At 45.1% G+C, this 72,089-nt stretch overlaps 1 protein-coding gene and 1 long non-coding RNA gene across 3 annotated transcripts; both read right to left on the reverse strand.

Annotated features, from left to right (window-relative positions):
• Positions 1 to 12,583: 12,583 nt before the first annotated feature.
• On the reverse strand, positions 12,584 to 22,244 carry LOC117061187 (lysozyme C, milk isozyme-like). Of its 2 annotated transcripts, none has more exons than XM_033173874.1 (4): positions 22,159 to 22,244; positions 17,027 to 17,182; positions 15,478 to 15,571; positions 12,584 to 12,757 (listed from the first exon to the last, which is right to left on the reverse strand). In XM_033173874.1, exons 1-4 carry the CDS (start codon positions 22,187 to 22,189, stop codon positions 12,613 to 12,615), a joined length of 426 nt encoding a protein of 141 aa, XP_033029765.1. In that variant the 5' UTR covers positions 22,190 to 22,244; the 3' UTR covers positions 12,584 to 12,612. The 2 variants fall into 2 exon arrangements, with proteins under 2 accessions (XP_033029765.1, XP_033029764.1); XM_033173873.1 differs by lacking the exon at positions 22,159 to 22,244 and adding an exon at positions 17,897 to 18,019.
• Positions 22,245 to 22,798: 554 nt separating this feature from the next.
• On the reverse strand, positions 22,799 to 39,861 carry LOC117061188. The gene is made up of 3 exons (XR_004428051.1): positions 39,800 to 39,861; positions 24,952 to 25,027; positions 22,799 to 23,014 (listed from the first exon to the last, which is right to left on the reverse strand). It is a non-coding gene; the product is annotated as an uncharacterized LOC117061188 (long non-coding RNA).
• Between the last annotated feature and the right edge of the window lie 32,228 nt (positions 39,862 to 72,089).

Consider the following 72,089-nt stretch of genomic DNA (forward strand, 5'->3'; position numbering starts at 1 on the left):
CCCTTATGAATACACAGTGGAAGTGAGGAACAGGTTTAAGGATTTAGATTTGGTGGACAGAGTGCCTGAAGAACTATGGATGGAGTAACATTATACAGGAGGCAGCAACAAAAACCATCCCAATGAAAAGGAACTGCCTGAAAGCAAAGTGGCTGTCCAATGAGGCCTTACAAATAGCGGGGGAGAGAAGGCAAGCAAAATGTGAGGGAGATAGTGAAAGATACAGGAAATTGAATGCAGATTTCCAAAGAATAGCAAGGAGAGACATGAGGGCCTTTTTAAATGAGCAATGCAAAGAAATAGAGGGAAACAACAGAATGGGAAAAACCAGAGATCTGTTCATGAAAATTGGAGATATGAAAGGAACATTTCGTATAAAGATTACCATAATAAAGGACAACAGTGGAAAGAAGACATCAAGCAGAGGTGGCAAGAATACACAGAGGAATTATACCAGAAAGAAATGGAAGTCTCATACACCCCAGGTAGTGTGGTTGCTGACCTTGAGCCAGACATCCTAGAGAGTGAAGTCAAATGGGCCTTAGAAAGCACTGCTAACAACAAGGCCAGTGGAAGTGATGATATTCCAGCTGAACTATTTAAAATTTTAAAAGATGATGCTGTTAAGGTGCTACACTCAATATGCCAGCAAGTTTGGAAAACTCAGCAGTGGTCAGACGATTGGAGAAGATCATTCTACATCCCAATCCCAAAGAAGGGCAGTGCCAAAGAATGCTCCAACTACTGCACAATTGCGCTCATCTCACACGCTAGCAAGGTTATGCTTAAAATTCTACAAGGCAGGCTTAAGCAGTATGTGGACTGAGAACTCCCAGAAGTGCAAGCTGGATTTCGAAGGGGCAGAGGAACCAGAGACCAAATTGCAAACATGCGCTGGATTATGGAGAAAGCTAGAGAGTTTCAGAAAAACATCTACTTCTGCCTCATTTTGCAAAAGAAAAAAAAAGTCGACTGTGTCGACCACAGCAAACTATGGCAAGTTCTTAAAGAAAAGGGAGTGCCTGATCACTTCATCTGTCTCCTGAGAAATCTCTATGTGGGACAAGAAGCTACAGTTAGAATAACAGATTGGTTCAAAATTGGGAAAGGAGTACGACAAGGCTGTATATTGTCTCCCTGCTTGTTTAACTTATATGCAGAATTGATCATGCGAAAGGCTGGACTGGATGAATCCCAAGCCAGAATTAAGATTGCCGGAAGAAATATCAACAACCTCAGATATGCTGATGATAATAATAATGGGAGGCTTCCAACAAAATATTAAAATACAATAATTTATCAAACATTAAACAGGGCTGCCTTCAGATGTCTTCTATAAGTCTGGTAGTTGTTGTTCTCTTTGACATCTGGTGGGAGGGCATTCCACAGGGTGGGTGCCGCTACTGAGAAGGCCCTCTGCCTGGTTCCCTGTAACTTGGCATTTTGCAGTGAGGCCCTCCAGAAGGCCCTCGCCACTGGACCTCAGTGTCCGGGTAGAACGACACATTTAGATACACTGGGCCGAGTATATGACACAACCTTGATGTCAGAAAGTGAGGAGGAATTAAATAACCTTTTAATGAGGGTGAAAGAGGAGAGTGCAAAATATGGTTTGAAGCTCAACATAAAAAAAAAACTAAGATCATGGCCACTGGTCTCATACTCTCCTAGCAAATAGAAAGGGAAGAAATGGAGGTAGTGAGAGATTTTACTGTATTGGGTTCCATGATCATTGCAGATGGTGACAGCAGTCATGAAATTAAAAGACACCTCCTTCTTGGGAGAAAAGCAATGACAAACCTAGACAGCATCTTAAAAAGCAGAGACATCACCTTGCCGACAAAGGTCCGTATAGTTAAAGCTATGGTTTCCCCCAGTAGTGATGTATGGAAGTGAGAGCTGAACCATAAAGAAGGCTGGTCGCTGAAGAATTGGTGCTTTTGAGAAGATATGCAATGGATAAACCTATCCATTCTTAAGGAAATCAGGCCTGAGTGCTCACTGGAAGGACAGATTCTGAAGCTGAGGCTCCAAGACTTTGGCCACCTCATGAGACTCCCTGGGAAAGACCTTGATGTTGGGAAAGATGGAGGGCACAAGAAGGGGACGACAGAGGACAAGATGGTTGGGCAGTGTTCTCAAAGCTACCAACATGAGTCTGACCAAATTGCGGGAGGCAGTGGAAGACAGGAGTGCCTGGCGTGCTCTGGTCCATGGGGTCACGAAGAGTCAGACACAACTAAATGACTCAACAACAAAAGCAAGCACACAAAGAACTCTCTCTAAGCAGCATCTTGCTGCATGTGATCTCCTTGCATTCCTTTCCTTATATATGGGTTTACCTTGAGGGAGTTAGGACATAGCACATCTCCCTATCTTATGCAGGCACTTTGGAATGTGTATTAGCAGGATAAGGCACTTCATAGAAACAAAGCTGCTCCTGGTGCAAGGGTATTAGGATAGCCTTGTCTGAAGGTTTCTTTGTGCTAGCTTGAATGCTACATGCATCATCACCTAAACTATGGCCTCATATATCATATTCAGAACAGCTCTGCTGCTTGATGTTTCAAGCATGGACAAACAAGTTCAAACGTTGCTAAGTTTTAGAATGAACCTGCTTCTCAGCAGCCTTAACCTTAGACCATTTGCTCATTGCTTTTTTCTCAGTGAACAAAGCTGGCCATTTACTCACGTCCCTAGATGTTGTTGGACTGCAACTCCCATCTAGCTAGCAAGACTAGTGGTCAGGGATGATGGGCATTGTAGTCCAACAACATCTGGGGACCCAAGGTTGAGAAAGCATGTAAATCATGGGTAGGCAAACCCAACTGGACTGGACTCCCAAGTGTTGGGAGTCCAGTCCCTGGCTTGATAACACGGTGAGCGTAGTTAATTAAAAAGGATCTTTTATTGTCAAAACAATCAGATAGCTCTGGACAGCTTTAACAAAGCCTCCACTGTTGTAAGCCAAAAATGGCTTATCTTCTGAATTATGCTAATAAAACTAAGAGACAAGAGGAGTTAGGAGTCCATTGTTGTTTATTGCAAAGCAATAGGTTACAGTCAAATCTTTTTGCAAAACTGCAACCCCACCCAAGGGTTCAGGCAGGGGTATTTATAAGTTTCAAACAAAGCATTTCAATTTCCACCAATCATATACATCATTACCTCATTTCATGTTTAATACACATGCGCAATAAGCATTGCTAACTAAACTTTGATTTTTCACCGTGATCACTAACACATTGTGTTAGTATGCATGTTGGGAACCTGTGTTATGTGTAGCCATTTGTACCATATGTTGGAATTCATAGCCTACATGCAGCTTGGAAAGTGAGCAATTAGTGTCTCTGCTACATGCTGGGGAAATGGAGCACGGAAAGAATCTGCCTAGAGATAATAGGACCCAGTGATTGGGTGAGGTCTCTCATATAGGCAGCATGACCTTTGACACTTGTTAGTGTGTTGTGGTGTGTTAGTGTGGAGTTAGTTGAGTAGTATTCTGAGTGCTTGGAGAGTGAAGAAGTTGTGTTTGTATATAGTAACTTGTATATAGCTTGTGAATTTACTGCTGTGTAAATAAACTACAAGAATTAATACAAAGAAATTTCAGAAATAGACTGGAAAGAGAAGTGGCTGCATTGCAACTAATCACCAAACTTAAAACCATGGAGAAACCTGGTTTGAACAAAGACATTGGATTCTTATCTCATTATGTATAACAAAGCTATCTTTAGCCATCTCACCCCTTGCCTTTCCCTGCTAGACTAATTGCAGCCTTCGTCAACAGGTTTTCCACACCTATCAGCTGATCACCCATTCCCACCACCCTTCTGAGTAATACCCCTCCCCACTCCCTCACTATATTTAAGGATCTGATGACTTCTGTTTCAGTGTATCTGAAGAAGTGTGCATGCACACGAAAGCTCATACCAAGAACAAACTCAGTTGGTCTCTACTGGAAAGAATTTTCTATTTTGTTACAAGAATCAAGTTACTAGTCGTCAGTCTTGTGTTTTAACAGGTTATGGCCACAGCATGTTTGTGAAGTGCTGACCAGCCGGAGGTGATCAGTGGTCATGTGTCATGGGTGTCAACGCCAGAAGCTGACCGGCTAGCCTGTGTGTGCAGGATGACATGAGGCCAACAGAAACAGAGACCAGCTGGTATGAGAAGCTGGAGACTGTACACAACTTTCCTTGGGAGCTGTGAGTAGTTGTTTGCGTTGCCATTGAACAACCACAATTATTTGCTGTGCTCCCAGTGGATGCAGGCTACTTTGCAAAGGGAATCTCTCTGGGAGGCGGTGGTTAGACCTCCCCTAAAGCCAGATGATGAGGACAGAGAGAAAGAGGGCAAGAGCCATGATAATCCTGGGACTGGATGATTTGCATGAAACTGTGAAGGCCGTGTGGTTGGGAGACAGCTAGTTCAAAGCTCTCCATACGTAAAGCTCTCTATAAATCTTCTGCAAGACCATCTTCACAGTTTGCATTTGAAATCTTCACAGTTTGCATTTGAAATTTGTTGAGCTCCAGGAAAGAGGGAGTGTTTTGCCTGAGGAGAAAGTTTGCATAGTTTTGAGCTCTCTTCCAGACAGCTGGGACAATCTTGTTCTCACACTGAAGTCTATGCATGAAAAAGACCTGACTCTGGATTATGTCAATGGGAGGCTTCTGGAGGAATGGCAGAAGCGTGAGAGCAGGTAGTCATCAACTCCTAGTGCTTTGACAGGCAATCGGCCTGTTAGTAATTCAGGCAACATTCCTGAGGAGAAGCAGCATTCATGAGAGGTGGCCAGTGAGGAGTCTGCATTTGCAGTGCAACGCTGTTACAGGTGCGGTTCGACTAAGCATCTGCGGAAGTCGTGTCGGGAGGGGGCCGGTTCTGAAGACCAGAGGCACCATCAACAGCAACCAAAGAAGCACGGCAAGAAGAGGCAGACGGTGCACCTCGTGACTGCAGTGGTCGAGTGTTCCATAGATGAGCAGCAAATTACTTGGGTAATCAATTCAGGCAGTTCCAGACACCTGATTGCTTCAGAGGCGTTTTTTGCCAAGAAGGCCTCTACGCCACAAAAACAGGTCTTGTTGACAGACGGGAGGAAGTCTGATGTGAAATCGGAAGGATCTGTCTTCATACCCTGTCTGCACACGCAGCTGGACCATGTACTGTGTGTCTCTTCACTGCAGAGCATCTCCTGTTTGGTGAAATCTGGGTTAAATATTCTTTTTTTTTTTTTAAGAGAACATGTTTTTTTATTTGTCATTTACACAGTATTTTACAGAAATGTACGATAAATATTCCAATTACAGATATAAATAAAAGCTTTGAAAGAAAGCGGTTAACACTTATTGTCATCACTTTGCTTAGTTACTGCTCCATAGCTCTTTGCAATATTATCAATAAGAAAACGTCTATATTACTTTATCATAGAATCATAGAATCATAGAATCATACAGTTGGCCCCACAAGGGCCATCCAGTCCAACCCCCTGCCAAGCAGGAAACATCATCAAAGCATTCCTGACAGATGGTTGTCAAGCCTCTGCTTAAAGACCTCCAAAGAAGGAGACTCCACCACACTCCTTGGTAGCAAATTCCACTGCCGAACAGCTCTTACTGTCAGGAAGTTCTTCCTAATGTTTAGGTGGAATCTTCTTTCTTGTAGTTTGAATCCATTGCCCCGTGTCCGCTTCTCTGGAGCAGCAGAAAACAACCTTTCACCCTCCTCTATATATCCTTTGATATATTTGAACATGGCTATCATATCACCCCTTAACCTTCTCTTCTCCAGGCTAAACATAAGCCGTTCCTCATAAGGCATCGTTTCCAGGCCTTTGACCATTTTGGTTGCCCTCTTCTGGACACATTCCAGCTTGTCAGTATCCTTCTTGAACTGTGGTGCCCAGAACTGGACACAGTATTCCAGGTGAGGTCTGACCAGAGCAGAATATAGTGGTACTATTACCTCCCTTGATCTAGATGCTATATTGATGCAGCCCAGAATTGCATTGGCTGTTTTAGCTGCTGCATCACACTGTTGATCCTTTTCACATGTACTGCTCTCAAGCCAGGTGTCATCCATCCTGTATTTGTGCCTTTCATTTTTTTTGCCCAAGTGTAGTACTTTGCATTTCTCCCTGTTAAAATTCATCGTTTGCTCTGGCCCAGTTCTCTAATCTGTTAAGGTCATTTTGAAGTGTGATACTCTGGGGTATTAGCCACCCCTCCCAATTTGGTGTCATCTGCAAAGTTGATCAGGATGCCATCAAGCCCATTATCCAAGTCATTGATGAAGATGTTGAATAAGACTGGGCCCAAGACAGAACCCTGTGGCACCCCACTAGTCACATCTCTCCAGGATGAAGAGGAGCCGTTAATGAGTACCCTTTGGGTTCGGTCAGTCAGCCAGTTACAAATCCACTGAATGGTAGCATTGTCTAGCCCACATTTTACCAGCTTCTTTACAAGAATATCATGGGGCACCTTGTCAAAGGCCTTGCTGAAATCAAGATAGGCTATATCCACAGCATTCCCTTCATCCACCAGGCTTGTAATTCTGTCAAAAAATGAGATCAGGTTAGTCTGACATGACTTATTTTTCAGAAACCCATGCTGACTTTTAGTTATCACAGCGTTCCTTTCATCCAGCTCACAGACTGTTTGCTTAATGATCTGCTCTAGATTCTTTCCTGGTATTGATGTCAGGCTGACTGGGCGGTAATTGTTTGGGTCCTCTCTTTTCCCCTTTTTGAAAATAGGGACAACATTTGCCCTCCTCCAGTCTGCTGGCACTTCGCCTGTTCTCCAGGAATTCTCAAAGATTACTGCCAGTGGTTCTGAAATCACCTCTGCCAGTTCTTTTATTACTCTTGGATGGCCCTTGGATGGCCCTGGAGACTTGAATACATCTAAATTAGCCAAGTATTCCTGTACTACCTCCTTACTTATTCTGGGCTGTGTTTCCCCTGCTGAATCATCTGCTCCATATTCTTCAGGTCGGGCATTGTTTTCTTTCTTGGAGAAGACTGAGGCAAAGAAGGCATTGAGGAGTTCTGCCCTTTCTCTGTCCCCTGTTCGCATTTCACCATCTTCTCCTTTAAGTGACCCCACTGTTTCCTTGTTCTTCCTTTTGCTACGGACGTACCCATAAAAGCCCTTTTTATTGCTTTTAACCTCTCTAGCAAGCCTGAGTTCATTCTGTGCTTTAGCTTTTCTGACTTTGTCTCTACATGTGCTGGCCATTTGTTTGAATTCCTCTCTGGTGGAATCTGTTCAACCTTATGCTCTTGGCTGAGTTTGACATCCAACAAATATCAGGGTAGTTGAAATCCCCCATTACTACTATCTCACTTCCTTTTGAATGCTTGGCCATCAGTTCCAGGAAGGCATCATCTGTGTCCTCAGTTTGGCTTGGGGGTCTATAGTAAACTCCCACAATGAGATCACTGTTATTTTTCTCTCTCTTAATTTTTACCCAGATACTCTCAACTTGGCTTTAGATAGTATTCGAATAATATTTACCATACATCAGATATCTTTAAGCTGAACATAAGCAAAACATCATACACTAGGCTAGAGAAGAAATAAATAAAAATAACAAATAACAAAAAAGGAAAAGAAGACAAACTTTACATTCACCCCCCACCACCCAGATTGAAAAGAATAACAGAAAAAAGAAGAAAAAAGAAAACAAAAAAGACAAAAAACCAATACCAGCAAATGATCCAAGCCCATCTGACTTCCTGTCCAACCCAAATGTATAACCCACTCTTACTTATGAGTGTATGTCGACATGTCTACATATCTTCATTACTATCTTTATTTCACTACAATATCAACCAGTACCCTGTTATCACATCAACATCTTCTTTCTGTTTCCAAGACTATTGAAAAGCTGGCATAGCTATCTGTTTCCAAGACTATTGAAAAGCTGGCATAGCTATCCGTCCCAAATGTCCGTCTCCTGTTTGGTGAAATCTGGGTTAAATATTCTTTTCAAGGACGCATGTTGTGGAATCCAGAGAGATGGAGTAACATTGCGGAGGGCTCTAGCAGAAAATGGTTTATTTGTGTTAAGGGATGGTGTACATGAGTCTGTGCTTACTAGCAGTGATGCACAGCCTGCATGTAAAAATGAGGCATTACACAAAAAATGTCTACATCTGTGGCATCGTGGCAAAAATGCCAGATTTGAGTGATTGATGTAAATTACAAGGCTGTGATAAGTATCTTGACTATAATGTATGCAAGCAGGTAAAGAGCCACCGAGGGTCTTATCCTCGAAATGAGAGAGTGAGCGATAAACCTTTTCAGCTTGTTCATGCTGATGTGTGTGGTCCATTCAAACTCAGCAGGGGTAATTCCCAGTATGTGGTAACTATAATTGATGATGCCACAAGGTTTAGTTGGGTCTATCCCATGAAGCACAAGGGAGAGGTTTTCTCTAAGTTTAAAGACTGGGTGGCATATGTTGAAAGGCAATTCCCACACCAGGTTAAAAAGTTGCAATCTGACCATGGAGGCATTCCAATCTTGGTTACAGGGGCACCCCCCGGGGGCAGAGTGCCACTCTGTAGCGTGCATGCATCGTGCATCATGCCATCACGATGCATACACGCTACGGAGTGCAGTCCGTCCAGGCTGCCGCTCGCAAGGCTGCCGGGCGTGAACAGCCACCACATGGATGGGCTGCCTTCTGCTCGTGCCCGGCAGCCCAGATGGACTGTGCAAGTGCAGCACCCCGCACGGACTGCGCATGTGCACACTAGCGTAGTCTGTCCGGGCTGCCACTCGCAAGGCTGCCAGGCGCAAGCAGCAGCACGGATGGGGTGCTGGGCGGAGTTGCAGGGGGTGGTACTGAGTGTCACCACCCTCCTGGGTGGCACCTGGATCAGCCTGCCCCCAACGCCCCCTTGCTCCGCCCCTGTGTACAGCTTATGTCAACTTATGTTCTAGTTTATGAGCTGTATCTTTGTGATTTACGTATTAGCTGCCCTTCTGTCCCACTGGGGGATGGCATCTTGCAAAATCAGCAGTTTCTTAAAGCAACAGGTTACCATAACTTCTCTATTAGAAGCATATTCAAGGATTTATAGGGGTTCACATTATCACATTCATTATGGCCACATTCCCCACTTTCAAGCTAAAAGGTGTGAGCTTTCTCGCACTGATCAGCTTGACACTTATGTAACTCATTCAGCTTGACCCTCAGGTAACTCATTAGCCCTCCCATTCTCTGAGACCTCAGACTGAGTGGGTCAGCTCCTGCCTCTTCCTCATTCTCTGAGAGGCTGTCTCTTAACTCTTTCCCGCCTGTTTGTGCTTCCGGTAAGCTTCGACTGTGTTCTAGCCTGTGTTCTAGCCTGTGTTATCACCTGACATTCCAAGGGGCAGGAGAGTTGGCACTAGCCGGTGCTCATCTTGCATGGTAGTGAACCCTCTCTGTTCCTGGCTGCTTTCTTCAGTTGACTGCAACCCTTCCCTGGGAGCTGGCTCATTCATGACAATGTGATAAAATGTACTATGACGGAGGCCAAAGCGCGCAGAAATGCCATTTACATTCCCGCCACAGTGGTACCTATTTATTTACCATCTGTTTCTTTACATTTCCAGCATTTATCACTTTTAGATCTAAACATCTTGGTGCCAGGAGCCACCTGTGGATCATTATAAAATAATTCTTCTTTAAGGCATAGCTAGCCATGAATTTCAGATTTGTTTCATAGATGATTTCACTAATTCAAGCTATATTTTATACATTTCAGAGAGATTTTTAACCTTAGATCTTAATATCTCATTTTTGAATTGTGATTGTTGGTGTGTAAATCCCAGTTTTTTGTCTGCCTTAAACTTGGAATTAATTTGATGATAGTTTAGCCAATCTGACACATATTCTTTAATTTGTTCATTTTTTGTTCTCCCTCTGAGAAGTCAAACGGATCTTTGTAGGTACCCCATATTGATTTTTCCCCTTATCTCTGCTTCTATTGGGGATAACCACCTTGGTGTTTTGTTTTCCATTTTTTATACTTTCCCCAAATTCTAATTAAACTTTTCCTGCTAACATGATTAGAAAAACCTTTATGTATTTTGGCTTTCCCATACCAAAATACCATGCCAACAATATTTAACACCATGCCCCTCCAGATGCACCAATAGTGGTTTAGTCATGCTGGCCACATGACCCAGAAAGCAGAGGAACACTGCCTGAAAGTGGAGATGAGCGCTGCACCCCATTGTCACCTTTCACTGGACTTAACTATCCAGGGGTCCTATAGCTTTACTTTTTACCTGTTGTGCAGCTTGCCTTCACCTTTGCCCTCCCCCACCATGACTTTGTGATGTAATGCACTACCAATCCTCCTAAGGGTTGCACGACAATATTCTTTCATTTTTATTATACTGAGAGTTGTAAACACACACAAATACTCAAATATATGCTTACTTACAGCTCCCCCACCAAGAGAAGTATCTTAAGAACTCTGGGGTTGCAGCACTCATCTCGCTTTACTGGCCGAGGGAGCTGGCGTACAGCTTCTGGGTCATGTGGCCAGCATGACTAAGCTGCTTCTGGCGAACCAGAGCAGTGCACGGGAACACTGTTTACCTTCTCACCGGAGCGGTATCTATTTATCTACTTGCACTTTGACATGCTTTCGAACTGGACTTCCGGCGAGGGCGCCATTGCCAGCGGTCGAGGGTTGCTTCGGCAGCGAGGCGACCCTGGCTTTCCCGGGGGTTAGGAGCTCCGCTAACGTGCAGCGGGCTCTGTCAAGCAGAGCGTCCCGCTGTGTGGGCTCTCCAGCTGGCCCCTTTGCGCAGACCCTTTCTCTTGTAAAAGGGGCGCAGGAGTGAAAGGGCAACGGCGCGGGGCTGTGGAGGCTATGCCCCAACCGGGAAAGCTAAGTGGCAGCTGCCGCTGGCGAGGAGCGCATCGTTCTTACCTGAATTGAAGCAAAAAGGAAAAAAAAGAAACCCCGTAAGCTGTAAGTACGGAGTTTAATTGGACCCTAAATCTTTTTAAATTGGCTTAAAAGGAAGTCCGTTCCTCTCCCTGCCGAATCAAGAAGTAACAATGTTTCTTGCTGTTGCTGCATTTGGCTGTTACAATTTGAGTATTGCTGACAAGTACGATCTGTCAAAACCCCTGTTAGGGGAGGACTGAGACTTTTAAAGCATTTCTTCTTAAAGTTGGTGGAATATAATTTTTACACCCTGACCAGGGGAAAAATGGCGGCTGAAATTTGAGCTTAAAGATGGAAAAGTACTAAACTTTGTTATTCCCTGCCTGCTTCTGCCATTTTTGGTTTCGCTTTTAAAATGACTTTAGATCCGGGAATGACCCAAGGACAAAGGATAATTCTTTTGAAACTAGAACTCTTGAATCGAAAATTAGAACGGCTGAATCGGGATGTCGGCGAAAAGTTTTTTGGAATTAAGACTTCTGAGAACTTTGCTAATGAACCTGAGGAGAACCTTGCTCTGTCAGGAATGCTTTGATGGTGTTTCCTGCTTGGCAGGGGGTTGGACTGGATGGCCCTTGTGGTCTCTTCCAACTCTAGGATTCTATGATTCTATGACAGAAGTGGCATTTGTGATAATGCAAAGGCTAGTTTCACAGGTCTACTTGTGCTGAAGAGATCTGATGTAATCTAAACATAGTTGTACCTAGAAGCCATTCGGTGGGCGGAAGGTGGTGAAACAAATGTACTTTGCCTTGTGAAGGTTGGCATATGGGGATTCTCCTCGACCTGACTTCGAACACTGATATCTAGATGATGGTCATGTCCAAAAGTGCCTTGGATGTCCCTTCTAGGTAGAGCTAGCCATGGTGATACACTTTAATGCTCAATGTTTTATGTTTTTAGATACACTGGGAAAGCCAGCCAGATGGACAGGGTATAAATAACAAAATGATGATGATGATGATGATGATGATTTTATTACACCATGATCTTTGAAACTTGTCCAGAAACTCCAGTTAATTTTCATTACAGTATCTTCATGGATTTGTCATCTGTTTTCATGCAGGGGTGGGGAACCTATGGCCCTCCAGATGTTGTGGGACTGCAAACAGCCCCAGCAATCATGGCCAGTCATCAGGGATGATGAGAGCTATAGCCCCCCAAACATCTAGAGAACCATAGATCCCTCGTCCCTGTTCTACTTGATGCAGGGAAAATTATAAGCACACAATATAGCAGGTGGATTCTGAGCAAATCTGTGAGGGGAATAATGGCTGTGATCTTAGCAACAAAATATTGGAAACAAAATGATTGTTACATGACATGTTTATGAATAAAGAATTGTAGCATAAAAATACAAGAAGTGACAATGAATCAACAGTTATCAGTCTGGATAGCTCAGCTGGTTAGAATATGGTGCTGATAATGCAAAGGTTGTTTGAACCCCATATGGGACAGCTGCATATTCCTGCATTGCAGGGAGTTGGACTAGATGATCCTCAGGGTCACGTTCAATTCTATGAATGTTTCAGTGTCTATTAAAGACCTAACATTTTACAATTGGTCTACTGTAATCATAAACTGTAACTGATTTTTTAAAAAAACAACAACAACAACAACATGAAAACAAGAAGTATTGACCATCATTTATGAACCTTTATGTGTAATGGGTTCTCTTTCTTTTTCTTCAGCAGTTGTTGGAACCATTCACTCATTGGGAAAAACATTACACACCGTAAAGCAATTATGGTGATTGCTTCCACACCACAGTGCTTCTCATAGAGTGGCCTAAAAGGGGAAGGGGTGTGTGGAGAGAAAGAGTTGGTGAGCAACACATCAAGATTCTTTTTGTGCACATATACACTCTCAAAAGGGACGTGGGTGGCACTGTGGGTTAAACCACAGAGCCTAGGGCTTTACAATCAGAAGGTCGGCAGTTTGAATCCCTGCGACGGGGTGAGCTCCTGTTGCTCGGTCCCTGCTCCTGCCAACCTAGCAGTTCGAAAGCACGTTACGTCACAATGTGATGTCATGACACTGGGCACCCATAACCTGAGGCCCAAGTCAGCTCCCCTGCTGTTAATGGCTAGTTGACTATTATAAACATTTGATTGACTGAAGTAAGTGACATGAAGATTACAGGTTGTTAATAATAATAATAATAATAATAATAATAATACCCTGCCCATCTGGCTGGGTTTCCCCAGCCACTCTGGGTGGCTTCCAGAAAAATACCAAAAATGTCAAAAATTAAAAACTTTCTGATGCAGATGTGTTCTAAAATTGTGTAGTTTTTTTATCTCCTTGACATCTGATGGGAGGGCGTTCCACTGGGTGGGTGCCACTACCGAGAAGGCCCTCTGCCTGGTTCCCTGTAACTTTGCTTCTCGCATGGTGGGAACAGCCAAAAGACCCTCGGAGGAGGACCTAGGTGTCCCGGCTGAGCAATGGGGGTGGAGATGCACCTTCAGGGATACTGGGCTGAAGACATTTAGAGCTTTAAAGGTCAGCACCAACACTTTGAATTGTTCTTGGAAACGTAATGGGAGCCAGCAAAGATCCTTTAGGACTGGTGCTATATGGTCACAGTGGTCACTCCCGGTCACCAGTCTAGTTGCCTCATTTGGATTACTTGTAGTTTCCAAGTCCCCTTCCAAGGTAACCCCACAGAGAGCGCATTGCAGTAGTGCAAGCAGGAGATAACCAGAACATGCACCACTCTGTCAAGACAGGGCACAAGCAGGTAGCGTCTCAGCTGGCATATCAGATGGAGTTGGTAGACAGCTGCCCTGGACACAAAATTGACCTGCGCCACCATGGACAGCTGTGAGTCCAAAATGACTCCCTGGCTGCGCACCTGGTCCTTCAGGGGCACAGTTACTCCATTCAGGATCGGGGAGTCCTCCACACCTGCCCCTCCAAACCAGTACCTCAATCCTCCTCCAGACACAGGACATTCACTGCCTTCCCTGGTTCTGATTTACCAAACTGGGTTTCATCTGCATACTGCATACTTCATACTGCATACAGCCCAACCCCCCTGATGATCTCTCCCAGTTTATCTGAGATAGCGATGAACATAACTTTCTTGAACCAAATTAAAAAATTGTCCAGTGGCAAACAGGACAAACCCTACGCCAAAGGATAAATGGACATAAATCTGATATCAGGAATCACAAGACAGAGAAACCAGCACTTCAGTTTCCCAGGACATTCTATACAAGATCTCAAAGTAGCTGTTTTACTACAAAGGAATTTCAGAAATAGACTGGAAAGAGAAGTTGCTGAATTGCAACTAATTACCAAACTTAAAACCATGGAGAGACCTGGTCTGAACATTGGGTTCTTATCTCATTATACATGACAAAGCTATCTTTAGCCATCTCACCCCTTGCTTTTTCCTGTAAGACCAATTGCAGTTGTTAACAGTCATCAACAGGTTTTCCTTTTTTTTTAAATAAGAATTTATTGGTTTTTCAATCATCAACAGGTTTTCCACACCTATCAGCCAGTCACCCATTCCCGCCCCCCTTCTGAGTAATACCCCTCCCCACTCTCTCACTATATATAAGGGTCTGGTGACTTCTGTCTCAGTGTATCTGAAGAAGTGTGCATGCACACGAAAGCTCATACCAAGAACAAACTTAGTTGATCTCTACGGTGCTACTGGAAGCATATTTTTTTTAATTTTTTATTATAGAATCTTAGCACTGTAGAATTGGAAGGGACCCCAAGCCAGAACCTCATTGCAGAGCTCAGCTAAAGCCCACTAGAGGTTGATGCAGAAAGCCCCCATTGTGAGGAGGCCCTTTACTCATGAGGAGTCCACCACAGCATCTGAGCACTTCTCCTGACTAAGATAGTCTCAGCCTGCCTCTTGAACCACCATTGCTCCCAGAGGCTCAGGGATTGTTCTGTTTCCATTCCAGAGACCAGGGTCATGAGGCAAAGTGAGGAGATCACCTCAGGCAGCAGGATCCACAAGGGCAGCAGATCCCAAGGTAAATCTTTATTTCCCCCTTGTTCTTGATGTAGATCTTCACTTACCACTTCTTCCGTGCCAGGGAGGGGAGCACCAATTTGTGCCAATATGTATTGGGCTGGCCCTGACAGAGCAACCTCTCTGCAACTAGGAACCATTGCCAGTCTCTTCCAAGAGTCCTGACACCTCCTCAACTGTTGCTTTAGGCTGCTCCTGAGTGCTTCCAGTTTCTGAGAGCTTGAGAGCATCTTTGGCCACATCCTCCTTGGAAGAGGAGTCATCAAACGTGGGCATGACAACCAACCCCACTCTTTTTTTGGTACTCACCCTGGTCGTGGCTCAGCCTGCTTCAGCTCAGTTGGTGAAACCTTGGCTGAGGTGTCTGAATTGATTACTTACAGCAATGTATCTCTAGCTGAGCTGGGATGTGGGACTTCAGACAGCATGACTTCAGGTACTTTTTAGCTCCTTGGTTTTTTATTTTTAAAACATTCTTACATGCAGGGAGGCTTATGCAATTACTCACCATTCAGAGAACTGCTTTGAACTGATTATCTCCTTGTCTCCAATAACTTTCTTCACACACTCAGTGTCATCTTTAATATCCTCATCTAGGAACTCTGTGGAGGATGTTAATAAAAGCAAGTCAAGGAAGAACAAATCCTGGTCCAGGTAGACTTCCTGTCGATCCAAGAATTGCATCTTTGATTCTGGAGGCCGTGTCCATGTGGAATGTGAGCTTTTACGTAATTTAGAATTAAATGGAATTAATTTGGAATCAACTGGTATTTGTATAATTTGTATAATTGGATTAATATAGGAAAACTAATAAAATAATATATGAAAGAATAAGGAGGAGTCTGAAAGCCTTCCACACAAAGAGAGGGGAAGGAAGGAAGGAAGGATCATGGGGAACTGGTTGTCCAAGGAATTTGAGCTAGAGCTCCATTAAGCTCTGCCCTCCAATGAAAACAGGAGTGCCTTATTACGATCACTGAGGAAGTACAATGAGACTTTTCACACCTGGGATTAGAGGGGAACAACTTGATGGATGTAGGATGGAGTTCAACAAAGTTTTACTCATAGTAGACCTACTAGAATTAATGGACCTAACTTAGTCATATTAATGAGGTGGTTGGAGGATGGATGGTGGTTAATGGATTGAGGCTGAATCCTGAGAAGACAGAAGTACTGTTTTGGGGGGATAAGACCCTACCTGCCCGCAGACTGTCTTACCAGAGTGGTCCATGCTCTGGTTATCTCCCACTTGGATTTCTACAAAGCGCTCTATGTTTGAAGGTGACTTGGAAACTAAAACTAATCCAACATTTGGAAGCTAAAGGATCTTCACATTTCAGAGCACAATTTAAAGTGCTGGTACTGAACTTTAAAGCCCTGAACAGTGTTGGCCCTGTATACCAGAAGGAGCGTCTCCACGCCCATCGTTCAGCCCAGACATGGAAGTCCAGCTCTGAGGTGGTTCCCTCACTGTGGGAAGTGATAGTTACAGGTAGGTAGCAGTGCTGGTCTGCCATAGTCAAAACAAAACAAAAAATAAAAAAATAAAAAAAATCCTTCCAGTAGCACATTAGAGACCAACTAAGTTTGTGATTCGTATGAGCTTTCGTATGCATGCACACTACCAATAACAAACTTAGTTGGTCTCTAAGGTGCTACTGGATAATATTTTTTGTTTTGTTTTGTTTCGACTATGGCAGACCAACACAGCTACCTACCTGTAACTGGGCTATAAATATTATTAAAATAGTATTAGTAAAGCTAATGAGTCCCACCAGCACAACTGGTTCCCCCCTGTTTGGTCCCAATTGGCTTGAAGAGTTCAGGAGAAACCCCAGGACAATGCATGAGGTTAGGAGAAGGGGAATCATCCCCTCCGGCAAGCTGAAATGCATGCACTGGTGGAACAATTGCCATAGCACTATGTTAAATTCCTCCCATAGGGTCCATTCTGGTTACATTCCCACTAGCTTTAAGCCTTTAACACTTATTAATAATAAGGAATAACCTGGTGATCTTGAGTCACACATGGCAAAGGGTTATAAGGAGTCACTTACTATCACAGGCAATGCTGCATTTGTTCTTTGAGGCTTGCTTCCCATTACTGCACCATTTAGCACCATTCAGTCGGAATAATCCATAGTATGGATGGTCGCCTTCACTTGTAAAGTAGTTGGTAGTCAAGTTACTTGCAAATGTAGCCAAACAAACAACTGGTTATAGAAGCATAGTATAAAAATCAGAAACGTGGAATATATTTTGAATAATAAAACCAGCCCCAAAACATTGATATTGGATGGGAATTTAAAAATAACTCCAATTTCAGCTCCAGATTCAGTTTAAAAGCTTTAAAATAATTGATATTAACAATTCTGCCTTTACATATGTGATTCATTCAATCTTTCTTGTTGTAACATTATAAAATAGCAAGTAGTATATATCATTTTATTCTATTTGGTTTATATTCTGCCTTTCAAAGGGTTCACAGGGTGACTGTAAGCATTTCTAACAATTTCTAAAACCTTTCAAATGTTGTGATGCCTCCTTTTACCTTTCACAATTCACAGTTTTGAGAGCTAGCGATTCAAGATTCTGCATTTCCTATTGTAACCTTGTAAAATAATAGGGAGTACACACCACAACATTTCTAACGGCTTTTAAGACTTTGCTACAATATTCTAAATTTCTTTCTCTTTGTTCTTGCAAGTTCTATAGGTTATTAGTTTCCATTTTCCATTTTCACCACACTATTTGAAAAAGGAGTGTGTTAGTAAGGATAATTACTTTTAAAGAACAACAAAATTGCATGAATTGACACACTCTTTCTTCAGAAAAGAGAAACGGGAGGAAATTGAAACCACATACTGCAAAATCCATCTAAGTTAATCATACCAGTAGGGTGGAAGTTGTACACCCCATGAACTCACATTGATGTAAGCCAGTCCATGTATAGGAGTCCATTCCATAACTTCTCAGTAGATAAAACAGTTCACAGGGATCAAACACTTTGGTCTCATGACCTACAATGAGCAGGTAGAATACGGAAAGGAAAAAGGAATAAGCCCTCATTGCTGCTGGTCTTTGCAGAACAGTGTGTCCTCCAGAGACCAGGTTTTATAGTCCCTGGCTGTAGGCTGTCCATTCCATCTGCAAGTGGTCTTCTTCTTGTGCCATCTCATTGGAACATCAAAATCTGCCTTATATGGAGTTAGGTGCATGGGCCCATCCAGCTCAGTACTGCTTACAGTGACTGGCAGTGGCTCTCCAGGGTTGCAGACAGGGGTCTCTCCCATCCTGGAGATGCTGGGGATTGGATCTGGGCCCTTCTGGGCAGATGCCCTGATGCTGAGCTATGGCCCATTCTTATAGGGCAGCTAATGGCTGTAGCAACAGCCTAGCTTTTCCCACATTACATTCTAAAAACTGTCAAAGGAAGCTGGGTTTACAGCTGCCATTAGATGCATGCCTACATGAGGTGGCCTCACAATACTCATGCAACTGGTCCTACAGGTCTGGGAAATCTGGGAGCCTCGTTTCAAAATAGCTGTACATGGGCATTCAATGCATATGTACTATTGTGTGTGATAGTGAGTGGCAAGCAGGCATGATGTATTTTCTGAGGGACACCATAGGGCAAGCCTGGTGTTCATTTCAGCAACGGCAGTATGCCTTTTGGCATCAACAAAGGGTCTCTCAACTCAAAGCATTTAATCTTCAACCTTCTGCTCGATGTCACTCATAGGAGCCACCTCCTAGGGGCTGGGGTTATATGGCCTCCCCATAAAAAGAATCTGGATGGCCCAGCCATCCCCCAAGTTGATAGGCATTGCCATTCAAATGGTGTGCATGCACCACACCATGTGATTCATTATGTGGGGCAGGGCTTACTCCCCCCCCCATTATTTTATTTAAGTTGGTACCCCTGGTGCCACTCAAATATAGTATTTTTACATATTTACTTCTGTATTTTGAAAATATTTGTATCCTGCTTTCTGCTTAGCAAGCTTTGAAAGCAGTTTGCAGACTTCCAGGTGGTCACTGCCTGCCAAGCAATGCATCTTTCCCACTCCGCTGTCAGGAGGTATGCGTTCACCAGCAGGGCTAGAAGGAGGAGCTAAGGCTAAGCGAAACCCCGAAGCCTTGGAAGGAGGTTCTGAGGCAATATAGCATTGCTGCAGCACGGAAAAGAGGACCCCCATACTTTAAGCTCCCGAAAGCTGAGAGAGAAGGGGGAGAACTTCTTCAGCTCTAGTTCCAGCTGACAAGAAGCCTGAGCCCATGGGCTGAAGCAAACCTAAATGATTAGCCTATTCTATTTATTGAACTAGCCAATTAATGATTAAAGCACTAATTGACTAAGGGAATTACAAAGCATTTGAAGTTCAAGGGCTATTCGCAACTGACCAAGATTTGCTTATAAGGATCGGTTTGAAAAAAGACGTCTATCTTAGCCATTTTTTCTTGCTGGAGTTATGAACAAAAAAAAACCAACCTGTGTCTTTATTATTGTGGCAACGGAAAGTGATCAAATAAAATAAGAAGCTATGAAGAAGAAATAAAAGGAGACCCTTCCTAAGTAGAGAAAATATAAAGAGGCTCTCAAGATCTTTCAGTACAAAATCAACTATTGTTTATGAGCCATTTTTCAACTGTCTGCTTACTCTGGCAAAGGGACTCCCAGAGAGCAGTGGTGATAGAGAGGAGACTGGCTACAAAGTTATAAAACTGTTACAGTGGGACTTTCGGTTGATCGTGCCTCCATTTCAGATGAAAGACAGATCGGAAGAAACCTCAGCGCTTTGAAGGTTGGGAGAACTGCAAAAGTGCTGTGGACCCCCTTAAAAAACTCAGATTGGGCGTTCTGACTACTTGGTGATCCGGCGGGTGCCCAGAGCGACTCCCCCCTCCCTGGTAAAGCTCTTTAAAGAGCCCCGAGAACGAGGGGGCTGGAGACGTGGGCGCAAAGCTTCATGTCCAGGGGATGCTAGCAATCAATTCTCATAAAATAACAGAAAAGCCTCTTTGAGATTGTGAGTACTTATGATTTGGATCTAATTCATAGCTGCCAAGTATTGGCCGGGATTCCCCCGTTTTTAAATGGGTTTCCCACTGCTGTCCCGGATGACTCAAAAACCCGTATATTCCCGGGTTGTGTGAGAAAGTGGATGAAAGTGAGAAAGTGGATGAAAGTGGATGAAAGTGAGAAAGTGGATGGGGTGCCCAGTCTCAAATCTACCATTCTTGGGCAAGGTGATTGAGCGGGTGGTTGCGGAACAACTCCAGGCACGCCTGGAGGATGCGGACCATTTGGATCCCTTCCAATCGGGATTCAGGCCTCATCATGGGACTGAAACTGCCTTGGTCGCGCTGGTCGATGATCGCCGGCGGGCTAGGGACAAAGGTGAGAGCTGTTCTGCTGGATCTCTCAGCGGCCTTAACATCCTTCTGGACCGGCTAGAGGGGTTGGGAGCTGGGGGCACTGTTATACAGTGGTTCCGCTCCTTCCTCCTGGGCCGTGTTCAGAAAGTGGTGATGGGGGATCACCCCTGGGCTCTCACTTGTGGGGTGCCTCAGGGTTCCGTCCTCTCCCCCATGCTTTTTAATATCTATATGAAGCCGCTGGGAGAGATCATCAGGGGGTTTGGGCTGGGTGTTCATCAGTATGCGGATGATACCCAGCTCTACCTCTCTTTCAAATCAGAACCAGTAAAGGCGGTGAAGGTCCTGTGTGAGTGCCTGGAGGCGGTTGGAGGATGGATGGCGGTTAACGGATTGAGGTTGAATCCTGACAAAACAGAAGTAGTGTTTTTGGGGGATAGGGGGCGGGTGGGTGTGGGGGACTCCCTGGTCCTGAATGGGGTAACTGTGCCCCTGAAGGACCAGGTGCGCAGCCTGGGAGTCATTTTGGACATCCATGGAGGCACAGGTTAATTCTGTGTCCAGGGCGGCTGTCTACCAGCTCCATCTGGTACGCAGGCTGAGACCCTACCTGCCCGCAGACTGTCTCGCCAGAGTGGTACATGCTCTGGTTATCTCCCGCTTGGACTACTGCAATGCGCTCTATGTGGGGCTACCTTTGAAGGTGACCCGGAAACTGCAATTAATCCAGAATGCGGCAGCTAGACTGGTGACTGGGAGTGGCCGCTGGGACCACATAACACTGAGAGATCTACATTGGCTCCCAGTACGTTTCCGAGCACAATTCAAAGTGTTGGTGCTGACCTTTAAAGCCCTAAACGGCCTCGGTCTCCACCCCCATCATTCTGCCCGGACACTGAGATCCAGTGCCGAGGGCCTTCTGTCGGTTCCCTCACTGCAAGAAGCAAAACTACAGGCAGCGGGCCTTCTCGGTAGTGGCGCCTGCCCTGTGGAATGCCCTCCCACCAGAAGTCAAGGGAATAAACAACTACCTGACATTCAGAAAAAAAACCTGAAGGCAGCCCTGTTTAGGGAAGTTTTTAAACTGTGATATTTTAAATGTATTTTAATGTTTGATGGAAGCCGCCCAGAGTGGCTGGGGAGACCCAGCCAGATGGACGGGGTACAAATAATAAATTATTATTATTATGATTATTATTGTTATCATAACCGATGGGTCAGTTGAGGTGCAGTCATTTGTGTATAGAGAAAAAAGCAGTGGGGAAAGCACACACCCCTGGGGAGCACCTGTACTGATGGTATTAATTGCTTGATATAATTTTCCCCAGCTTCACCTGCTGCCTCCTGTCCGTTAGAAAGCTGTATATCCATTGGCAATTAGGAGCAGGCACATTAAGCTGAAGTCCACAAACAAAACTCACACGTAGGCCCTCGGGGAATCCAGGTGTTGCAGGATGTAATGCAATGCCATGTTGATATCAAATTCAAACCCTTCTAGTAGTAGTAATTGAATTCTGATTTGAGCCACACTTATTTTAGGCAGCAGTGTAGTGCCAAATTTAGAAGTGCAGGGTCTCTTCTTGATAGTCCCAGCAATGTGCCCTCACAGCCACTCCCCTTCTAAGTGAAATATACTCAGAGAACATAAGATTATACAATCTTCCAGGATGGTACATAATCTTATACATAATAATAAAGAGTACAATGTGATGATCAATGCATATAACCATGTGTTGCCTTTCAGCTGCTATTTTCTGTGCACGTGCAAATGATCTGGAGTACTCTACTATCTTCTTTCTAAGTGACTTAAGTTTTGTTTTCTTCAAAGAGCCATTGTACATAACATATGTTGGACACCCTTCTGTTGAAATGGAAGCATCTTGTGGTTTCAGTGTTCCCAAATGCTTAGCTCCTCCTCCTTCCTTCCCAGAGTAACCCTAGGAGCCAATCCTCGGTGACTGACTCACTTTCTTTCACTCTGATTGGCTCCAACCAGCACAAAGGGTGAGAAGACTTCTTTCTCTGTGGCTACAAAGCTTTCCTCTCATGCTGAACACAAGGACCTTGCTGGATCCCTGTTGCTGAAATAGAAATGAGACTTTGACCCCCTGTAACCCCAGGGGCTCTGCTCTTAGGTGTCTCGTCGTGACTGAGAACTGCATGAATGAAGCAAGACCACCTTAAACAGGCACCAGCATACACAACCCTAATTGGATGAACTATTGAATGTAATCTTTGCCTGTTTCATTCCTTCTTAGGCATGGAGGCAAAGTTACCCCACCTAGGATGCTGCAGCTGCCAATTGTGAGGAAAAAAATACAAGTAGCTGGGTGGAATTTATTTTGATTAATCTTATTCACAAAGCGCTGGAAACCACAGAGGCTTCCATCTTTAGAAGAATAGCAAAGATTGAGTCCGAGTTTACAAAGATGAGAGAAGTCATCAAACATTTTTATCATTGATTGGCTTTTATTTCTTTTTGGAAGAGATTTAAAGCACAATGAAAGAATTCCCAGTTACTTTTTTAATTAAAATGTATGTGGACTTCCTTTTTCTTCCCATACAATACTAAGTTTTTGAACCAGGGCTGATATTCCAAAAAATAAGAGCATGAGAGATGCAAAATGCTGAGGGCTCCTCTGCTGCAGTTTACTTGATAATGTGTCCTAAAGGCACAGAAAAAGAGGGGAGGGTTGCACATCAACATTCTTTATGAGCAGGATGTGGCCAATGTACACACAGGAACATTACAAACAAGAAAAGAATATTGATGACGCAGTTTGTACAATCACACATGCATTTTGGCAAGGTGCTCATAGTGGGAAGGTAGAAATCAAAGAAAGAAACTGTGGAAAATGACTGATAATAAGAAAAAACTGGGCTGTGAACTTTTCAGTGCTGCAACACAAAACTAGAGGTAGAACAATAAATCAGTACATGCTCCCCACAAGTGGTATTTAGCAGGCATGCTGCCTCTGATACTGTAGTTGTCATAACTAGTAGCCATTGTTCTGTGGGCCAGCCCTGATGTAGAACCATAAATCAGGGCAGGTCCAGGCTTGTCCTAGCAGAAAACACATTGGGGTGATTTGTGAGTGCCTGGTGATGTGAAAGGTGAATTTAGCAGAATGAAATAATAACCTCAAATTATTATCTCCCCAAAGCTTGAACATACTGACTGGATAGTGTGCCAAAACCTACTGAGGGAAATACATATTTTGCACTGAGAACTAACCCCCCCCCCAGCAAGAGATTTAATAGCAAAGAAATGAGTATCCATATTTATTTTATACTTAGCAAAATGTTGTCATAAGTCGGATCAGGCTTGGATTAGCAGGATCAGGCTTGGATTAGCAGGATCTGACACCGAGGAAGGAGGAAACACAGGGAGAAAGGTCTGGGCTGGAGGAACACCCTGACTTCAGCTGACTTTTCCTCACTTACATGGAGTGTATTTTGGACAAGAGGCAGGGCAATAAACACCCTCATCTTGCATGAGCAGCTCCTATTCCAAAACAAACCACCCTGTATGGAAATGCCCTTAATATTCATCCTGTATTATTTCCTCAACCATTTTCATAACAGAATGACCCAAAGCAAATTCTATGGGTGTATTTGGTGTACCTTCCGTAAGCATATGAGGATTTTGAAGTCAAAAGATTGCAGATTTACTTTATCATGAAAGACCTTGCATATATATCTTAAACTATACTTATATTTATTCACAAAGAATGATTTGTGAGTTCCAAGATGGCGGTGCGCACAGACGCAGTGGCTCCCTTTTTCTTTTTCTTTTAACGTTTTGTATGGCTTTTATTGTTGTTATTGTTATTGTTATTGTTGTTACTTGTGTGAGTACATTAGGCTGGCGAGCAAATGTTTAAATGAAAAATGAATAGATTTGTCACTTTAAGAGTGTAATAGCTCATTCCTGAAGGGATAATGGCAGTTATGGCAGTTATTAAGATCTAAGATGGCGGTGCTTAAGATCTACAGCCGTCAGGAACTCCTAAGGGTCAGGTTACAGTGCAAACAAGCTGTAAGAGCTGATTATTTTCGCCCAGACAATATTACGGTGGAAGTAGCTAAAATATCAAGCTCTCCATGGATTACTATTCCCTTAGGGAGGAGTGGAAGAGGAGGAAGAGAGAGGAAGCAAAGGCGGGGCTGTCAGGCTCTATCAGCAGCCAGCAAGACTACTGTGAACATCATTGCTGGAGATTTCAACCATGCTGAACTTAAAACTGTGCTCTGTGTCTCTGTTCCTTGTACCAACATACATCCCCTCAGGAAACGGGCTCTCACTATAACAAGGACAGTTAAAATCTGGCATGAATGTGCTACTCACCAGTTTCAAGAGATATTTTTGACATCTATGCTTTATCAATCGCTGCACAAGTACTGTTTTGTGTTTTTTTATGGGAAAGCATCCAATTCCATTGTATTTGTACAATGACAATAAAGAAATCTTATCTTATCTTACCTTACTTCCATCCCTTAATAAAGGGCTTCTAAAAACAGTTTTTTGTTTTCTGCTTTGACTTGATTACATCATTTCCCCCAGCTGCTCATTCTGAAAAGCAGGAAAGTTGATGTCACTCACCAATACTCCAGCCCTTTCTCGGTGATAACCTTCTTAAGGCACCTTACATCATCTGCAATATCATCATCGAGGAGATCTGTAGAGGAGAATAATGAAGACAAGTTAACCAACAACAAACAGATGTAGATCCCAACTGAGGCCTCAAAGGCACAAGAATTGTATCTCTGGTGATAGGGGTCATAGACATGGGGTCATAGACATGCATTGATTCAGAGAAAGCTCTTGGTAGGCTTATCTCCTCCCAGTTTGTTTCCTCCTGTTGAGGAACTGGTTGACATGATAAGGCATGATGCTTCATTGGATCATGCTTCATTGGATCATAACCTCCAACATGTTGAGCCCCAAAATCAGGATGTGTTTCTTCCTCACACATGAGTTACATGACCTGCACGAGATCACAGAACCCAAAATACACTTTTTTCCAGTTGCTGTGGTCTCATGGCATGTAAAAACATGTGTGTCATGAGATTGTGGCCCCCAAAAAGCGCTTTTTTCAGGATGATATTGCAGCGCTCAAAATGGCTGCCATGCTCTTGTGCGAAAAAACGGGATGTCCTGGGACACTTGCAAGGTATGAACAAATATCATAAAAATGACAAATGGATTAATATGCAGTAAGAAACAACCTGTCTCCTTGATCCTTGCCTATCCTGGCTTATAAAAGATAGCCGGGAAGGGCTGGGCGATGGCTTCGTGGGGTGGTGAATGCGAGGGAGCCTTCCTAGACCCACTGAAAGAGGCGGTTATTAAACCGCTTCTTTAAAAAAACATCTTTAGATGCAGCCAATATGGCCAACTATTGCCCAGTCTCAAATCTTCCATTCTTGGGCAAGTGGTTGAACAACTCCAGGCATGCCTGGAAGAAGTGGACCATTTGGATCCCTTCCAGTTGGGATTCAGGCCTCATCATGGGACTGAAACTGCCTTGGTCGCACTGGTCGATGATCTCTGGCGGGCTAGGGACAAAGGTGAGAGCTGTTTCCTAGTTCTGATGGATCTCTCAGCGGCTTTTGACACCATCAACCATAACATCCTTCTGCACCATCTAGAGGGGTTGGGAGTTGGGGCACTGTTATACAGTGGTTCTGCTCCTTCCTCCTGGGCCATGCTCAGAAAGTGGTGGTGGGGGGTGAGTATTCAGATCCCTGAGGTCTCACGTGTGGGGTACCTCAGGGTTCTGCCCTCTCCCCCATGCTTTTCAACATCTACATGCAGTTGGGAGAGATCATCAGGCTGGGTGTTCATTGTGGGATGTAAACACAGAGCAGTCAAAACACAACATTGCTAGAGTGGGCAAGAAGGTGTCTCAGTCCTCCAGCCTTTAACTTCCTGTTTACCTGGACTGAGACAACTTCCTCTATGTAACTGGAGATGGGTGTGGTTTCACCTGGGGAGGTTTACACAAAACCACAGGAAGCAGACCCCATCTTTCTCTTTGGATTTGCTTCTTCAAGGAAGAGCATCTCAGGGACAGAATGCTCTCTTGGCTTCCAGCCAAGAGAGGCCTAGTGAAGCCTGCTTCTTTATGGAGTTAGCTTCTACATGTAAATACATTTATCTAAGCCTGCCTGCCTTTCTGAGACTGTATTCTAACTCAGGATGACTGTAAGTAAACTCTTTTATATCTTATAAACAGTACTGTGTTGTGTCTATATTTTTAAGAGGGAACAAGGGAATATATAATACCAGGAATATATATTTCTTATAGAGGCTTTAGCAAGCCTATGCAACTATCTCTGCTGTGTTTTTAAAGGGGAATGTAACTCTGCTAAATTTGGAGCTTGTTAATACAAGCTGGGATGAGATGTATAAAGTAATATATCATCATCCACATTCCCACATTCATCAGTATGCGGATGATACCCAGCTCTACCTCTCTTTCAAATCAGAACCAGTGAAGGCAGTGAAGGTCCTGTGTGATTGTCTGGAGGCGGTTGGAGGATGGATGGCGGCTAACAGATTGAGGTTGAATCCTGACAAGACAGAAGTACAATTTTGGGGGGACAGGAGGCGGATGTGTGTGAGGGACTCCATAGTCCTGAATGGGGTAACTTTGCCCCTGAAGGACCCGGTGCACAGCCTGGGAGTCATTTTGGACTCACAGCTGTCCATGGAGGTGTAGGTTAATTCTGTATCCAGGGCAGCTGTCTACCAGCTCCATCTGGTACGCAGGCTGAGACCCTATCTGCCCGCGGACTGTCTCGCCAGAGTGGTGCATGCTCTAGTTATGTGGGGCTACCTTTGAAGGTGACCCAGAAACTACAACTAATCCAGAATGCGGCAGCTAGACTAGTGACCCCAACCCCCATTGCGGCAGCGATAACAGGGTTCCCGTTAAAGGGGTCTCGGGGGAGTCATCACTGCCCTCCCCTTCCAGCAGCAGCGAACATAGGGGGGGTGGGCTTGAACATATGTTCTCCAGACTAGCCCACTTCCCAATCATGCTGGATAACCCTGAAGGTACCCAGAACCCCAGCTGGGGGGCTGGGAAGGATAAACGCCCAATGCCTGAGCCAAGGTCTTTCTACATCTGAAATATTAATAAAGTTGTGGCCAATTTAATCCCATAGAACGTTGTCATGAGTCTTTATTTCCCTCAGGGGCTGCCCCGGGGTACAGGGGGACTTCGCCTGGCCGCGCAACAGAGTAGATGCAGAAGCAGAGACTGAAACTGATGCTGATCATTACAGCTCAGAAAATGATTCTGATTAAATTTCATCCCCATTCATTGAAATTTAGTCCACTTCCTTCTTCAGTTCTTTTTATGAGAATGTTTTTTTTAAAATACTGTGGAGAGGAAATATGAATAATTGTTACTTCTGGACTTCCGGCCGGACGAGGAGCCGAGAGGAGACGGGACTTAGCCCTGCGGGGAAAGTCCGGTTCTTTGTGAGGAAAAGGGGTGTTTGCAGGGCGCCGCAACCCCTAAAAGCCCAGAAGGAATGTTTTGGGGACCGTGATCCCAACAGTGCTGAAGAGGTCTCTCCGCCACCGGGAAATCTCCCGTCTGGGAGGAAAGAAGGTTGGCGAGATTGAGGCGCCGGCTCAATCTCGCCAACCTTCTTTCCTCCCAGACGGGAGATTTCCCGCCATTTTCTGCTCACAGGAACGCAGCCTCAGGTCTCCACGGCTCTACGACCGACTCTCAAAAAGAAGAACCCGAATTTGATTTAAAGGTTGGTGATAAATTTGAATTTGGAAGCTAATTCGGAAGGCAGCGGGGTTTAAAAAAGGAGGTCAGCCCCGACTGTGGCCATTTGTATATATACGGAGGAGCGCAAAGCTGAGACTGAAAGTAATTGAGTTTGGCCTATTAACGTGCTATTAAATAAATGAAAGTGATTGACTGAAGGAATGAATTTGGACTTTAAAGATTATGAAGGTTTTTTATTTTAGTTTGTTTTGTTAGTCTTGGATGAACTACGGGAACCAGCTGCGATCGGGGACTTTCCGGGTAAAATTTACTTTCGCTTTTGAATGAACTGCGCAATGATAGTAAAGAGCGCTAAAGACTTATTAAAACTGTTCAAAAGTAAGAAATAAAGCTCCTGGTACAGCGGCAATTAGTTTTGGAGCTAGACTGTTTGATTACCCTGATTTTTAGGCATCTCCCTGATCTGTGTGAGTGCAAAAAAGGACTTACCCCCATCCACGGACAGCGCGATCGCCATTTTCTGCTTCCCCTGACTCTTCGCCCCCCCCCTCCCTGGCTGGAGCGGTTTGGATTAGGCCGAGAGGCTGAAGAATACGAGGTTTTTTCTTCTCTTTTTTTCTCCTTCCCCCCCTTTTTTTCTTCCACTCCCAATCCCTTCAAAAGGATCTTGGTGTTTGTTTTTTTAACCCTCTTTTACCTTCTTGGATTTAGCCATGCAAGTGCAGAAGCTGTTTGAACCCCTTTTTTTTTGGTGGATTAAATTTTTGTTATCCTTTTTTTTGTGGAGTATATTCCTTTTTTTTCCTTTTTTTTGCGTGTGGATTAACTTGTTTTTGTTTCTGGTTTTTATTTTTTTGGTTTTTTAAACTATTGGAGACTGCACTGACCCTTCTCAGTTACATATACATTGCATTAGGTGGAATAATTGACAACTGGTCTATAACCTAATTGGATTAGCCAAACAAGTGGCAAAGACTGAGACTGAACTAATTAATTGAAAGATAGATTGAAATATGATAATGGACTAGACTGAGTAATTATAAGAAGTGAACTCTAAACATTTTACTGCCCTTTTGTAATAATACCGTATAATTGGTGATTTTTAATTTGAGGTGAATGAAATTGAGTGAGTTTTAATTAGAATATTACAAATTGAAAGAATCAATAATTTAAATAGAGGAAAATAGAAGAGAAGAGACAGGATGGAGAAGAAAAAAGAGACCGGAACACCAGGAGATAGAAGAGGATCTAAACAAGAGGACTCTAAAGAAATAATAAAGATGCTATCAGAACTGAAAAAGGACATTAAAGAAATAAAAGAAAGTGAAAAGACCATGGAAGGGAAACTGGACCAAATGGAACAAAAATGGGACCAGACAGCTAAAGAATTGAAAACTCAAGTACAAGAAATTGATAAAAGAGCTAAAAAGAATGAGGAAGGTCTTAACGAGTACAAAAAGAGGTCAGAGATTAAAGAAAGAAGAAGGGAAAATAAACAGTGATATTTCTGATATTAATAAAGCACAAGAAGATATGAAAGATTTGATTGCTATGCAAGAACTTAAACAGAGGGAGACTAATCTGAGGCTGAGAGCGATACCTGAGACACAAGGAGAAAATATTGGAGCAAAGATTATCACGGAATTGGCACAATGGTTGGGCATACAGAAGGAAGAATTGGCGGTGAATGTGGTAAATGTCTTCAGAATTAAAAATAAGAATAAAAATGGGAAAAAGGGAAGAGATACCCTGGAGATTGTTTGATAATTTTCAAAGATAAAACAACAAGAGACATGATTTTGATGAAAAACAGAGAGTGAAAAAATTGTACATTGACAATACGATGATAATAGTATTTAAAGACATCCCAATTCATCTGCTGAAGAAGAGGACACCATACCAACCCCTGACACGGACGCTACGTAAAAAAAAGATAGACTTTAAATGGGAATTCCCGGAGGGGGTTTCCTTTCACTATAAGAGAAGAAGCACAAACTGAAAGGAATTTTGGACCTTACAAAGTTTCTCATGGAGATACAAAGAGTTGGATAAAGATGAGAAGGAGGTGAGAGGGGAGGAGGAGGAGGAGAGGAGAGGGAGGGAAACAGTAGAAGGAGCATGTGCAAGCCCCAATCCAGGGAGGGGGAGGGGAGGAAGAAGAGGAAGAAGAGATAATACTAATAAGGAAGAAGAAGAAGAAGAAGTAGAAGAAGAAGAAGAACAGTAAACAGTAACAACAGTAAAGAAACAAAAGAAACTCAAGATGCGCTACGTGTGCTGTCTTGGAATGTTCAACGGAATTAACCAAAAAAAAGAAACGCAGCAGAATTGAACACATTTTGCAAAAGAAAAATCTTGACTAATTTGTCTGCAAGAAACACATGTTGCCAGGAAGCACAGAAGAATTTTTGGTTAAAAAGAAGTTGGGCAATGAATTTATCTCATCAGACAAGACAAAGAAAAGAGGAGTATGTCTTATATGTAAAACAAAATCTGGAGACGAAACAGCTGTTTTAAGGATGAAGAAGGAGAGTAATTGCAGTACAGGTCACGACACAAGGCGAAAAATTTATATTTGTCGGAATCTACGCACCAAATGGTAATAAATCAGAATTTTATAAAGTTTGGAAGAAATGTTACATGAATATCTGGATCAGAAACTCATAATTTTGGGAGATATGAACGGAGTGATCTCATTGGAAATGGATAGAAGAAGGAAGAAGATGGAATCAAAGGAAGGGAAACTGCCTAAGACGTTCTTCTCACTGGTGAAAAACTGTAATTTAATAGATATTTGGAGATTGAGACACCCATTGGAACGACAATACACACACTTCTCCAGAACCAAACCAGTCAAATGCAAGAATTGATTATATCATGATATCCAGTGAATTGGTACTGAGAGTGGAAAAAATTGAGATTCAACCTAGGACATTCTCTGATCATAACTCCATATTTTGCGTACATTAAGAAGAAAGAAGAAAAAATCATTCAGATGGAGATTGAACGAAACCTTGCTGGACGATGAAGAATTGGAAGAAAAGGCAAAGAAAAAACTAAAAGATTACTTTGAATTGAATTGGAAAAAAGATACAAAGGACAGTGTTGTTTGGGATGCATCAAAAGCGGTGCTGAGGGGTTTCTTCATACAACAAAATAGTATCAAGAAGAAGAACAGAGAAAGAAAAAAGAAGAAATATTAAAACAAATTATGGAAAATGAGAAAAAAACTGGCAATAAAACCAATGATACAAAGCAAACCAAAATATTAAGATATTACAAAACCAATTCTCAATGATCGTAAATCAGGAAGTAGAATGGAAAATAAAATGGATGAAACAGAGATCCTTTGAACATGCAAATAAACCAGGAAAATGGCTAGCTTGGCAAATTAAGAAGAGAAAAGAACAAAATACAATAAACAAAATACAAATTGAGGATAAAGAAGTTGAAAGTCCATCAGAGATAAGAAAAGGTTTCGCAAAATATTATAGACAATTATAAAAAATCTGGAAATCAGGACATTAATAAAATTGTGAAATATTTGAAAGGAAAAGAGGTGCGGAAGATAACGACAGAGATGAAGAACCGATTAAACCAAAAAATTGAAAAGGAGGAGATTACCAAAGCAATTAAAAACTTGAAAAGTGGGAAGGCTCCAGGACCGGATGGATTCACGGCAAGATATTACAAAAAATTTAGAGACATTCTACTTGAACCCTTCAAGGAAGTGATGAATAATATTTTAGAGAAAGCGGAAATACCAGACACTTGGAAGGATGCGTACATAACATTGATACCAAAACCTGATTCAGACTTGCTTCAAATTAAGAATTATAGGCCAATTTCGCTATTGAACAATGATTATAAGATTTTGCTAGCATATTCGCAAATAGAATGAAGATATATGAAAGAGATAATTCATGAAGACCAGGCGGGCTTCTTACCAGCAGACAGTTAAAAAGATAACGTAAGAAATAATTAATATTATTGAATATCTACTTTCAGGAATGAGGCCTTTTCCGCATCCACAAAAATCAATAGCGGCTGCTCCCCTCTATGATTTTTGTGGATGCGGAAAAGGCCTTTGATAATATTTCGTGGGAGTTTATGGTAAAGAATTTTGAAGCAATGGATATGGGAGAAAAATTTATTTTATTTTTTTAACAAAATTTTATTAGCATTTTCATAATATAACACAACCCAACCCCACACCTACAAATACAAAAACAAATACAAATACACATAAGTCAGGATCTTCTTCTTCTTTATATACCTTACAAAAAAAAAAATTCTAGTTCTGAATCTTGACATTTGGCTTCCCCCGCCTTTACACCTTCGTTTTAATTCAGTACTCTATTTCCTTAACAACTTTTCTCTGTAAAAAATTTAACTTTACTTAAAAAAGAAAACATACTTATCTCAATCTTTGCATTATAACTAAATCATAATCAAGTATTCTTATAGCTAAACTTATCTCTTCTGTCCTTTATCATGCTGCTTTTAACTTAAAATTCAATATCTCCTTACTTATTTATAATAGACTTATAATTAACAGACTTCCACTCCGATCTCGGATACCGTGGCAGACCATTTAGATTATACATTTAATTCTTCAACCCACTCCCCCTCTTTCCATTGTCTTTTTCTGTCTTTCTTCACAACCAAATCTCCAATTTTCTTCCTCTAAGTGTCCACAGATCCAGGCAACGTCCACAACAAACCAGCATCGAGCCTCATCTCCATTCCGGGCTCCTCCGATTCTTTTCTCCTTCTTGTAAAAATCTAAATTCCATGTCCCTCGCCCCCGAGCTGCCACCTCGGGGTCTGGATTGTAAGTTTTCCCGTTCCAAAATCCTTTTCCCGGATTTGCCCAGCCATTTCAGACCATCCTCCAAGTGCCTCTTCCAGCTCTCTGCCAAGGCTTGATTCCATTGTGTAAAACTTTTGAAAAGCCTCCTCTGTGGAAAATAAATCCTTTTCATGAATAATTCCACTCAAGACTTGTAATTTCCGATTAAGTAATTCCATCTGCAAAGAGTGAGCCTTTCCTCATCCCTTAATTCAAAGTTCGAAGCCAGTACGATCGCAAACTCCAGCATTTTAAGAGAGAGGGTGAGTATCAGATTTCAGTTCTTGTCTCTTCCTTCCTTGTTTCAGTTTTTCCCACACAAGCCAAGTCGCCGCCATTTCTCCGAGCCGGAGTATAAAGACCAAAACTTCCAGCGGAGATATCTTTCCCCAGTTAACCCCAAAAGGAGATCTCAACAGACTCAGTTCTCAAATTCCAAATACTTTCTATTGATTGTTGTAGCAGCAGTCACTTAAAGGGTTAATTTCTTTCACCACTCGAAGGGAGGGAGGCGGGCTGCCTTTCTTCTTTCCCCAGAGCATTCCAAGAATACAAAGAGTCAATCAATTACTCACAGCCTCTGGGTTCTTATCAGCTCCTTAATGACAGGTAGAACTTAGACGCTCATCACAGGCTTTGCCGCCGCAATTTCATCCCGGTTGGGGCATGTCCCCTATAGCCCGGCTCCGTTGTCCCTTCACCCCACTCCCCCTTTACAGGGGGCGCGGGGAAGGGTTCGGAGCCACACGGGCCAGCCGGGGAGCCCAGAGTGCGGGACGCTCTTCCCGCACCCCAACCGGAGCCCCGCTATGCGGCTGCAGGGCTCCTAACCCCCGGAATGAACTGGGTGCTTCGCAGCCGAAGCAACCCACGACCACCCATAATGGCGTCCGCCGCCGGAAGCCCCGATATGGGAGAAAAATTTATAAGAAGTATCAAGGCAATATCACAGCAAAGAGCAAAATAATTGTAAATAATACACTAACTGAAAGTATAGAGATTGAGAAGGGAACAAGACAAGGATGTCCACTCTCACCGCTATTATCATCTCGGTCCTGGAAGTCCTTTTGAAGATGATAAGGCAATCAGAAGAATAAAAGGAATTACAATCGGAAAGACTCAACATAAAGTGAAAGCCTATGCCGATGACCTGGTACTGACAGTAGAAGACCTTTAGAAAGCACGAACAGTATTAGAGGAGATGGAAGAATTTGGACAAATCGCAGGATTTAAACTTAATAGGAAAAGACTAAAATCTTGGTTAAGAACATGAAAAATGGAGAAGCACGGAACTGCAACAACAAGTACAAATTGAAGTGGCAAAGAAAGTTAAATATTTGGGAATATGGATAACACCTAAGAGTATCAATCTGTATCAAGATAACTATGAGTTAACATGGAATAAAATTAAGAGAGACCTGGAAGTGTGGGAAAGGATGAAACTGTCTTTACTGGGAAGAATCTCAGCGGTGAAAATGAGCGTGCTACCGAGAATGATATTTTTGTTTCAAACAATACCAATAATAAAGGGACAGCTGTTTTCAGAGAATGGCAAAAGAAAATTTCAAGATTTATCTGGCAGGGGAAAAAACCCCGGATAAGATTTAAGTTATTGACAGATAGTAAGGAAAGAGGGTTTTCCTTACCGGATCTGAAGCTATACTATGAAGCAGCCTGTCTATGTTGGATAAAGGAATGGATAAATTTGAAGAAACCAGATCTCTTAGATTTGGAAGGACATGATAACAGATTCGGATGGCACGCATACCTATGGCAAGAAAAGATAAAGGTACACAGAAGTTTTGGAACCACATCTTCCGGAAGTCCCTATGAAGTATGGGACAGATATAAAAATCTATTGGAAAGGAAAATACCATGGTGGTTATCCCCAATCGAAATAATCAGCATGAAAAAAAATATGAGTCAAAAATGGATAACTTATGAGACACTGCTTAAAAAGAAGGTAATAAATGGAAATTAAAACCATATGAGGAAGTGAAAGAACATGTTAATAATTGGTTGCAGTACCATCAATCAATGAAATGTTTAAAAGCGATATGAAAAGACGGGATTAGCGAGACGAAATCAAAGTTTGAAGTTGAGGTACTTAATAGTGACTTTAAAGTACTTGCTAAGATATAAAATGCTGTTGGAATGGAACTTAAAAGATGAAGAAGTGAAGTCGGTGATGATTCATTGGGCAAAAGATTTTGGATACAACATCTTGCTAGAAGACTGGGAAAAACTTTGGAAGGAAGGAATGGAAATTTACGGCTTGTACGTCAATAAAAGAAAATTTATTGAAAATGATGTATAGATGGCATATCACCCCAGTTAAACTAGCTAAGATGTATAAGACGGAAGTGTTGGAAATGTAAAGAAAATGTCGGTACTTTTTATCATATGTGGTGGGAATGTAAAAAGGTGAGAATGTATTGGGATATGATATCATGAGTTAAGAAAAATGTTGAAATATAATTTTGCTAAGAAACCTGAAGCCTTTTTGTTAGGTATTGTAGGTACAGACATTGAAAAAAAGGATATTAGACTTTTCCAATACGCAACGGCGGCAGCTAGAATTCTTCTAGCACAAAAATGGAAACAAGAATTACCGACGAAAGAGGAATGGACAGTGAAATGACTGAATACGCAGAAATGGACAAATTAACGGGAAGAATCCGAGAGCAGCGGGACCAGAAATTCATCAAAGACTGGTTAAAATTCACGAACTATTTAAAAGACATTTATATCTGAATACGTTAATAGGGTTTCAAGAAGTTTTGTAGTGAATGTGTAGAATTATTATTGTAAGTAGGATAGTAAAGTAAGGAAATTTTTTTTGTTGATAATGGTTGATTAAAGAAGTATAATGTTAAGTTAAAAAATTAGAAAGCCATTTGAAGGGACTGATGGAAGTCAAGGCTTGATAGCCAAATTGGAAATGTATGAAAATGTTTGTTTAAAATTATTGTAGTAGTTTAGTATAAAAATAATAAAAAATTATATATAAAAAAAATTGTTACTTCTGGATTTTTAAAAATTGTTTTGTGGAGTTTTTTGTTTGTTTGTTTGTTTGTTCCACATAAACTAGTAAACAGTTCAGGAGATTGTTGCTCCATTTGTTACAAATACAAATAAATATTATTTTAAAAGTAAACTCTGTTTGTAATAATTGTTTGGATACACTATATTTTTAATATGCTAGTTGTGATAATTTTATGCCCATTAAAATTGTCCATGTTATATTTTATGTTTCTAAAGTAACAGAATGACTTTCAATCTGGAGAAGAAAAAAGAAGTGCTAATGTAGCATTTTTTTTTTCAATTTTTCCAAAAAAAGACAGGGGAAACAGATTTTTTCCCGAGCTTCAAAATTTCCAGAAATTTTACATCTCTATGGACAGATACTTAAATCTAAAGCTTGGCTTGTGTTTTGGCTTGTGTTTTTTGTTTATATTTATTGTTTACTTATTATAATAAAATTTATTTTAAAAACCTGCAAAGTGGTTTACCAAAAAAAAATCAAATTAGTAAAATCAAGAAAAATTAACAATCCTACTTTAAAACATACAAAAGCTAAAATATTAAGATTAAAATTACTTCAACTTCCTAAGAATCTAGGTATGCTTGCCTAGAGAATACAGTGTTACCTCGCAAGACGAATGCCTCGCACAACGAAAAACTCGCTAGACGAAAGGGTTTTGCAATTTTTTAGGTGACTCGCAAGACGAATTTTTCTATGGTCGTGCTTCGCAAGACGAAAATTTCAATGCATTCCTATCGGAATTAAATTTCAATGCATTCCTATGGGCTTCGCAAGACAAAATTTTCGCAATACAAAACGACTCGCGGGTGCCTGAAAAGAGTCTAGCAAAGGCACCATGCTTTATTGCAATAAGTTTGGAGTTCCAAAGTGCAGGTGCTGCCATAGTAAACAATGCAGTACAGATATTATGTGGAACATGCAGTAGTGCTTGAAACAACTGAAGAGGAGGTTTTATTTATGTGATTTCACCATGTTCTGTATTATCTGAAAAGGAAAACATTCATTTAAAAAACAGGATTGCACAGCAGCAATCTACTCGCATGTGAGTCTCATCATGATCAGTGGGACTTACTCCTGAGCCAACGGTGCATGAGATGGGCTGCAATCCTATGCACCCCTTGCATCCAACTTGTACCTAAAATCTGCACAAGCCTGCACCAGAGAATTGTAGAGTTGGAAGGGACCCCTAAGGGTCATCCAGCCAAACCCCTGGGGGCAATGCAGGAATCTCAATTAGACCACCCCTGACCAATGGCCACCTGTCTTCTGTTTTTCAGCCAGACAAACAACAATGGAGACTGGAGGTGGGGAAAAAGATAAATTTTGACAATGGCGCAGATTTGTGCAGGAACTCTTGAAGACTTTACACAGGAGGAACCCCACTTGCACGTAACAGGCAGGGCGCCAGCTCAGATTTTGTTGTTGTGCACCTCTCGCTGGCTGGCTCCCTGCACACTGGCGTCCCTGCGCACAAGGGCAGGCGGGTCAGGATTTGGGCGAGAGGCGTCTGTTTGTGCGCACCTCTCGCTGGCTGGCTCCCTGCACACTGGCTCCCTGTACGCGAGGAGCAGGCAGGCTAGGATTCCGGCGAGAGGGGCTGTGCATGCCTCTTGTTCACTGGCTCCTGCGAGGGGACGCAAGAGGGGCTGAGGTGGTGGCCGGGCCGGGCCGGGGACAATGGTGGCGTCTCCTCAAGCGGGCGGCAACAGCGGGGCCCCCTGAGGGTGACAACGGGTGAGTTGCCTGCTCTGTGCCTCGCAGCTGACCTGGCCTCCGGCTCTCCCCTCGGCAGGAGGGGAGGAGGGCATTCTCCGGAGGGGCTGGTGAGCGCAGGGAGAGAAGAGAGGATGCGGCCAGCAGGCTCTCCTTCGCATTCACAGCCCCCATCCCCCCCCGCCATCCCCCACCGGCTCCGGAGGGCAGATGTTGCTTGGCGTGGGGAGGGGGTCTCTGAGGGGCTTTTGGCACCCTCCAGAACTGTGCCTATCACTATTGCTTATTTTTGGGTACTGCTTATATTTCGCAAATGCGAAAAAATCCTGCTATGGCTTTATTTTATGACTATGTCTTAAAATAGGGGAAACACGGTATAACCAAGCTCCTTTGAGTGTCTGTCAGCAAAAGCATAATATTAGCAAAGCTTTAAAAACCCTACATGTGAGAAGGCAGGTCTGAGAAAATCATTAGGGTCACTTGTGTAGATCGGCATGAAGCAAGCCATGTGGGCTAACCTGTGCATAGTGCATTGATCAGATGCATCAATCAAATAACTTCCAGCCCCCCTCCGTTGTTTGCTCGTCTGACTGCATCCTACCCATGCAAAGAAGTGGGGGGTGGCAGGGAAGGGGGGGTCCTAGCTTCCTGCCGGGAAGACTGGGCAAAGGGGAGGCCAACCTGCCAAGTACCCAGGGTTGCTCCTCCCGGCACCACGCACAGGGCAAAACAGCTGCCATTGTCCCGCACATTGTCTTTCAGGGGCAGCAGAGGCTTTTCAGAGGGGGATCGGGGGCCCAAATGGGGTGTGCAGGACAGGCAGCAGCCTTGGCGGCCTCCCCAGCAGCCGGAAGTTGGCTGGTGTGAAGAAATTGAGACTAGGTCAAATAGTTTCGGCCTTGCCTTGCCTTTGCTCCGCCCCCTGCCTCCCTGCAGCAAAATTGGCTAGTTGGCTTGGGGTTGGGGCGAAGGCAAGGCAGGCCAAATATACTCAGCCCAGTCTCATTTTCTTGCATAGGGCAACTTTCTGGGACCTTTTCTGGAAACCCAGTGCCGGGTCCCAAACCACATCAGAGGGTAGGCAGTAATTGTTCTTGATAATTTTGTATATATATCCTCCCCTCTAAAGTGTTGCCTGGTCTAAGTCCGGTTTAAAGATAAACAACCCTAAGAAGCAAGAACTGAAGAGGTTTGAAGTGCCCATCAAGACCTGGGCGTCAACTGAGCACATGATCACCTGATGTATTCCACACTGTGGTGATACGTTTTTCTATTTAAATCTAGTAATTTAAATGAAATGTACATTAATTAAATTAAATTTGATTTCTTGTAATTATACGAGTAATTTCATCACAATTATATCTAAATTTGCATATATACAAATAACTACCATATGCAAATTTTGTGGCAGACTGATAACATTTTAAAATATTCCTTTAGGGGTGTCTTTTATTTTTGGAACAGGGTCCCGTGAAACAGAGGGTCCCTCTCAGAACCTGGCCTAGGTCTCCAACATATATGTATTATGAAATAATAGTCTATAAAGTCTCATTATAAAGTCTATAAAGTCTCATTTCACAGTTGCATCCTCCAACCTGCATCCTGCCCTTCTGCTAAAGATCTTGCAGAGGCAGGTCATTATCCAGGGTCTGAGGAAGGCGAAATCTGCTTAGGTTCTTCCCCCCCTCCCAAACTGCACCAGGCAACTTCAAACCTGCTCAGGTTATCAAGTGGGGATTGCATCAATCTGGTGAATCATGCACCTGTTGGTTAATGGCATAGTCTCAGGACTTCCAAGCTGTCTTGGAGCGTTAGAGTAGGAAGTGTGGAGCCTGGGGCCCAGAGGCCAAGACTTCCTCAGGCCAAGCACACACCCCCTCCTGCTTTAGGCTGGCTCATCATTAATGCCTGTTTATGCATGCTTACCCCTAATAGATGCCTTTTGCATACCTGGTATGTTATTGACTGTAGTACTGCATTGGAAAATTTGGGGAAATATTCATGGCCTGTCGTCTTTTTAGAAATAAGACACTCATCTTGAGACATACAGTACATGGCCAAGCAGGAAAAAAGGGTCACTCACAATCACAGGAAATGTTGCATTTGTTCTGTGAGGGCTGTCTCTCATTAAGTGCACCATTCCTGCCGCGTCAGATGGATAGTCCATAGGTGTGGACACCCTCTTCTGTCTCGTAGTATTCGGTTGTTGTAATTAGCTGGAATCCAGCCATACAGACATCTGGTAGGGAAGCAAAGTATAAATGTTCTTTCCTAAAAATCAGTTCCCAAACACAGAAACAGTAAAGCATTTTTAAACTCTCCAAAAATCCTGCTGTTTAAACACTTTCAAAACATTGGCATACCCTTTCTTGGTTTTGACACTGAGTTTTCATAGAATCATAGAATCATAGAGTTGGAAGAGACCACAAGGGCCATCCAGTCCAACCCCCTGCCAAGCAGGAAACACCATCAAAGCATTCCTGACAGATGGCTGTCAAGCCTCCGCTTCAAGACCTCCAAAGAGGACTCCACCATACTCCTTGGCAGCAAATTCCACTGCCGAACAGCTCTCACTTCAAGTTTTGAAATGCTGTTGTTTCTATTTCAGCATTCTTAAAATAGCAATGCTTTTAACATTTTCCTAAACATTCTGAATTATCCAGTGCTACCTTTAATCTCACAAGTGATGAAGTTCATGAAAATTTATTATCCTTTAAGGTGCCACAAGATTCTCTATTTTCAATCTTGCCTACTGTCAGTTCTCATTTCCAGATATGCCACATTATTTTAAAATGGTCAAAGATAACAATAATACTGTAAAAAACCAAACAAATCCATATAAGTTGCTACACGTCATCTAGAAATGAGAAACCAAAGGAAGGTTGGGATCCACAACAAATTGGATGTAAATTTTAAGTAAGCAGTGAAGCCAGACATTGTACGTCCAACAAACAAGACTCACATTGTTTTACATCAATACCGCGAAAGCCATCCAGCCCAAGATCTCTCAGCTTGTAAAAACATTCACAATTCTCAAACTTCCTTGTCTCGTTTGCTACCATGAGCAGGCAGAATGACAGAAGGTGAAGTGTCTTCATTGCCACACGTCTCTCCAGTCCAGAGCTTCAGCTTTTTATGGCCCCTGCCTTTGGACTGTAGGCTGCCCAATCCATGGTAAATTGCATTTCCTGTTACTCCTACTTCAAGTAGCTCTTCTGAAATCAGGTCCATTACTTGGCCCCCTCACAGATGTTTGTGATTCTTTTCTTCTTTTTCTTTTAATATGAACAATTTAAAAAAAAAAATCTATCAAAGTATGTCCAGATGAGCCAACCCATTGTTCTTCTCAGGCATCTGATACCTTGTGGTCACATCCCTGAAACTAGAGAAAAGGATGTTTCTCATTCACAGTCAAAATAAATTAAAACTATTCTTTAAAAAGATAGCTAAAAAGACTCCTCTTAAAAACCTAAAAATTCCCTTAAAATAATCAAGTCTTCAAAAAGTTATATGATCTAAGAAATTCTTTAAAAGAATCCTTCCAAAAGAATTTAAAATTATAATGTAGCACCTTAGAGACCAACTGAGTAGTTTTAGGTATAAGCTTTAGTGTGCACGCACACTTCTTCAGATACACTGAAACAGAAGTCACCAGACCCTTCTTTAGGTGTACCCAGAACAAACTTATGTAGTTGGTCTCTAAGGTACTACTGGACATTTTTTTTTATTTTTTCACTCTGTAGTTAGAGAAATAAAAGAAGCAAATCTCTTGGCCAAAACAGCTTCTAATTGGAATTATTCATTCACTTATTCAAGTTATATCCCGCTTACTGGACAGTTGTCTCTAATTGCATGCTGCTGTTCATTGCCAACTCTATAGGGAGAGATTAATTATGTCATTAAGTTATTATTAATTAAGATTAGGAATACACTAGGGATTAGGGGAGAATTCAGTTCAGTTCACATTTAAGGCAAACCTACTAAATTTGCACTTGCTGAAACAATACTGAAAATTCGTCCTCTGAATTACAGGGGGGGGGGGAAACCTGGCTTGAGAGCAGTACATGTGAAAGGGATCTAGGAGGTCTTGGTAGACCACAAACTTGACATGAGTCAACAGTGTGATGCAGCAGCTTAAAAAGCCCATGCAATAGGCTGCATCAACAGGAGTATAGCGTCTAGATCAAGGGAGGTAATAGTACCACTATATTCTGCTCTGGTCCTCACCTGGAATACTGTGTCCAGTTCTGGGCACCACAGTTCAAGAAGGATACTGACAAGCTGGAACGTGTCCAGAGGAGGGCAACCAAAATGGTCCAAGGCCTGGAAACGATGCCTTATGAGGAACGGCTTAGGGAGCTGGGTATGTTTAGCCTGGAGAAGAGAAGCTTAAGGGGTGATATGATAGCCATGTTCCAATATATAAAAGGATGTCATATAGAGGAGGGTGAAGGTTGTTTTCTGCTGCTCCAGAGAAGTAGACACGGGGCAATGGATTCAAACTACAAGAAAGAAAATTCCACCTAAACATTAGGAAGAACTTCCTGACAGTGAGAGCTGTTCGGCAGTGGAATTTGCTGCCAAAGAGTGTGGTGGAGTCTCCTTCTTTGGAGGTCTTTAAGCAGAGGCTTGACAGCCATGTGTCAGGAATGCTTTGATGGTGTTTCCTGCTTGGCAGGGGGTTGGACTGGATGGCCCTTGTGGTCTCTTCCAACTCTATGATTCTATGATTCTACAGCTTTCCAGCCAAGGAATGGGCACAAAAATTCATATACCAAGGTAAGGTGTGTCTAGAAATGCATAATTAGGTTTTTTTAAACAATCATCATGTTAGGGGGAATTGGTTTGCAAAAATGTGTATATTAAAAGAAATTTGTACTTAAATTATCAGAATTTTATCAGAGTTTTTAATGGCAAACTAATATGGAAATGTGGAGTACTGAACCCAAGCTTTGAAAAAATGACAAAAAGAGAGAAACCAAAACAGATAGATCCACCCATCCTTAGAAAAAACACGCACACACACACACACACACATGCACACACACACACACACACACACACACACACACACACAAACACAGGTTAGGAAGACTATGGTAAGCTCTCAAGTTTTGATATTTGGAATACTGTAGTTTTCGAGATGCTTTTTTCGGCGGGGGGGGGGGGTTGTTATTGTGCTGTTCCAGGAATAATTTTGGGCTCGCTCTCGCTCTTCCCACTCCAGTAATATCAGCTGACTTCATCTATTTAAAATACAAGCTGTTTCTCTCATATTCCCTTATCAGCATACTTTCAACATTTATCTGAGTAGTCCATGGGATGGCGCACAGCTTGTTCTCATTAGACTTTCATCTTTTTTTTCAGAATCTTCAAATCAAGATCAGTTAAACTGAAATTTTTAATGTAGAGCCATCTGCAAATGGCCTCTTGAAATTATTAACACTACTTGGGAGCAGATGCCACTGACTAGTGTTAAGAGCAGCATAATTTGTGCAGAGACTCAAAGAGATAGACAGGATGTGCTGCCAATCAGATGGAATACTGTTGTGATTCCTGGGTTTGAAATGATCACTTAAAAGTCACATCGTGGACTTGTGGCACGATTGCTTCTCTGCAGGAGCTTTGGCGAAAAAACCTCTAATGTTTAAAGTAAACAAAACCAATTATGTTAATATGAACCACTTTGACTAAGATATGTCTACCGACTCAAGATAGTAAATTAGCTAATATACAGGACTATTATTGTATGCAAGTAACAGACAAGGCATATTATCGCCAGGGCCGTCTTAAGTAAATCCGGCACCCTGGCACAAAGATCCCTCCGGTGCCTCTCACGCTCTGCAAGGGCAGGGACGCCGAACGCACGCTCTGCCAGGCAGGGCCAGGCTCAGTGAGCAGCCAGAGGGCGCGGAGGGGCAGGTGGGGACACTGTCAGCTGTGCTCCACCTCCACCTCTGCCTCCGCCTGCTCGGCCGAAGCAGCAGCATGGCACTGCTGTCCAGGGAGCCCTGGCTGCAGCAACGACAGGAGGCACGCCGACGGCCTCCCTGCGTCCGCAGCACGAGAAGAGGTGGGAGAGAGCGGCGCTGCCGGTGGGGCTGGAGGGCGCATGCACCCTCCTCAGACCATGGCGCCATGGCGCCTTGTGCCAGTAGCCTCAATGGCTAAGACGTCCCTGTTTATTGGCCTGTTATCTGCCTTACCCATGCTCCCTTCCCAGACCCAGTGGCATAGGAAAGTCAGGTGCTACCAGGTGTGGAAAATTTCTTGTCCCCCCCCCCCCACACGTTGATTGTTTTGTTTTGTTTGTTTTTACCTGCAAAAATAGTTTGACTTTATTTCATATTTTCATATTTTCTTAAAAAGGAATGTGGATTCTGGGCCTCTGACTGTGGACAGATACTTAATCTAAAGCTTGGCTTGTGTTTTGGATTGTGTTGTTTTATTAATATTTATTGTTTACTTATTTAATAAAATTTATTTTAAAAGAAGAAGAGTTTGGATTTGATATTCTGCTTTATCACAGCATGACAAGCGTGGGGAAAAGCGGCGGAAAGGGGGAAAAAGAAGCAGAGCCGGCGCTCTGCATTCAAGCCCCGGCTCTGCTTCCTTTCCCCGCCCCCCCCTGCGGGTTTTTTTCGGCGGGGGGGTCGACTAGCGAGAAGGGGTGACAAGCGTGACACCCTCCTCGCTGGTCGACCCCCCCCCCCGCCGAAAAAAGCGGCGGAAAGCACCCCTTCCATGTGCTGCTGGGTGACGGAGGGAGTGGTGGCGCGTGGGAGTGGCGGGAGGGGCCGCCGCTTGTCACCCCCACCCTGTCACTGGGGGCGTACCGCCCCCACCGCCCCTCCCCAGCGACGCCCCTGAACCAGACTGCATTCCCACCACATGTGGGAATAAAATCCTTTTTCCTGACCACAATGCCAACATTTGGGACTAAACCCTTTCACTATATTTCACTCCATTTGTGCTGGAGTTCTATACCATTTTAATATAAATTTTCTACTTAGTTCTCTAAACTTTTCTATTTTAATATTGTTTATATTCTTCAACAGTTCTTGGACCATATTTTGATGGATCATACCTTCCTGCTCCCATTTAATCTGGATTATCCTTATCATTCTTTCTTTGTCACTTATCATCAATTTATATAACATCCCTGCTATCCCTTTCTCCATTATTTGTCTGTTGTGTATTAAATAAGATATCTGGCAGCAGGGTAAAGTATTGTTATTGGTTAATTTGAAGTGTACAATCACAATCCACAGCCTGATTGGGTCCCGCCGGAAAGTTTGAATATTATTGGTTCCCGCTAAAATGTATCTTTTCCCTCAGTCCCAATGTGTCTATAAATAGAGCTTTCCCTACCCCCTATCCCCAGTCTTGTCTTATCCCTTACAATAAAGAGCTGTTCACACTAAGAAGTATTGCTGGACTTATTGCTACCAGAACCCGCGACACAACATACTGGCGACGAAGGTGGGATTGAATTAGGCCGTCTGAGGGTTGTCGACCCTAGCGACCTGATTCTGGCGACAAGACTCCCTGTGACTGACAGGACAGATCAGTCCACTAAGATGGCTGCGTCATGGTTCATGGAACCATTTTATCCCGGAGCAACTGAGGCGTGGGATGCTTACCTCGAGCGTTTTGAATTCAGCGTGGCTGCAAAAGGGGTCACTGACGAGGAAAGGAAGAAGGCGTTGTTCCTAAGTTGCTGCGGGGCAGAGACCTTTGAGTTGGCTCGGGCAATTCTGGCCCCCACAACACTGCGGGAGGCGTCGTTCGCGAGTATTATGGAACACCTCTCGAATCACCTTAATCCTACAGCGTCGAAGATGACATGGCGCATCGAATTCCATAAGAGACAACAACGACCTGGAGAGACGGTAGCAGTTTTTCTCACCGAATTAAGAAAGCTGGCGAGACACTGCAAGTTCGCCAACTTGGAGGAGGCCCTGCTGGATCGATTTGTGTGCGGTCTTCGCAGCAGCAAGGGCCGCAGGCGGATTGCAGCAAAACAAGACATGGATCTCTCGACAGCGCTCCGAGAGGCCATTGCGACAGAAAGCGCTGAGAGAGAGGAGCAAAACCCGGGCCAGCGAGCCGAAAAAACCCACACCGTGGACAACCAGGATGTCAGCCCCAACCAAAGCCCTGTGCGGGGAATAGAGATGGTGCGACAGGCGAGCACAGCAAATAAAGATCGGCATGAGAGAAGAAAGTGCCGGTTCCGAGAAGCAACGTGTCATGCTTGTGGGAAAACGGGGCACATAGCCAGGGTCTGCAAGTCGAGTGGCACGTCGGGGTCCGCGAAACCAAGAGGTCAGAGGACATCCACAGCGACGCACCAACTCGACGATTGCAACTACCTCACGCAAATCAAGGGCAAAACTGTGCCATTTCCAGCCCAAGGGAAACCAGCTGTGCGGGTCCTAATCGAAGGGAAGCCGTATAACATGGAGGTGGATTCCGGATCCGGATTCTCCATAGTCTCGGAGGACACGGCCAGATCATTATTCCCTAGAGGTAAGCTTCCGAGATTGGAGCCCTTTCCGGCTACTCTACAATCCTATTCCGCCGGCCGCATAGACATTTTGGGATGTGCGCAGTTAACGCACAGATCCGCGAGAGGGAGGCAGTATTAAAGCTTGTGATCGCAAAAGGGAGGCGCACTAGCCTGCTGGGTACGGACTGGTTGGGAATCTCAGGGCTTAGGGTTGGGAATCTCAGGGCTCAACACCGTCCAGATAGCTTCCAAGACATTTGACACCCTGTACACGGAATTTGGGGAGCTATTTAATGGAGAGTTAGGATGTTATAAAGGGCCTCCAATTGACTTAGAACTGGACCCAGGGGTTGCGCCAATCTGCCTCAAACCCAGGCGGGTTCCATTTGCTCTACAGCCTAAAATAGAGACTGAATTGGAGAAGCTAATACAGCAAGGGGTGCTTTCACCAGTGGACTCTGCTAAATGGGAAACACCCATTGTCACACCCCTGAAGGCTAATGGGGAAATACGAATTTGTGCGGATTACAAATGTACGATTAATAAGGCCATTAGGGGCAACTCTTATCCAATTCCAGTAGTGTCCCAACTGTTAGCGAAGCTGGCTGGGGGCAAGGTGTTTGCAAAGATTGACTTGGCACAGGCATACCAGCAGCTTCCAGTGACTCCAGCATCCACAGAAATCCAGACAATTGTGACGCACAAGGGCGCCTTTAAGGTGAATAGGCTACAGTTTGGAGTCTGCGTGGCACCTGGCATATTTCAAAGTCTTATGGAGCGCCTGCTACGGGGCCTGCCAGGCGTCCTTCCATATTTTGATGATGTGTTAATCGCGGGCAAGGATGCTCAAGAGCTACTGGGACGCATCCAGACAGTCCTATGCAAATTCAGGGATGCAGGGTTAAAACTAAAAAAAGAGAAATGTAGTTTTGGGGTAGCAGCTGTGAACTTCTTAGGGTACCGAATTGATGCTGCTGGCATCCACCCCATGGAAGACAAGGTTAAGGCTATCGCCGCAGCACCGACACCTAGTAACAAGGTCCTTCTTGGGCCTCGTCAATTTCTATCACGCCTTTGTGCCACACAAGGCTTCGATAGCCGAACCATTGCATCGGCTACTACAAAAGAACTGTGCATGGCGTTGGGGGCAACCGCAACAGAGAGCTTTTGAAACGCTGCGGGGCGTGCTGTCAAAGGAACTTGCCCACTACGATGCTGCTAAACCATTGGTGCTGGCGTGTGATGCCTCACAATATGGCGTGGGGGCTGTCTTGAGTCACAGGGAGGCGGACGGGTCGGAGCGTCCAATCTCATTCTATTCCAGAACCTTGAGCCCCACGGAGCGGAACTATGCCCAGATTGATAAGGAGGCACTGGCTATAGTCACAGGAATCAAGAAGTTCCATGACTACGTGTACGGCCACCCTTTCACAATTCAAACGGACCACAAGCCTTTGCTAGGTCTGTTCAGCCCACATAAACAAACGCCTCAAATTTTGTCCCCACGCATGCTCCGATGGTCCATCTTTTTGAATGGATTTCAATACGAACTGTGTCATGTGAAGGGTAAGCTGTTGTGCCATGCGGATGCGCTGAGTCGTCTACCTCTACCTGGAGCAGCTGACGACGACCCAGCTCCGGCCGAGCACGTCATGATGATGGAGACACTTCCCGGACCGCCCGTGACTGCCGTCGAAATCGCTGCGAGAACAAAGAGGGACCCCGTCCTCGCCCGTGTCCTTGTGTGGGTGGGGAGGGGATGGCCAAGTGGGACTCAGGAAGAGAAATTTAGACCTTTCATGGCAAGACAAAATGAGCTGTCCCTCCATAAGGGTTGCATATTGTGGGGCGATAGGGTGGTTATTCCAAGGTCTCTACAGAATGAGGTGTTACACATGGGTCATCCGGGCATGGTTCGGATGAAATCTTTAGCCAGGTGCTATGTGTGGTGGCCAGGCATGGACAAGGACATTGAACAATGGGTGCGCACCTGTCGAGCGTGCATTGGTGGGAGCGGGCTAAGAACCCGTGGAGCCGGCTCCATGTAGATTTTGCAGGGCCGTATCAAGGAAAGGTGTCAAGGAGACGCCTACTCGAAATGGCTGGAGGTCTCGATTGTTCCTAACATGTCCTCAGCTGCTGTAATCAGGGCCCTTCGCATTTTGTTTGCAACGCATGGGTTACCCGAGACCATAGTATCAGATAACGGGGCGGCGTTTGTTTCCCAAGAGTTCAGGGCATTCCTGGCCGATAACTTCATTAGAGGGGTAACTTCGGCTCCCTTTCATCCATCCTCGAACGGCCAAGCCGAACGGATGGTGCGCACGGCCAAGGGTGCAATAGCACGCCTCTTGGAAGGGGATTGGTCGGCTCGCATTGCAAGGATGTTGTTCCTGCAGCACACAACGCCGTGTGCATCCACAGGCAAGTCCCCAGCCGAATTATTAATGGGAAGGAGGTTAGCCACAGTCCTAGACTATGTCCACCCTGACAAGGTGCCGGGCCGCGATACAAGAGAACCACCGGCTGCCGAGGGTGACAGAACTCGATACCTGACAACAGAGGATTTGGTTTGGGTCCGGAACTATGCAAGGGGACCAGCATGGGTGCCGGGGGTGGTCACCCGACCCAGTGGGCCAGTTTCATATTTTGTGACGTTAGAGGATGGCAGAGTAATGCGCCGCCACATTGACCAGCTAAGGCGCCGGGTTCCAAGCAGGGTAAGCCCGAGTGGAGAGGAGCCGCGCACAACTCTGCCGGCGTCCGGTGAATCGCAGCAGTCTAGTCATGATGACTCCGGGCCACAGGGGGTGGAGGGCTCAGAGAGTCAGGAAGCTGTGGGCTCAGAAAGTCAGGAAACCGAGATCACCACTGATGAACCTAACCCGGGGACAACTAGTCAGCCTAGAGAGTCAGCTAGTGACACAGCTCCAGCTGAGGTACCCGAGGTTATTGGGGAGAGATGTCTGACCACGGATAGTCCAAGGAGTGACACACCGGGGGTTAGGCGATCCGGTAGGACTCGAAGACCTCCGCAACACTTGAAAGATTACGTGTATAGTATCAACTGGGTGCGGGGGAGTGTTGTGTATTAAATAAGATATCTGGCAGCAGGGTAAAGTATTGTTATTGGTTAATTTGAAGTGTACAATCACAATCCACAGCCTGATTGGGTCCCGCCGGAAAGTTTGAATATTATTGGTTCCCGCTAAAATGTATCTTTTCCCTCAGTCCCAATGTGTCTCTATAAATAGAGCTTTCCCTACCCCCTATCCCCAGTCTTGTCTTATCCCTTACAATAAAGAGCTGTTCACTAAGAAGTATTGCTGGACTTATTGCTACCAGAACCCGCGACACAACAAGCACCATATCTATTTTCATTTTTATCCTCATCGTCTCCTCTGCTCTTTCCGTTTTTATTAAATCATAAAGTCCTTGCACTTTCAGCCAATATTGTTTTCCTATTGTTTAATGGCATCCATCTTGAGTGAGTTGGCATCCATTTCGTATTCCATTTCTTCCAGATTCCTAGCGCAGTTTTTCTTGGTCCTATTGGTCCTATTAACAAGCCATGTTAATATCTCTAATAAATATCCCCTCTTTTCCTATTCCTTCATTTATTTCATTTTCCAGCCTAATCCATTTGGTCCTATCCTTATATCCAATATCTATTAAATTTTTCAGTTGGAACGTTTCATAATAAAATTCTAAGTTTGGTATTCCCCATCCCACCTCTTCTTGCGGTGAGTAATTTACTATGTCTGGGGTTCTAACTCTTTTACTTCCAAAAATCCAATTTGTAAATACCTTATTCCATGTTTTAAACCATATTTTCCTAATGGGTAGTGAAATTACTTGAAATAAATATAATAATTTCGGTACCAGAAACATTTTAACTGCTCTAATCCTACCTAGAATAGATAAATTCTTATTTTTCCATGATTTTATATCTTCCTCCATGCTTCTTTGTAATTTACATCTGGAATCCTAGCAATATTTTTAATAATATTTACCCCTAAATATTTAATTTTTTTCCTGTCCATCCTTGTCATTTTTGCAATTTCCTTCTCCTCCTCTTTATTTACATCCCAAAACAGAATTTCAGACTTTTCCAAATTTACTCCCAATCCCAACTCCTCTTTAAAGTCCTTCAGGATTATCATAAATTCTCTTACGCCCTCAAGGGGGTTTGTAAAAAATAGTAGGGTATCATCTGCATGGAGACACTTCCCGGACCGCCCGTGACTGCCGTCGAAATCGCTGCGAGAACAAAGAGGGACCCCGTCCTCGCCCGTGTCCTTGTGTGGGTGGGGAGGGGATGGCCAAGTGGGACTCAGGAAGAGAAATTTAGACCTTTCATGGCAAGACAAAATGAGCTGTCCCTCCATAAGGGTTGCATATTGTGGGATTGCTTCTCGGATTGCTTCCACAAAGTTTTCTCCTAATCCTACCTCCCGCATTCCATAAGAACTTATGTCTAATCGTGTCAAATTCAATTTTAAGACCACCAGTTTACCTTTTACCCTGCTTGTTAGTACGTTTAATACATTTCTTATAGGATGGTGTAATGAATCAGATCTAAATTAGGGGGTGTTCAGAAACCCATGGTGTTTTAGGAGTTAATGGGCTCCCCAGTTTGAATGGCAGATACCCCCTGGGAGGCGGGATATTCCGCTCTTTAAAAGGAGGGAGGAGCCGTTAGTGTGGGGAGAGTGGTGACTGGAAGAAGGAGGGTGTGGGGCCAGGTTAGGTTTAGGTTAGGTTAAGTTAGGATCGTTTGCCTTGTTTGTCGCTTTTGATTCTTCTATTAATCCCCATTGCTGACAGCATAACAAAGGTCCATTGTTTGCTTTAGCTCTATGTGTCTCCTGAAGGCATAGTATATCCACTTTCATTTTCTTTGCCAATGTCAGTACCCTATATCTTTTGATGTTTGAGGCCAACCCGTTAACGTTAAGAGATAAAACCTTTAAGGATCTATCCATTGTCCTGACTACCATTTATTTTTTTAACCCTTCTGTGTATTTTTGTATTTTCAATTCTGTCCCTCTCCCTTCCCCCCTGAGACTCAGATAGGGATCTCCATGATTCCTGTCTCATGGTATCTTAGAGAACTGCACTCCTCTCCCTTCGCTCCTGGAAAGTTTATGTCCTTAATTATATTTACAAAAGCCCATTTTAAATGTCTCTAGTATTTATTATTTCTTGCTGTTTCCTTCATCTCCCGACTGCCGTCTTCTTTTACTCTCTTGTCTCTGCACTGGAGATTCTTCACTCGGCTCTCCCTGTTGGTCTGCCTGTAATTCTTCCGAACTTGAGAGTTCTTGCTCTATCTGCCCTTGTATTCCAACTCCTAGGTCAGTTAACATTTTTTTTTTTTTTTTTTTTTGCTTCATCAGGGTTCTTAGCCGAGTATTTCCTACCATCTTTATAGACCACCAGGAAAATAGGATTTTATGGTTGTATAGAGCTTGTGCATACTGCTGCATTTGTTTCCTGTCTTGCCGCGTTTCTGGAGAGAAGTCTTGTCTCACTACGACCTTTCGCTGTTTGAACTGCAGGTCTGCTTTCTGTCGAAGAGATTTATAAATTTGATCTCTTAACTTCTCCCTTGTAAATGCCATTATTACATCCCTGGGAAGTCTGGAGCCTCCTCGTGATGTAAACAAACGATGCACTCTCTCAATTTCATATTGCTCAATCACAATTCCTTGTTCTTTGAGCCATTCTAACATCACCTTTTCCAGGTCCTTATTTTCAATGTAATCAGAAATGCCAGAGAACTTCAAATTCCTTCTACGCTATCTATCGTTCATTTGCGAAATTCTTTTTGTCAAGGATTCTATTTTATTTACATTTGCTTCTGCTACCTCTTTTGCATGCTCTGCTATTTTCGTGACTTTTTCTACTGTAGCAGTCATTCTTCTCATTTCTGCTTTCAGTTCTTGCATATCAGCGCGGACGTTTATCTCCGAACGCTGGATCATCTCCCCCAGCTCCTTAATAGACTTGGCCATCTTGTTAAGGCCTTCTCACGTCTTTTCCAAATATGTGAATTTACGACTGTTTTAAACTCTGACTCACCCCAGTCCAGGACTTAGACTTGAACCAAGTTCTCGGTGAGTTGTCTCTGCTATCAGTTTGCCGTAAATTATTTGTTTTTAAGGCTTTTAATTCAGTGAGTTCCAGGAGCGATATGGGTGAGCGTCTACCCACGCCGACGCATGCGCAGTTCCCCCCTAAGCCATTCCTCATAAGACATTGTTTCCAGGCCTTTGACCATTTTGGATGCCCTCCTCTGGACACGTTCCAGCTTCTCAGTATTCTTCTTGAACTGTGGTGCCCAGAACTGGACACAGTATTCCAGGTGAGGTCTGACCAGAGCAGAATATAGTGGTAATATTACTTCCCTTGATCTCGATGCTGTACTCCTATTGATGCAGCCCAGAATTGCATTGGCTTTTTTAGCTGCTGCATCACACTGTTGACTCATGTCAAGTTTTTGGTCTACCAAGGTTCCTAGATCCTTTTCACATATACTGCTCTCAAGCCAGGTGTCACCCATCCTGTATTTGTGCCTTTCATTTTTTTGCCCAAGTGTAGTACTTTACATTTCTCCTTGTTAAAATTCATCTTGTTTGCTTTGGCCCAGTTGTCTAATCTGTTAAGGTCATTTTGAAGTGCCACCCCTCCCAATTTGGTGTCATCTGCAAACTTGATCAGGATGCCCTCAAGCCCATCATCCAAGTCATTGATGAAGATATTGAATAAGACTAGGCCCAAGACAGAACCCTGTGGCACCCCACTAGTCACTTCTCTCCAGGATGAAGAGGAGCCATTCATGAGCACCCTTTGGGTTCGGGGTCAGTCAGCCAGTTACAAATCCACTGAATGGTAGCAATGCTTCCTTCACCTACTTTAGTGTTGTGGAGGTGTCAAAGTGTCGGCATGCTTCCTGTGCTGAGTTTGGTGCTGCGGTGGTACCGAAACGTAGTCCCGCAAATCAGGCAAATGGAAACCTAGCAAGTCCAAACGTAGCCCAATGTGCTGCTTTCTCGTTGCTTTGCACAAAAACAAGACGAACGAGCTTGGATCATGCTTCCTGATCAGTTTGATCAGTATTAATTACAGCCGTACTACTACTCCTATCCCTCCCTGTACTGGCCGCAGGTATTACAATACTTCTAACTGATTGAAATCTAAATACATCATTTTTTGACCCTGCAGGAGGAGGAGACCCAATTCTTTACCAAAACCTATTCTGATTCTTTGGGCACCCTGAAGTCTACATCCCAATCCTCCCAGGTTTCGGCATAATTTCTCATATTGTCACATACTATGCAGGAAAAAAAGAACCCTTTGGCTACATGGGTATAGTTTGAGCCATAATGTCGATCGGTTTTTTTAGGCTTCATTGTGTGAGCTCACCATATGTTTACAGTAGGAATGGACGTTGATACCCGAGCTTACTTTACCTCAGCCACAATAATTATTGCTATTCCTACAGGAGTAAAAGTTTTTAGCTGACTTGCAACCCTTCACGGTGGAACTATTAAACGTTGGAAGATTCATGACAAAGAGAATGGACTTCACACAGGAGAAACTATGGGATTTGCTCCTACAACGGAAAGCCATGGCCACCAACTTTGCTGGCATTAAAAAAGGTGTAGACAAATTCACAGAAGACAAGGCTGTCGGTGTCTCCTAGCCAATGATCCGAGGCAGTATGGTTCAGAAAACCAATTTCCGGAAAGTGGAGAATACGGTTGCAATCAGGTCCTAAGTACAGGCTTCCCATGGGCATCTGGCTGGCTACTGTGAGATCCAGCAGAGATATTTTTATGTTCTTATATATTCCTTATTTGTACACTGAAAAGATAAGCACACATTCAGTTTATAAATTTATTTAAAATATACCACAAATATTTAAAAGCAAGGACTACCAATGTGCTTCTTGCGACTACAGGACACTTTGTAGGAAGAAGTTCCAAGGACTCATTAATGTAAATAAATGATTTTAAATATAATAGCTTTTGTCTTAATCTGGCAAAAAAAGTTTTAAGAATATTCTTAAAACTCTATCCACCACAGTTAATGGTCATTTGGTGCTTCCCAAAACAGCTTCCACTTCCTTTAAAAAGAGCACTAAAATAATTTCATGCAATTACACCAATCAGTGCCACAACTTGCAATATTATAGACACCCAAATTTCCTGTACACTTATTTCTAGATTCATTTTTATCTTACACACGTAAAGTGCCCTGTAATCTGTAACGACTGTTTGAATTCCAGCAAAATAAGAAAGTCACAAATTCATACAAATGTGCTAGACTGCAACAAGGAGTTAAACAAGACCCCACCCCCTTTGTGAAGAAACATGGATGTTTTGCTGTCTCGAGACCATTTTTTAATTTGGGAAAGTTGGTTGATAAGGAATATTCCTTTCCCTAGAGCTTTTCCGCAGGGTTTCATAATCCAAGTACTGGAAGGGTTTTTCCGGAATTCTTCAACAAATAAATTGTAATCAGCTGGGAGCATAAAGGTGACAGGCACAAAGTCTAAAACGCAACAAGGAAAACCAAGACTTAATATAGCATAGTTATATAGAGAGAGTGCCATCTCTCTCGTGCTTTGCAAAGAACCGGTACCAAAGGAACATATGATCTAAAAATATTTAATACAGTATATAATACTGTATAATACATATAATACATCAACACATAAAACTAAAGGGGGAAACACATTCTATCCTAGTCTACATTTTTTGTTAGTTAAGGTGACGGCAGTGACAGGGCTCATCTTCTCTCCAACACCTGCACTCCATGTTTAATAGTAGAGTAGAAAGAAGCTTGGATAGTTTAGACCAATTAACATGTGATAGAGAAATAATTTTTTTGTTGTTCGCCACCCTAAGAGGATTATCGAGAGTTGAAAAGTATCTGCAGAACTTCACTATCAAGAGTTAGCGAAAGTCTATACTGTATAAACCTTAACTGATATTAAGGATGGAGTTGCGTTCTCTCAACTAAAAGCATAATGGGAAAATTCTGGTTCTAGATGGCCAAATAAGGCTGCAAACCCAGGCATACATAATGGAAAGTAAATCCTATTGAAATCAACTGGGCTTATACCCAAGTCAGCTTGGTTAGGATGAGACTGCAAGCTCCACATCTGATGGCCCCAACAATGCCATGTCTGTTTTTTACGTTCCTGGAAAGACCAAACATGATTAATCATCATCATCATTTATTCCCCGCTCATCTGGCTGGGGTTCCCCAGCCACTCTGGGCAGCTTCCAGCAGAATATTAAAATACAATGATTCCCACTCTGGGCAGCTTCAGATGTCTTCTAAAAGTCAGATAGTTGTTTATTTCTTTGACATCTGATGGGAGTGCGTTCCACAGGGCGGGTGCCACTACTGTGAGGCCCTCTGCCTGGTTCCCTGTAACCTCACTTCTCGCAGGGAGGGTGTTATGTACTGAGTTGAATAGGATCCAAACTGCAGCAGTCTGATTGGTCCTAGAACAATAGGATTGAGATTGCAGCAGTCTGACTGGTCCCAGAACAATAGGATTGAGATTGCAGCAGTCTGATTGGTCCACAGGAGCCACCCAATCCAGCTCCAGGTGGAAGTGAATCCGCACTCCGATTGGCATACAGGAGTATCCCAGAATTAGCCAATCACGTGGGGCCCATTGTGTAAATAGTGTATATAAAGCAAACGTTTGGGGGAACTGCATTCCTCACTACTATGAGCTGAATAAAGAGCATGAAATATACTTGACTCCGAGTATATTTCAGAGGGAATCGCCAGAAGGCCCTCGGCGCTGGACTTCAGGGTCTGGGCTGAATGATGGGGCTGGAGACGCTCCTTCAGGTATACTGGGCCAAGGCCATTTAGGGCTTTAAAGGTCAGCACCAACACTTTGAATTGTGCCCGGAAACATACTGCTCCATTTTAAACACCGGCTCCATTACCAGCCTCTCATGATCTTGGACAAATTACATCTTTTCTCACACTCTTGGAAAACTGTAGTAAGACTTGCAATAAGGCTTCAATATGTCTGCTCTTGTAAATCAGCAAAAATATGCTTTAGAAACCTTGTCCATGTGACGTTTTCAGAAATCTGTCTCAGCTGATTCACGACTGACACACTGGGTCTAAGTACTGGCCTCAAAGCAATGTATCTGAGCCCTCGTGTCTCAGTTGTATTTTAATTGAGATGTGGTTCAAAAAAATCACTTCAGGGAAAAGAAACAAGTGAGTCTCCTTGCACATTACACTGATGTTTTTATCTGAATGCTCTCTCATATACAATCTGGACAGGCAAAGAACCACTCTCATCTTGCCTCTTCATGAAAGATTTGTTCCTCAGACCCTCACACTGAAGATACCCTACTACCTACTACCTGAGAATATGTGTTCTACACAACTAAGAGCTTTTGAAGTGCTTACATCTCACCTTAACAGCTGCTGAACTGTTGTGCATGTGGTCACTTACCTTGAGCCATAGAGAGATGAGCAAGCTGCAGAATTCACTGAAAAACCACAGGCCTGGTTCAGACGCCACTTTAAATCACAATGTAAGATTCAGTATGGCTTAAAGGAAGTGCACACTTTGTTCCTCCCTTCAGTCCACCAGCGAGTTGGCTTGCTGTTATACACACAGCGTGTGCTGGTTCACACATGTTTCCCAACAAACTATTACGGTAAGCAGACCTTGTCGCCTACCAAACCACAATGGTAAGCCAAGAACAAACCCCATCATGATTTGTTAGGAGACAATCAAACCACAAGGACTGGTTTGCACAAACTATCCAGCCTGCCTCTGATTGTTTCCTCAAGAAAGGAGGGACAGAGAACGAACCATGGCCTTTTTGAGCAGCTGCACCAGACACCCTGCTCCACAGAAAGTTAAGGATGATTGAATGACATGTGTGAACTGGATGGCAAAGATCAAAATTTTTGAATATCTATTAGTGTGGCTGTCAGTCTTGTTATTTCCTAGGTGGATTCTGCCTGTTTTCAAAACAAAACAAAATCAGGCAAGTACATATCTATGCATATCTTAAACCAGCACTTTATTTTTCAACAGAGTTGAACAGCCTATACAGTTCAACAGCAGACCAGCCGCTCTTGGCTGACCGCTGCAGACACAAACTCACTCAAAATCACACGGAGACTATAGAGTTCAACAGCAGACCAGCCCCTCTTCCCTGATCGCTCCAGACACAGACAGACTCACTCAAAATGAAACAGAGCCTATAGAGTTCAACAGCAAACCAGCCCCTCTTGGTCGACAACTGCAGACACAGACAAACTCAGAATCACACAGAGCCCATAGAATTCAACAACAAACAACCCTCTTGGCTGATTGCAGCAGACCACATAATCACACAGAACCCAACAGCAGACCAGACCCTCTTGGCTGACCACTGTAGACGCAGACAGACTTACCCAGAATCACACAGGGCCTATAGAGTTCAACAGCAAACAAGCTCCTCTTAGCAGACTACTGCAGACACAGAAAGATTCACCCAGAATCATACAGAGCCCATAGAGTTCAACAACAAACAGCAGCAGACACAGACAGACAATCCAGAATCAACAGCAAACAAGCCGATCGCTGAGGACACAGACAGACTCACCTAGAATCACACAGAGCCCATAGAGTTGAACAGACGCTGCAGATACAGAGAGACTCACAGAGAATTACATAAAGCCAATAGATTTCAACAGCAGATCCGATCCTCCAGGCTGATCGCAGCAGACACAGAAAAACTCACCCAAAATCACCCAGAGCCCATAGAGCCCATAGAGGAAACTTGGCTGATCGCAGCAGACGCAGACAGACTCACCAAGAATCACACAGAGCCTATAGAGTTCAACAGAAAAGATGCCCCTATTGGCTGTTTGCAGCAGATACAGACCAACTCACCCAGAATCACTAACAGAAAATAGAGTTCAACAGCAAACCAGTCCCTGTCACTCAGACTCACACAGAATCTATAGAGTTCAACGGCAAACAAGCCAGTCTTTGCTGACCGCTGCAGATGCAGAAAGACTAACCCAGAATCAAACAGAGCCCATAAAATTCAACAGAAGACAGACAGACTCACTCAGAATTACACAGAGCCCATAAAGATCAAAAGAAGACCAGCCGATCTTGGATGAACACTGCAGACACAGACAGACACTCAGAATCACACAGAGCCTATAGAGTTGAACAGCAGACCAGCCCCTCTTGGCTGAATGCTGCAGACACAGTCAATCTCACTCAGAATCGCACAAAGCCTATAGAGTTCAACAGCAGACCAGCCCCTCTTGGCTGACTGCTGCAGTCAATGACAGACTCATTCAGAATCACACAGAGCGCACAGAGTTCAACAGCAGACCACCCAGTCTTGGCTGATCGCAGCAGACACAGACTAAACAAAAATCACACAGAGCCCATAGAGTTCAACAGCAAACCAGCCCCCTTTTGGCTGATCGCAGCAGACACAGACTCGCCAAAAATGACAGAGTTCAACCTGCAGTTTTAATTGAATTTTAAATTTGTATTTTAATCTGTTATTTTAAATTGATCGTTTTTATGTTTTTGTTGTGATTTTAATTGATGTTAGCCGCCCTGAGCCCGGTTCTCTGGCTGGGTATAAATAAAATTATTATTTAATTATTATTATTATTATAACAGCCTCTGCAGAAACAGACTCACCCAGAATCACACAAGGCCCAGAGAGTTGAACAGCAAACCAGAATCACTGCAGAAACAGACATCAAGATACACAGAATCAAATAGAGCCTATAGAGTTCAACAACAAACCAACCCCTCTTGGCTGATCGCAGTAAACGCAAACAGACTCACTTAGAATCACACAGAGCCTATAGAGTTCAACAGCAAAGATCTTGGCTGATCGCAGGAGATACAGACCAAGTCAACCAGAATCACACAGACCAGCAGACCAGATAGGACCATAAAGTTGGTTGACCGCTGCAGAAACAGAAACTCACACAGAATCACACAGAGCCCATAGAGTTCAACATCCACTGCAGAGACAGCCAGACTCACCTAGAATTGAATTGGGCCCATAGAGTTGAACAGCAAAGCAGTCCCTCTTGCCAGATTGCAGCAGACAAAGACAGACTCACACAGAGCCTATAGAGTTCAACAGCAAACAAGCCCCTCTTGGCTGACGGCAGAAAACACAGACTCACCAAGAATCACACAGAGCCTATAGAGTTCAACATCCACTGCAAACACAGACAGACTCACCTACAATCACACAGGGCCCATAGAGTTGAACCGCAAGGCAGTCCCTCTAGGCTGATTGAAGCAGACAAAGACAGACTCACACAGAGCCTATAGAGTTCAATAGCGGACCAGCCCCTCTTGGCTGATCGCTGCAGATACAGACTCACCCAAAATCACACAGAGCCCATAGAGTTCAACAGCCACTGCAGAAACAGACGCACTCACACAGAATCACCCAGAGCCCATAAAGTTCAACAGCATACTAGCCCCTCTTGCGTAACCACTGCAGAAACAGAAACTCGCACAGAATCACATAGATCCCATAGAGTTCTACAGCGAAAATGCGCCACTTGGCTGATGGCAGCAGACACAGACAGACTCACACAAAATCACACAGAGCCCATAGAGTTCAACAGCCTCTGCACACACAGACTCACCCAGAATCACACAGAGCTAATAGAGTTCAAGAGCTGACCAGTCCCTCTTGGCTGTTTGCAGCAGATACAGACTCACCCAAAATCACAAAGAGCCCATAGAGTTCAACAGCCACTGCAGACACAGACAGACTCACCCAGAATCACACAGAGCCCATAGAGTTCAACAGCAAAGATGCCCATCTTGGCTGATCGCCGGAGATATAGAAAGACTCACCCAGATTCACACACAGCCCATAGAATTCAACAGCAAACAAGACTCACTGAAAACACAGATATCAAGATACACAGATATCAAGATGGCAGCAGACAGAGACAGACTCACCCAGAATCACACAGAGCCCATAGAGCTCAACAGCAGACCAGCCCCCATTGGCTGACCACTGCAGAAACAGACACTCACACAGAATCACACAGAGCCCATAGAGTTCAACAGCGAACAAGCCCTTCTTGGCATATGGCAAGAGCCCATAGAGTTCATAGAGCCCTTAGAGTTCAACAGCGAACAAACCCCTCTTAGCTGATGGCGGCATACACAGACAGTCTCACCAAGAATCACATAGAGCCCATAGAGTTCAACAGCAAACCAGCCCCCGTTGGCTGACCGCTGCAGAAACCGACACTCACCCAGAATCACCCAGAGCCCATAAAGTTCAACAGCAGACTAGCCCCTCTTGGGTAACCGCTGCAGAAACAGACACACAAAATCACAAAGGGCCAAGAGAGTTGAAGAGCAAACCAGTCCCTCTTGGTTGATTGAAGCAGACACAGACAGACTCACACAGAGCCCATGCAGTTCAACAGCAGACCAGCCCCCGGTGGCTGATGGCAGCAGACACAGACAGACTCACCCAAAATCACAAAGAGGCCATAGAGTTCAACATCCACTGCAGACACAGACAGACTCACCCAGAATCACACAGAGAGTTGAACAGCAAACCAATCCCTCTTGGTTGATTGAAGCTGACACAGACAGACTCACACAGAGCCCATAGAGTTCAACAGCAAACCAGCCCCTCTTTGCTGATCACAGCAGATGCAGATTCACCCAGAATCACATACAGCCCATAGAATTCAACAGTAAACCAGACTCAGACACAGATATCAAGATACACAGAATCAAATAGAGCCTATAGAGTTCTACCGCAACCCAGTCCCTCTTGGTTGATTGATGCAGACACAGACAGAATCACACAGAGCCCATAGAGTTCAACAGCGAACAAGCCCCTCTTGGCTGATGGCAGCAGACACAGACAGACTCACACAGAATCACACGGAGCCCATAGAGTTCAACAGCAGACCTGCCCCTGTTGGCTGATTGCTGCAGACACAGTCAATCTCACTCAGAGTCGCACAAACCCCATAAAGTTCAACAGAGACTAGCCCCTCTTAGGTAACCGCTGCAGAAACAGACACTCACACAGAATTACACAGAGCCCATAGAGTTCAACAGCAAACCAGCCCCTCTTAGCTGATCGCAGCAGACACAGACTCACCAAAAATCACACAGAGCCTATAGAGTTCAACATCCACTGCAGACACAGACAGACTCACCCAGAATCACACAGAGCCCATAGAGTTGAACAGCAAACCAGCCCCTCTTGGCTGATTGAAGCAGACACAGACATATTCACTAAGAATCACACAGAGCTTATCGAGTTGAACAGCGAACAAGCCCCTCTTGGCTGATGGCAGCAGACACATACAGACTCACTGAGAATCACACATGGCCCAGAAAGTTGAACAGAAAACCAATCCCTCTTGGCTGATTGAAGCAGACACAGACAGACTCACACAGAGCCTATAGAGTTCAACAGCAGACCAGCCCCTCTTGGCTGATCACAGCACACGCAGTCTCACCCAGAATCACACACAGCCCATAGAATTCAACAGCAAACCAGACTCACTTCATACACAGATATCAAGATACACAGTATCAAATAGAACCTATAGAGTTCAACAGCAAACCAGCCCCTCTTCGCTGATGGCAGCAGACAGAGACAGACTCAACCAGAATCACACAGAGCCTATAGAGTTCAACATCCACTGCAGACACACCCAGAATCAAACGTGGGCCAGAGCGTTGAATTGCAAATCAGTCCCTCTTGCCTGATTGAAGCAGACAACGACAGACTCACACAGAGCCTATAGAGTTCAACAGCAGACCATCCCCTCAAGGCTGATCGCAGCAGATACAGACACACCCAAAATCACAAAGAGCTCATAGAGTTCAAAAGCCACTGCAGATACAAACACACTCACCCAGAGCCCATAAAGTTCAACAGCAGACTAGCACATCTTGGGTAACCGCTGCAGAAACAGACACTCACACAGAATCACACAGAGCCCATAGAGTTCAACAGCGAACAAGCCCCTCTGGGCGGATGGCAGCAGACACAGACTCACCAAAAATCACACAGAGCCCATAGAGTTCAACAGCCACTGCAGACACCCTCTGGGCGGATGGCAGCAGACACACACTCACCCAGAATCACCCAGAGCCCATAAAGTTCAACAGCAGACTAGCCCCTCTTGGCTAACCATTGCAGAAACAGACACTCACACAGAATCACACAGAGCCCATAGAGTTCAACAGCAAACCAGCCCCCGTTGGTTGACCACTGCAGAAACAGACACTCACACAGAATCCACTGCAGAAACAGACAGACTCACCTAGAATCACACAGGGCCCATAGAGTTGAACAGCCCATAGAATTCAACAGCAAACCAGACTCACTGAAAACACAGATATCAAGATACACAGATATCAAGATGGCAGCAGACAGAGACAGACTCACAAAGAGCCCATAGAGCTCAACAGCAGACCAGCCCCCGTTGGCTGACCGCTGCAGAAACAGACACTCACACAGAATCACACAGAGTCCATACAGTTCAACAGCGAACAAGCCCCTCTTGGCTGATGGCAGCAGACACAGACAGACTCACACAGAATCACACAGAGCCCATAGAGTTCAACACAAACCAGCCCTTATTTGCTGATCACAGCAGACGCAGACTCACCCAGAATCTCACACAGCCCACCAGACTCACTGAAAACACAGATATCAAGATACACAGATATCAAGATGGCAGCAGACAGAGACAGACTCACCCAGAATCACACAGAGCCCATTGAGCTCAACAGCAGACCAGCCCCCGTTGGCTGACCGCTGCAGAAACAGACACTCACACAAAGCCCAGAGAGTTCAACAGCGAACAAACCCCTCTTGGTTGATGGCAGCAGACACAGACAGACTCACACAGAATCACACAGGGCCCAAAGAGTTCAACAGCGAACAAACCCCTCTTAGCTGATGGCAGCATACACAGACAGTCTCACCTAGAATCACAAAGAACCCCTTAGAGTTCAACAGCAAACCAGCCGCCGTTGGCTGACCGCTGCAGAAACAGACACTCACCCAGAATCACCCAGAGCCCATAAAGTTCAACAGCAGACTAGTCCCTCTTGGGTAACCGCTGCAGAAACAGACACTCACACAAAATCACACAGTGCCCAGAGAGTTGAAGAGCAAACCTGTCCCTCTTGGCTGATTGAAGCAGACGCAGACTGACCCAGAATCTCACACAGCCCATACAATTCACAAGCAAACCAGTCTCACTGCAGACACAGATATCAAGATACACAGAATCAAATAGAGCCTATAGAGTTCAACAGCAAACCAGCCCCTCTTCGCTGATGGCAGCTGAAAGATACTCGGAGTCGAGTGTGAATTTCATGCTCTTTATTCAGCTCATAGTAGTGAGGACTGTAGTTCCCCCAAAACGTTTGCTTTATATACACTATTTACACAATGGGCCCCACGTGATTGGCTAATTCCGGGATACTCCTGTATGCCAATCAGAGTGCAGATTCACTTCCACCTGGAGCTGGATTGGGTGGCTCCTGCGGACCAATCAGACTGCTGCAATCTCAATCCTATTGTTCTGGGACCAATCAGACTGCTGCAATCTCAATCCTATTGTTCTGGGACCAGTCAGACTGCTGCAATCTCAATCCTATTGTTCTAGGACCAATCAGCCTGCTGCAGTTTGGATCCTATTCAACTCAGTACATAACACCCCTCCCCTCTAAGTTCCAGTCCTGCCTGGGAGGTTGCATCCATAGTCCTCAAGGTACGCTGGTCGCCTACGTGTGCGTTGCGGCCTAGGCTGTTCCCTGGTCAGGGGTTCTGGTTCTGGCTCGTGTTCCGAGGCTGCTGGTTGTGATGGGGCTGTTTGGTCTGGCGCAACCAGCTCGCTCTGTCGTGGCTCTGGTTCCGGTGCCCTTTCGGCCTCTCGGGTCCTCTCAGTATTTACTGATTCTGCCTCCCCTGCCGGCCCCTCCTGCTCTACGGGTCTCAATGCCCCACTGTTCCCTTGGGACTCCTCTGACCTGTCCTCCTCCTGGTTTTCTCCTGGGAATCGTCGCCGTAGCTGGTCGCAGTGGCGGCGCCAGCATTGCCCCCCCTCTGTTAGCACCTCGTATGACACAGGGCCCGTCACCCTGGTGACTATGGCGGGTACCCATGCTGGGCCTGCTCCAAAATTCTTTGCGTACACTGGATCCTGGGCCACAAAGGTCCGGGGGTTCCTGCCTTCACCCACCACTACCTCATCCTGAGCTCTGTCGGGGTGGAGGCGGTCCAGTCTGATTGCAAGGCGCCGGCCCATTAGTAGTTCAGCGGGGCTCCGGCCAGTCGTTGAGCTGGGGGTGCTGTGCTGTGCTAGAAGGAATGTGGCAAGGCGGTACTCCCAGTCCCCTTGCGTCATGCGGCGTAGGGTGTCCTTGGTGGTCCGCACCATGCGCTCTGCTTGGCCATTGGTGGCAGGGTGGAATGGTGCTGAGCGGATGTGGCAGATGGCATTCTGCGTTGTGAAGGTCAGGAATTCTTCTGACGTAAATGCGGTTCCGTTGTCTGAGACGAGAGTGTCAGGGAGTCCATGGGTTGCAAACAGCCTGCGTAGTACCTTGATGGCTGCGGACGTAGAAGTGGATGGTACCAGTGCGACTTCCAGCCATTTGGTGTAGGAGTCCACCACTATGAAGAATGTTTTCCCCTGGAAGGGGCCCGCGAAGTCCATGTGCAGCCGTGACCATGGTGCTCGGGCGGACTCCCAGGACTGCACTGGGGACCTTGGGGGATCTGGGCGGGATTCTTGGCAGGACTGGCAGTGTTTGACCCAGGTCTCTATCTCTCCGTCAATCCCTGGCCACCATACATAACTCCTGGCGAGGGCCTTCATTCTCACTACCCCTGGGTGTGTCTCGTGAAGGGCTGCAAGGACCCTTTTGCGAAGGGGCTCAGGAACGACGACCCTGCTTCCCCATAACAGGCACCCCTTGTGGGCCGACAGTTCATGTTTACGGGTTGTGTAGCCAGCGAATTCTGGCCCGGGGCTGCTGCTGGGCCATCCCCTCCACACCCAGTCCAGGACCCGGGAGATGACCCTATCTTTCTTGGAATGGTGTGCAACTTCTTGTGCCTGAATAGGGCGGTCGGGAAGCAGCTCCAGGCTCATAACCTCTTGTGCGGGTGCTGGGTCGGGGCCTGTTTCTGGTAGTGGTAGCCTGCTGAGAGCATCTGCGTGGCCCATCGCTTTCCCAGGGCGGTGAATCAGTACATACTGGTAGCCGGCAAGGAAAATTGACCACCTGAGGACACGAGGAGACAGCACTTGGGGGGTCTGCTTTTCGGGGGCAAACAAACCAAGCAACGGCTTGTGATCAGTCACCACGGTAAAGGGCCGCCCGTACAAGAAATCATGGAATTTTTTTACGCCCTTCACGATTGCCAGACCTTCCTTGTCGATTTGCGAGTAGTTCCGCTCGGCTGCGGTGAGTGTCTGGGAAAAGTATGCCACTGGCACCTCTCTTCCATCTGGGAGTTGGTGTCCAAGGACAGCGCCAATGCCGTAGGGTGAGGCGTCGCATGCTAGCACCACCGGCAGCCTCTCGTCGAAGTGTGCCAAGACCGAGTTTGAGACGAGCAAGTCCTTGACTGCCTGGAATGCGGCCTCCTGGCGCTGGCCCCACACCCAAGGGGCCCGCTTGTCCAGGAGTCTGTGTAGGGGCTCTGCTACTGCTGCCTTATGGGGAAGGAAGGCATGGTAAAAGTTCAATAGCCCCAAGAAGGCCTGAAGTTCAGTCTTGCCCTTGGGCGCTGGGGCATCACAAATGGCCCGTACCTTGTCCCCAGTCGGGTGGACCCCTTCTGCATCCACCATAAATCCCAGAAAGTCCACCTGAGGCACTCCCGCTTCACCTTGAGACCCGCCGTCTGGAAACGGTGCAGAACGGTGCGAAGGCGGTCCTCAAACTCCTCTGCCGTGGGCCCGGCAATCAACACATCATCGAAGAAGGGGGTGACGCCAGGAATCCCTTTAAGCAGCGAGTCCATTAGATTCTGGAATATGCCTGGTGCCACGCTGACACCGAATTGCAGCCGCTTTACCTTGAACGCTCCCCTGTGCGTCACAATCGTCTGTGCCTCTGCTGTGGCTTCATCTACTGGCAGCTGTTGATAGGCTTGGGCCAAGTCCAGCTTGCCAAAAAAATTTGACCCAGCCAGGGTGGCGAGGACATGGCTGACCACTGGCACTGGGTATGCGTGGGCCATGAGGGCCTTGTTTATGGTACATTTGTAGTCTGCGCAGATGCGGACTGAACCATTAGGCTTGACGGGTGTGACGATCGGGGTTTCCCAGGTGGCATTAGGTACAGGCTCCAGCACTCCTTGCTCCACGAGCCGGTCCAATTCCTCGTCTATACGGGGTTTCAGGGCGAACGGGACCCGGCGGGCCTTGAGCCTGACAGGTCGTACTGTGGGGTCCAGCTGTAGGGCAACAGGGGGGCCCGTATACTGTCCCAATTTCCCATCGAAAACCGCCGGAAACTCCTTGCATATGGCGTCCACATCCATTTGTAAGCTAGTGCGGTTCACCCCGGTGACGGCTAGCCCCAGTGGTCCAAACCATGCCAATCCCAGTAAGCTAACATAGGAGCCCTTGACCACGAGCAAGTCCAGTTGCCGCGTCCGCCCTCGATATTGCACCCTGAAGGTCCCCACCCCCATTGTGGGGACCTTACGTTTCTGGAAGTCCCGGAGGGTGAATGGGGCCGGCCTGAGTTTGGGACCCCCACTAGGGCACAGTTTCCTTAAAGTCCGTGCCGAGATTATGGATAGGGTTGAACCTGTGTCCAGCTCCATGCGGCACGGGGGCCCCTCTATCTGTACCTCTACATACATTTTCTCTATGTTGGGGTGGGGCAACTGGTATACCTGGTAGTCCGTGGTCTCCGTCGAGTTGCCTTGGTGCGTTGGGCCCCGGGACCTGGGGCTCTTGGGGCGGTCATCTGATGCCTGGCGTCGGGTGGGCTGAGCCCGACACACCCGGGCGATGTGGCCTGATTTTCTGCACTGCCTGCATTCGGCATTGCGGAAACGGCAGGTCCTCCTCTCGTGATTCTCCCCGCAGCTTGCGCAGTTCCCTCCTTCTGGTCGAGGCAGCTGTGGTGTGTGCACGGCTTGAGTGCGCTGCTGTACTCTGTGCACCTCCTCCCTGTCTGATCCTGAATCGTCGATGAGGTCCTCCTGGTGGACCCTTGGTTGGGACGGCACGCTCGGCCGTGCCTCTTGCATCGACCTCTCGGCGGCTTCTGTTGCCAGGGCCTCCTCCAGAACGACCTGGAACGTTAGGTCCTTCTTGGCATAGAGGCGTCGTTGCAGCTTCTCGTCCCTCAGGCCACCGACGAGGCAGTCACGCAGCATGTTCTCCAACTCTGAGAAGTTGCAGAACCGAGCGGCTTGGCGGAGGGAGGTCACAAACCCCGTTATGGTTTCCCCAGGGGCTTGCCGCTTTGCATAGAAGGCATTTCGACGAGCCACCACCGAGGGCTGTGGCGAGAAGTGCCCCTTCAGCCGTTCCACTATTGTTTTGTAAGGAACGGTAGCGACATCATCAGGCGCAAGGAGAGCCCGGGCGATTTCGAATGTCTCCTCTCCGCAGACGCTGAAGAATATCGCCCTCTTCTTGGCATCGTTGGTGACCCCTTTAGCTTCTAGAAGAAAGGTGAAACGGGTGGCATATCCTTCCCAGTCTCCTGATGCTGGGTTGAACGGCGAGAAGCTGCTGTCTGTTGCCATCTTGAGTTCCTTGGGACCCGGAGCTGAAGCCTGGATACACGGTGCGAGGCAGCTGTGCGGCAGGTGGCGTTGCTGCGGTGCTGTGTGTTGCAGTCAGCTCAGCGGGATCCCATCCTCGTCGCCAGTGAAAGATACTCGGAGTCGAGTGTGAATTTCATGCTCTTTATTCAGCTCATAGTAGTGAGGACTGTAGTTCCCCCAAAACGTTTGCTTTATATACACTATTTACACAATGGGCCCCACGTGATTGGCTAATTCCGGGATACTCCTGTATGCCAATCAGAGTGCAGATTCACTTCCACCTGGAGCTGGATTGGGTGGCTCCTGCGGACCAATCAGACTGCTGCAATCTCAATCCTATTGTTCTGGGACCAATCAGACTGCTGCAATCTCAATCCTATTGTTCTGGGACCAGTCAGACTGCTGCAATCTCAATCCTATTGTTCTAGGACCAATCAGCCTGCTGCAGTTTGGATCCTATTCAACTCAGTACATAACAGCAGCAGATAGAGAAAGACTCAACCAGACTCAAACAGAGCCTCTAGAGTTCAACATCCACTGCAGACAGAGAAAGACTCACCCAGAATCAAACATGGCCCAGAGAGTTGAACACAGAGAGTTGAACACAGCCCATAGAATTCAACAGCAAACCCGACTCACTGAAAACACAGATATCAAGATACACAGATATCAAGTTGGCAGCAGACAGAGACAGACTCACCCAGAATCACACAGAGCCTATAGAGTTCAACAGGAGACCAGCCCCCGTTGGCTGACCGCAGCAGAAACAGAAACTCACACAGAATCACACAGAACACATAGAGTTCAACAGCAAACCAGCCCCTGTTGTCTGATGGCAGCTGACAAAGACAGACTCACACAGAATCACACAGAGCCCATAGAGTTCAAGAGCAGACCAGCCCCTGTTGCCTGAATGCTGCAGACACAGTCAATCTCACTCAGAATCGCACAAAGCCCATAAAGTTCAACAGCAGACTAACCCCTCTTGGGTAACCGCTTCAAAACAGACACTCACACAGAATCACACAGAGCCCATAGAGTTCAACAGCGAACAAACCCCTCTTAGCTGATGGCAGCGTACACAGACAGTCTCACCAAGAATCACAAAGAGCCCATAGAGTTCAACAGCTGACCAACCCCTCTTGGCTGATCGCAGCAGAAACAGACACTCACACAGAATCACACAGAGCACATAGAGTTCAACAGCGAACAAGCCCCTCTTGGCTGATCGCAGCGGATACAGACTCACCCAAAACCACAAATTGCCCATAGAGTTCAACAGCCACTGCAGACACAGACACACTCACCCAGTATCACCCAGAGCCCATAAAGTTCAACAGCCTCTGCAGACACAGACTCACCCAGAATCAAACAGAGCTAATAGAGTTCAACAGCTGACCAACCCCTCTTGGCTGATCGCAACACATACAGACTCACCCAAAATCAAAAGAGCCCATAGAGTTCAACATCCACTGTAGAAACAGACACTCACACAGAATCACCTGGAGCCCATAGAGTTCAACAGCAGACAAGCCCCCCTTGGCTGACTGCTGCAGAAACAGACACTCACACAGAATCACACAGAGCTCCGAGAGTTCAACAGCGAACAAGGCCCTCTTGGCTGATGGCAGCTGACAAAGACAGACTCACACAGAATCACACAAAGCCCATAGAGTTCAACAGCAGACCAGCCCCTGTTGGCTGATCGCAGCGGATACAGACTCACTCAAAATCACAAAGAGCCCAAAGAGTTCAACAGCAGACCAGCACCTGTTGGCTGATCGCAGCGGATACAGACTCACTCAAAATCACAAAGAGCCCATAGAGTTCAACATCCACTGCAAACACAGCCACACTCACCCAGTATCACCCAGAGCCCATAAAGTTCAACAGCAGACTAGCCCCTCTTGGCTGATGGCAGCGGATACAGACTCACCCAAAATCACAAAGACCCCATAGAGTTCAACAGCCACACTCACCCAGTATCACCCAGAGCCCATACGGTTCAACGGTCTCTGCAGACACAGACTCACCCAGAATCACACAGAGCCCATCGAGTTAAACAGCGAACAAGCCCGTCTTGGCTGATGGTAGGCGACACAGACATACTCACCAAGAATCACATAGAGCCCATAGAGTTCAACAGCAGACTAGCCCCTCTTGTGTGACTGCTGCAGAAACAGACACTCACACAGAATCACATAGAGCCCAAAGAGTTTAACCAGCCTCTGTTGGCTGAATGCTGCAGACACAGTCAATCTCACTCAGAATTGCACAAATCTCATAAAGTTCAACTGCAGACTAGCCCCTCTTGGGTAACCGCTACAGAAACTCACAGAGAATCACACAGAGCCCATAGAGTTCAACAGCCTCTGCAGACACAGACTCACCCAGAATCACACAGAGGTAATAGCTGACCAACCCCGTTGGCTGACCACTGCAGAAACAGACACTCACACAGAATCACACAGAGCCCATAGAGTTCAACAGCAAACCAGCCCCTGCTGGCTGACCGCTGCAGAAACAGACACTCACACAGAATCACACAAAGCCCATAGAGTTCAACAGCAAACCATGCTCCCATTGGCTGACTGCTGCAGAAACAGACACTCTCACAGAATCACGAAGAGCCCATAGAGTTCAACAGCAGACCAGACTCCGTTGTCTGACCGCTGCAGAAACAGAAACTCACAAAGAATCACATGGAGCCCATAGAGTTCAACAGCAGACCAGCCCCTCTTGGCTGATCGCAGCAGTTACAGAATCACCCAAAATCACAAAGAGCCCATAGAGTTGAACAGCCACTGCAGACACCGACACACTCACACAGAATTACACAGAGCCCATAGAGTTCAACAGCAAACAAGCCCCTCTTGGCTGATGGCAGCAGACAGAGAAAGACTCACTCCGAATCAAACATGGCCCATAGAGTTGAACAGCAAACCAGTCGCTCTTGGTTGATTGAAGCAAACACAGACAGACTCACACAGAGCCCATAGACTTCAATAGCAACCGGCCCCCGTTGGCTGACAGCTGCTGAAACAGACAGACTGACACAGAATCACAAAGAGCCCATAGAGTTCAACACCGAACAAGCCCCTCTAGGCTGATGGCAGCAGACACAGACACACTCACCAAGAATCACATAGAGCACATAGAGTTCAACAGCAAACCAGACTCGGTTGTCTGACCGCTGCAGAAACAGATACTCACACAGAATCACACAGAGCCCATAGAGTTCAACAGCGAACAAGCCCCTCTTGGCTGATGGCAGCAGACAAAGACAGACTCACCCCGAATCAAACATGGCCCAGAGAGTTGAACAGCAAACCAGTCGCTCTTAGTTGATAGAAGCAGACACAGACAGACTCACACAGAGCCCATAGAGTTCAACAGCAAACCGGCCCCCGTTGTCTGACCGCTGCAGAAACAGAAACTCACACAGAATCACACAGAGCCCATAGAGTGCAACAGCAAACCAGCCCCCGTTGGCTGAATGCTGCAGACACAGACAGACTCACACAGAATCACACAGACCCCATAGAGTTCAACAGCAGACCAGCCCCTGTTCGCTGAATGCTGCAGACACAGTCAATCTCACTCAGAATTGCACAAAGCCCATAAAGTTCAACAGCAAACCAGCCCCTCTTGCCTGATCGCAGCAGACACAGACTCACCAAAAATCACACAGAGCCCATAGAGTTCAACAGCCTCTGCAGACCCAGACTCACAAAGAATCACAGAGAGCCCATAGAGTTCAACAGCAGACCAGCTCCCGTTGGCTGAACGCTGCAAAAACAGACACTCACACAGAATCACACAGAGCCCAGAGAGTTCAACAGCGAACAAGCACCTCTTGGCTGATGGCAGCAGACACAGACAGACTCACACAGAATCACATAGAGCCCATAGAGTTCAACAGCAGACCAGACCCCTTTGTCTGACCGCTGCAGAAACAGAAACTCACACAGAATCACATAGAGCCCATAGAGTTCAACAGCAGACCA

This window comes from Lacerta agilis, chromosome 16, assembly GCF_009819535.1.
Source record: "Lacerta agilis isolate rLacAgi1 chromosome 16, rLacAgi1.pri, whole genome shotgun sequence".
Taxonomy (NCBI): domain Eukaryota; kingdom Metazoa; phylum Chordata; class Lepidosauria; order Squamata; family Lacertidae; genus Lacerta; species Lacerta agilis.

What these genes read in the sequence shown, in the direction of transcription:
- LOC117061187 (XM_033173873.1), bottom strand. Translation starts at nt 17,930, where the DNA reads ATGGACTCCTATACATGGACTGGCTTACATCAAT. An exon ending in ATGGACTGGCTTACATCAAT is followed by an intron (nt 17,183 to 17,896) that starts GTGAGTTCATGG and finishes TTCTATAACCAG; the next exon opens with TTGTTTGTTTGGCTACATTT. An exon ending in TCAAAGCAGTTCTCTGAATG is followed by an intron (nt 12,758 to 15,477) that starts GTGAGTAATTGC and finishes TTCCCCTTTTAG; the next exon opens with GCCACTCTATGAGAAGCACT.